The sequence below is a fragment of the Elephas maximus genome, chromosome 4 (genome assembly GCF_024166365.1).
Source record: "Elephas maximus indicus isolate mEleMax1 chromosome 4, mEleMax1 primary haplotype, whole genome shotgun sequence".
NCBI lineage: Eukaryota > Metazoa > Chordata > Mammalia > Proboscidea > Elephantidae > Elephas > Elephas maximus.
The window spans coordinates 126516322-126577269 of record NC_064822.1 but is presented as its reverse complement, the minus strand read 5'-3'; the positions used below and the strand labels follow the sequence as shown (position 1 = coordinate 126577269).

Here is a 60948-nt window from a genome sequence, read left to right as displayed (position 1 = left end):
TGACACAATAAGCAAGCATAAACTAATACAATAACTTATAGATGGCTCAGAGACAACAGTCAATATCGAGTCACGTAAAGAAACAGACCATGATCACCTCAACAGGCTCTCAAAACAAAGAATCCAGGGATCTTCTAGATGAAAGTGCATTCCTGGAATTACCAGATGCAGGATACAAAAGTTTAATATACAGAGCCCTTCAAGACATCAGGAAGGAAATGAGGCAATACACAGAACAAGCCAAGGAACACACAGATAAAGCTACTGAAGAAATTAGAAAGATTATTCAGGAACATCATGAAAAGTTTAATAAGCTGGAAAAATCCACACGCAGACAGCAATCAGAAATTCAGAAGATTAACAATAAAATTACAGAATTAGACAACTCAGTAGAAAGTCAGAGGAGAAGAATTGAGCAAGTAGAAGCTAGAATTTCTGAACTTGAAGATAAATCACTTCACACTAATATATTTGAAGAAAAATCAGATGAAAGAATTTTAAAAAATGAAGAAAGCTTAAGAATCATGTAGGACTTTATCAAGAGAAATAACCTACAAGTGATTGGAGTACCAGAACAGGGAGGGATAACAGAAAATACACAGAAAATTGTTGAAGATTTGTTGGCAGAAAACTTCCCTGATATCGTGAAAGATGAGAAGATATCTATCCAAGATGCTCATCGAGCTCCACATAAGGTAGATGCTAAAAGAAAGTCACCAAGACATATTATAATCAAACTTGCCAAAGCCAAAGATGAAGAGAAAATTATAAGAGCAGCAAGGGATAAATGAAAAGTCACCTACAAAGGAGACCCAATAAGAATAAGCTCGGATTACTCAGCAGAAACCATGCAGGCAAGAAGGCAATGGGATGACGTATTTAAAAAACTGAAGGAAAAAAATTGCCTACCAAGAATCATACATCCAGCAAAACTCTCTCTTAAATATGAAGGTGAAATTAAGATGTTTCCAGATAAACACAAGTTTAGGGAATTCGTAAAAACCAACGCAAAACTACAAGAAGTACTAAAGGGAGTTCTTTGGTTAGAAAACCAATAGTATCAGGTATCAACCCAAGACTAGAACACTGGGCAGAGCAACCAGGAGTCAACCCAGACAGGGAAATCTAAAAAAACAAAGCAAGATCACAAAAAAAAAAAAGAGCCCAAAACAGGGTAACAGCGATGTTTTTATATAAAAGGAGACAACATTAAAATAATAAAGAGGGACTAAGAAATGTAATCATACACCTTCCATATGGAGAGGAAGATACGGCGATACAAAGAAATAAAAGTTAGTTTTAAATTTAGAAAGATAGGGGTAAATAATAAGGTAACCTCAAAAGAGACAAACTATCCTACTCATCAAAATAAAATACAAGGGAAAAACAGAGACTCAGCAGAAACAAAATCAACCACAACAAATATGAGGAAAGGACAATATATAAAGAAAATCTACTCAGCACATAAAATCAAGTGGGAAAAAGAAACTGTCAACACACAAAAAAAAGACATCAAAATGACAGCACTAAATTCATACCTACCCATAATTACACTGAATGTAAATGGACTAAATGCACCAATAAAGAGACAACGACAGAATGGATTAAAAAACAAGATCCATCTATATGCTGCCTACAAGAGACACACCTTAGACTTAAGAGACACAGACAAACTAAAACTCAAAGGATGGAAAAAAATATATCAAGCAAACAACAATCAAAAAAGAGCAGGAGTGGCAATATTAATTTCTGACAAAATAGGCTTTAAAGTTAAATCCATCAGAAAGGATAAGGAAGGACACTATATAATGATTAAAGGGACAATACACCAAGGATATATAACCATATTAAATATTTATGCACCCAATGACAGGGCTGCAACATACATAAAACAAACTCTATCAGCATTGAAAAGTGAGATAGACAGCTCCACAATAATAGTAAGAGACTTCAACACACCACTTTCAGTGAAGGACAGGACATCCAGAAAGAAGCTCAATAAAGACACGGAAGATCTAAATGCCACAATCAACCAACTTGACCTTGTAGATATATGCAGAACACTCCACCCAACAGCAACCAAGTATACATTCTTTTCTAGTGAACATGGAACATTCTCTAGAATAGACCATGTATTAGGTCATAAAGCAAGCCTCAGCAGAATCCAAAACATCGAAATATTTCAAAGCATCTTCTCTAACCATAAGGCCATAAAAGTGGAAATCAATAACAGAAAAAGCAGGGAAAAGAAATCAAACACTTAGAAACTGAACAATACCCTGCTCAAAAAAGACTGGATTTATAGAAGACATTGAGGATGGAATAAAGAAATCCAGAGAATCCAGTGAGAATGAAAACACTTCCTATCAGAACCTTTGGGACACAGCAAAAGCAGTGCTCAGAGGCCAATTTAAATCAATAAATGCACAATTCAAAAAGAAGAAAGGGCCAAAATCAAAGAATTATCTCTACAACTTGAACAAATAGAAAGAGAGCAACAAAAGAAACCCACAGGCACCAGGAGAAAACAAATAATAAAAATCAGAGCTAAACTAAATGAAATACAAAACAGAAAAACAATTGAAAGAATTAATAAGACCAAAAACTGTTTTTTTGAAAAAATCCACAAAATTGATAAACCTCTGGCCAAACTGACAAAGGAAAAACAGAATAGGAAGCAAATAACCTGAATAAGAAATGAGAGGGGCAATATTACAACAGACCTAACTGAAATGAACAGAATCATGTCAGATTACTATGAAAAACTATACTCAAACAAATTTGAAAACCTAGAAGAAATGGATGACTTCCTTGAAACACACTACCTATCTAAACTAACACAAACAGGTAGAACAACGAAATAGACCCATAACAAAAGAAGAGATTGAAAAGGTAATCAAAGAACTCCCAACCAAAAAAAGGCCTGGTCTGGATGGCTTCACTGCAGAGTTCTACCGAACTTTCAGAGAAGAGTTAACACCACTACTACTAAAGGTATTTCAGAGCATAGGAAAGGACGGAATACTACCAAACTCATTCTATGAACCCACCATATCCCTGATACCAAAACCAGGTAAAGACACCACAAGAAAAGAAAATTTTACACCTATATCCCTCATGAATGTAGATGCAAAAATCCTCAACGAAATTCTAGCCAATAGAATTCAACAACATATCAAAAAAATAATTCACCATGACCAAGTAGGATTCATACCAGGTATGCAGGGATGGTTAACATTAGCAAAACAATTAATGTAACCCACCACATAAACAAAAGACAAGAATCCCATGATTTTATCAATTGATGCAGAAAAGGCGTTTGACAAAGTTCAACACTCATTCATGATAAAAACTCCCAGCAAAATAGGAATAGAAGGAAAATTCCTCAACATAATAAAGGGCATTTATAGAAAGCCATGGAAACCCTGGTGGCGTAGTGGTTAAGTGCTACGGCTGCTAACCAAAGGGTTGGCAGTTCAAATCCGCCAGGTGCTCCTTGGAAACTCCATGGAGCAGTTCTACTCTGTCCTATAGGGTCCCTATGAGTCGGAATCAACTCAGTGGCACTGGGTTTGGTTTTGGTTTTTGGATACAAAGCCAACGGCCAACATCACCCTAAATGGAGAGAGCCTGAAAACATTCCCTTTGAGATCGGGAACCAGACAAGGATGCCCTTTATCACCACTTTTATTCAATATTGTGTTTGATGTCCAAGCCAGAGCAATTAGGCTAGATAAAGAAATAAAGGGCATCCAGATTGGCAAGGAAGAAGTAAATGTATCTCTATTTGCAGACGACATGACCTTATACACAGAAAACCCTAAAGAATCCTCAAGAAAACTACTGAAACTAATAGAAGAGTTCAGCAGAGTATCGCGATACAAGATAAACATACAAAAACCCATTGGATTCCTCTACACCAACAAAAAGAACATCGAAGAGGAAATCAGCAAATCAATGCTATTTACAGTAGCCCCCAAGAAGATAAAATACTTAGGAATAAATCTTACCAGAGGTGTAAAAGACTTATACAAAGAAAACTACAGTACACTTCTGCAAGAAACCAAAAGAGACTTACATAAGTGGAAAAACATACCTTGCTCGTGGGTAGGAAGACTTAACATTATAAAAATGTCTATTCTACCAAAAGCGATCTATACATTTAATGCAGTTCCGATCCGAATCCCAATGACATTCTTTAATGAGATGGAGAGACAAATCACCAACTTCATATGGAAGGGAAAGAGGCCCCAGATAAATAAGGCATTACTGAAAAAGAAGAACAAAATGGGAGGCCTTACTTTACCTGATTTTAGAACCTATTATACCGCCACAGTAGTTGAAACAGCCTGGTGCTGGTACAACAACCAACAGATACATGGACCAATGGAAAAGACTTGAGAATCCAGATATAAATCCATCCACATATAAGCAGTTGATATTTGACAAAGGCCCTAAAACTCTTAAATGGGGAAAAGACAGTCTTTTTAACAAATGGTGCTGGCATAACTGGAATTCCATCTGCAAAAAAATGAAACAAGACCCATACCTCACATCATGCACTAAAACTAACTCAAAATGGATCAAAGACCTAAATATAAAATCTAAAACGATAAAGATCATGGAAGAAAAAATAGGGACAACGTTAGGAGCCCTAATACATGGCATAAACAGTATAGAAAACATTATAAAGAACGTAGAAGAAAAACTAGGTAACTGGGAGCTCCTAAAAATCAAACACCTATGTTCATCCAAAGACTTCACCAAAAGAGTAAAAAGACTACCTACAGACTGGGAAAAAGTTTTTAGCTATGACATTTCTGATCAGCGCCTGATCTCTAAAATCTACATGATACTGCAAAAACTCAACTGCAAAAAGACAAATAATCCAATCAAAAAACGGGCAAAAGATACAAATAGACACTTCACTAAAGAAGACATTTGGGTAGCTAACAGATACATGAGAAAATGCCCTCCATCATTAGCCATTAGAGAAATGCAGATCAAAACTACAATGAGATTTCATCTCACTCCAACAAGGCTGGCATTAATCCAAAAAACACAAAATAATAAATGTTGGAGAGGCTGTGGAGAGGTTAGAACACTTATACACTGCTGGTGGGAATGTAAAATGGTACAACCACTTTGGAAATCGATTTGGTGCTTCCTTTAAAAGCTAGAAATAGAACTACCATACGATCCAGCAATCCCACTTCTTGGAATATATCCTAGAGAAATAAGAGCCTTTACGCGAACGGATATATGCACACCCATGTTTATTGCAGCACTGTTCACAATAGCAAAAACATGGAAGCAACCAAGGTGCCCATCAACAGTTGAATGGATAGATAAATTATGGTATATTCACACAATGGAATACTACACATCGATAAAGAACAGTGAGGAGTCTGTGAAACATTTCGTAATGTGGAGGAATCTGGAAGGCCTTATGCTGAGTGAAATTAGTCAGTTGCAAAAGGGCAAATATTGTGTAAGCCTACTATTATAGGAACTTGAGAAATAGTTTAAACTGAGAAGAAAACATTCTTTTGTGGTTATGAGAGGGGGAGGGAGGGAAGGGGGGAGAGGAGCATTCACTAATTAGATAGTAGATAAGAACTACTTCAGGTGAAGGGAAAGACAGCACACAATACAGGGGAGGTCAGCAGAATTGGACAAAGCCAAAAGCAAAGAAGTTTCCTGAATAAACTGAATGCTTCGAAGGCCAGTGTAGCAGGGGCAGGGGTCTGTGGACCATGGTTTCAGGGGACATCTAAGTCAATGGGCATAAATAAAATCTATTAAGAAAACATTCAGCATCCCACTTTGAAGAGTTGCATATGGGGTCTTAAGCGCTAGCAAGCAGCCATCTAAGATGCATCAGTTGGTCTCAACCCACCTGGATCAAAGGAGAATGAAGAACACCTAGGACACAAGGTGATTACGAGCCCAAGAGACAGAAAAGGACACATGAACCAGAGACTACATCATCCTGAGATCAGAAGTACCAAATGGTGCCCGGCTACAACCGATGACTGCCCTGACAGGGAGCACAACTGAGAACCCCTGAGGGAGCAGGAGAGCAGTGGGATGCAGACCCCAAATTCTCATAAGACCAGACTTAATGGTCTGACTGAGACTAGAAGGACCCCGGTGGTCATGGCCCCCAGACCTTCTGTTGGCCCAGGATAGGAACCATTCCCAAGGCCAACTCTTCAGACATGGATTGGACTGGACAATGGGTTGGAGAGGGATGCTGATGAGGAGTGAGCTTCTTGGATCAGGTGGACTCTTGAGACTATGTTGGCATCTCCTGCCTGGAGGGGAGATGAGAGGGTGGAGGTAGTTAGAAGCTGGCAAAATGGACACGACACGAAAGGAGAGACTGGAAGGGCTGACTCATTAGGGGCAGAGCAAGTGGGAGTATGGAGTAAGGTGTATATAAACTTATATGTGACAGACTGACTTGATTTGTAAACGTTCACTTGAAGCTAAATAAAAATTAAAAGAAAAGGAAAGGGAAAGAAGCAGAGAGTTGGGGACCTCATACCACCAAGAAAGCAGCACCAGGAACAGACCGCATCATTTGGATCTGAGATTCCTGCACTGAGATACTCCCAGACCAAGGGAAGACTGATGCATCACAAGAACCTTCCTTCAGGGCCGACAGAGAAAGAAAGCCTTCCCCTGAAACTGCCGCCCTGACTTTGGACTTCTAGCGTACTGGACTGTGACAGAATAAACTTCTCTTTGTTGAAACAAAAAAAAAAAAAGGACATGAAAAGAGAGAGTGGGCTGTCTTATCAGGGGGACAGTAACTGGGAGTGTGTAGCAAGGTGTATATGGGTTTTTGTGTGAGACACTGACTTGATTTGTAAACTTTCACTTAAAGCACGATAAAAGTTATAAAAAAAAAAAGTAAGTAGAAGTTTCCATCAAAGGTACTAAAAATATAAAGCTTTTTTCTTCCTTCTACAATCTCTTGACTTGTCATGTCCTCTTTATTTGCTAAGTAATATCATTGTAAGTTGGAAACCCTGGTGGTGTAGTGGTTAAGAGCTACAACTGCTAATCAAAAGGTTGGCAGTTCAAATCCACCAGGTGCTCCTGGGAAACTCTAAGGGACAGTTCTGCTCTGTCCTATAGGGTCGCTATGAGTCGGAATTGACTCGACGGCAATGAGTTTGGTTTTTAGTTTTTATCATTTTAAGTAAGAAAAAATATTACTTTAAATTATTAGCACAAATTTTTACCGTTGATCCTATATGTCACAATTTCAGTTTTAAAAGCAAATCTAAAAAATCACTTAACATGTATATGAAATTATCAAAATTACATAATTTGTATTTTGTACCTTGTACATGCATATGTATTCCATTCTTATCGGAACAATAAAAAGGCTGGACAAAGCGGACTCATCTATTTTTATTTCATTTCTTGACACACACACATTCTACCATTTAGTTTGTTGATAAGGATGGACTGAAAAGGAAAGTCCCTATGGTTGCCTTATCTTTCACTTTTTTTTCTAGGCATTGTTTTCAATGTAAGTGGTTGGCTAATTCAAGTAAGTAACACAAGTAAGAAAGGATATGAAGGATTCCTTGGTAGTTTGTGTTTTTTAGACACTGTCGCCTTCGTGCAAAAGTAAATTCTGGTTCATAAGCAAAGCTTGGCCTCTTGGAGCTACCACTCTCCCTTCCCCCAGCTTACTCAGTGGTAGATGAAACATGTTTCTCTTGTACTGGCTTTAAGTCTAGTTAAACTGCCAGTCACTGTAGGTCCAGCAGTATTCTGTGCTTATGGGGCATCTTGAACATTACATGCGAGTAGATTGGTTAGGTCCAGTGAACACTCACATTGTACGCATCTCGTCTGCTCACATTCATGCTCCATTGTCCCTTCAGGCTTCACTTATAAAACCCACATTCAAAGAAAAAATTTTAAGAATTTCAAGGTCGCAACAGCGGAGCATTAAAACAAGCATGGAATTCTTCTGATTGCAGGGCCTTATGCAACTGCATAGGTTACATATCTATGAAGTCAGTAATGGTTTAAGAGTTCCAGTTAATCCACAATCTTGCCACCATCTTCTATTGTCAATCTCTTAATTTTAGCCATTTGTTTTAGGCTGGGTTCTCTAGAGGAGCAAAACCAGTGAAGTGTATACTTAAAAAAATATATAGAAAGAGAGGTTTATTTCAAGAAGGTGGCTCATGCAATTGTGGAGGCTGGCAAGTCCCAAATCCATGGATCAGGCAGCAGGCTACAAACTTGTCCTGACTCATGCAGTTGCAGGGCCTGATGAACCCCAAATCTGCAGGTAAGGTGGCAGGCTGCTGGTTCTTGGGGTTGCAGGAGCTGGTGAATCAGAAATCTGCAGTACAGGCAGCAGGCTAAAGGCTTCTCACATCCCAAGAAAAGGAAGTCAGAGAATGATAAGATGCATGCAGAATTGAGAGAGCAGCAAGCTTTGCTACAACATCTGTTTATATCATGGATGCAGGCCACACCCCCCAGGAAACTCCTCTTCCAACTGATTGGCTGCCCACATCAGATCACAAAATGGGAGGTGATTACCCAGTGTCTGACAAATCACTGAGAAGCACAGCCTAGCCAAGTTGGCACATAACATTAACCATCGCAGTAGGTGTGAAGATATCTCTTTGTGGCATTTATTTACATTTATCTGATTATTAATGACAGTAAACAACTTCTCATACTTTCATTGGCCTTTTGGATATTATTTTTTGTGATATGCCTGTTTAAGTCTTTTACTCATTTTTCTATTGGTTGGTTGTCTTTTTTTCTTAATTTGTAACAATCATTTTTACATTCTGGATACAGGCTCTGCAAATTATGTACCTAGCAAGTATCTTCTCCCACTCTATGGCTTGCTTTTTTACTCTCGTGTATGTTGATTAGTAGAAGTTCCTACTTTTAATATAGTTTAATATGTCAATCTTATCCTTTGTGGTCGAACACTTTTATATCTGGTTTCAGAATTCTTTGGCCTTCCCCCTAATCATGAAGATATTCTCTTACATCATCTACTTGAAGTTTGATTGTTTTGTTTTTACATTTAGATCCACAATCCATTCTGAATTTATTTTTTGTAATTGCTGAGAGGTAGGGGATGAAGACTGGTTAATGTTGTTTTTGGTTAATAAAAACATGAAGATGATGATTGTGTAAAATAAAAGAATTAAAAGTGTATTCCCAGTGTGACTATTGAAGGAGTGGGTGAATGAGATGGGTATTCGATGACTGATGGGACAGCGCGACAATCACTTTTAGCGACTCTCCAGATGCAAGAATTTAAAAAAAAACTTTTGAAGGGAAATCTGAAAAACGTTTCACCTCAGATGACGCTGGAATGTTTTTTTTTTTTTCTCTCCCATTCTAACTTGAAGCAATCTCCTTTCTCAGATTGACTGAGTTTAGGAAGCCAGGCAATCGAGTAGCTCGGGGCTCGCTCCGCCCAGACGACTCGGCTAGTTCAGGCTGCGTTGCTTCATCCCGGAACTGGTTGGGCGTCGGTTCCTCTAAGTGTCGTCTCTGCTCGACCTGGGTGGGTGGGGGTTTCCTCGCCGCCATGGCTAGCCCAGAGCCCCGCTACCCCTCCTCCTCGATCGTGGATGACTTCAATTATGGCAGCTGCGTGGCCTCTGCCAGCGTGCACATCCGAATGGGTACGGCTTCCCTTTAGTCCTTGCCGACAGCCTGTCGCAGGTCTTGCTCTGCCGTCGGCCTCTGGAGGCGGATTTCCGGCCTGGCGTGCTGTCCCGGTTTCGGGGGGAGAGCGTCCACAGCGCCCTTCCCCTCACCCCGGGGATTAGAGGGGGCGCCCGAGCCCAAAAGTTCCGATGAAGAGATCTGTTCCCTCCCTCCCCAGAGGCTCTGGAAGGGAGAGTGCCCAGAGCGGCAAGATGGACCTGTATCTCTGAGCTCCGGAGCTTCTTCTACTTCAATATCGTCTCTTTTTCTGTGCAGAGAGGGCTCGATGAAAACCTTAGGAGCCTTAACTGGCCTTCTTTGGGTGAAAATAGGTTTATTGTATGATATTTGTAACGTGCAACTGAAGAAAGTTATCTGTTTCAATGTTTCAGCTTTTGGGGTGGGAGGACGCGTCCTGAGTTTTTGTTTACTAGTCTCTACTGTGAGAGTCTCTGCTTAACTCCATAGGGGCAGGAATCCTGTCTGTCTTGTTGACTGCTTTCTCTCCTCAAGATCTAGAACCTAACGTATGTTTGGGGATTATTTTTGAGACGGTTGCTGAAAACGGAAGCTTCCTGTTGTTGCTGTCGTTAGGTGCCCTGGAGTCCTTTTGACTCATAGTCAAACTGTGTACAACAGAAGGAAGCACTGCCAGGTCCTGCGTCATCTTCAGTCCTTGTTATGCTTGAGTCCATTTTTGCAGGCACTGTGTCAGTCCATCTCATTGAGGGCCTTCGTCTTTTTCGCTGACTCTCTCCTGAAGCTTCCTAAGTCAGCCAAAACACCATTATTTTTTGCTCTGCGTATTAGTTTTATGATGCAGTATTCAGTGAGAAGTTAATTTGAATGTGAAATGTTCAGCTTCATGTAAGTGGAATTCATTGTCTACTCTTGTTCACCATTTGATCACATAAATTGCCCGAGATTTTCACCCTATTTTAGCAGCTGGAATTGTTTTTGACATGGAATTCTGAAGATAGTTCTCACACACTGAGAATCTTGGTGTTCAGCATTAATGTTTCTGGAACTGAATTTTAAAATATTGTGGCAAATGAGCTCAGCTTTTTAGTGTGTGGCTTTTAAACTAAGAAGGCATTCTGAAATTTCAACTGTAAAATGGATATTGACAGTGTGGTACAACAAAAAAAAGGAGTAATTAACTAATACTGAAGTCAAAAGCCACTCAAAGGCGACTGACAACGCTGGAAGTTCTAGGGAGTGGATTCCAATGCCTGGCTACCTCATAGACAGCAACGGGAGAATCAGGGTTCCTGCTGGTCCCCAAAATGAGGAAGAACAAGAATGGGTGACTTCAGAGAAGGACAGGGATAGAAAATGGCAGCCACTGCAGGAAACTAAATTTCTGTGGACATGGTGTCAGGGGTGTGTGAATAGAAGGCCTTTCTTAGAGGGGCCTTGGTGAGTCAAGGTACTGCCAGTATAAGGAAACATTTGAATTATTAACATACATTTAAGAAACAAACTACATTTATTGAGCAGCCCTTTCATACTTCATGTAAAGGCAGTGGAGTAAACAAAAGTTTTGGAAGTCCAGTCCCTGTCATCAAGGCATTTCAGTTAGGCTGGCCACTAGCAGGGGCAGATTATCCAATAAGGAAGGTAAGCACTGCCTTACTTATGCTTACTTACTAATCTGTATTGAATGATTTCACATTTTTTCACCACATCACAGATTCTGCTTCTAGGTACGACTGGCATCTCTCTCCCAACCCAAAGCACCTTCCTATAGAATCAAAGCTCTTTTCAAATTTACAGTCTCTGACAGGGGTGGATAACCCAGTAAGCCAGGTAAGCACGGGCTTACTTGTGCTTAATTACTAAACTGTAGTGAACAATTTCACATGGGTTTCACCGCGCTGTGTTTCCCTTGCATTTTGGATAATGTGCCCCTGGTCCAGATGAGAGATCATGCAGATTTTGGCTAGGGTAGTAGCAAAGGAGACTGGAAGAGGTAGACCTGTTCTACTTTTGAAAGTAGTAGCAGTTATGGTTAAGAGCTGTGACTGCTAACCAAAAGGTTGGCAGTTTGAATCTACCAATTGCTCCTTGGAAACCCTATGGGGCAATTCTACTCTGTCCTGTAGGGTTGCTATGAGTTGGAATCAACTGGACGACAACAGGCTTGGTTTATTTATTTATTTTTCTAGTAGCTACAGCACTTGCTGATGGATTAGATTTGGGGACAAGGAAAAGGAAGGGGAATCAAAGATGATTCCTATGTGGGGGACGGTGGTGCTGGTTACTGACGAGAAATACACATTTGGGGTAGAAATTCAGAGTTCCTGTCTTGGCTGTGTTAAGTATGAGATGTCAGGAAGGAGAGAACAGAACTCAGAATAAAAATTTGGAAGATGTTGTTTAGCTGGTATTCTTTTCATACTGAATTTCTTTTTCCCTTGTGAATTGTGTATACATGTCCTTTGCTGTGTTTATATTAGTTGTTCAGAATGGTATCAAATGTTGGTTTTGCCTGAGGTTGATTTTAAGGTCCCGTTTTTAAAGTGTATAGAAAAAGTGGTAGTCCAGAAAACCTGCATAAGGATAATTTCCTATCATGGACTTATAGGCTTAGCATAAATTTCTTTAAAATGTTTTTCCATTAGAAATTTAATAAATGTTGGTGATATCTTAAAAACAGATTAGCAAAGAACTGAACATGAAAGTCATCCTTAGTCATACTGCCCAGAGAAGCCATTGTTAACATCTTGGCGTATATTCTTCCTGTCTTTTATTACAGGCGCACATGTGCGCACACATGTACAAATAAACATTAGCTCCTCCTGTATATGCTGTTTTGTAAAAACATTCCATAAAATGATAAGACTTAACATTAACTTTCAGTGCTTAGTCAAGAATATATATATGGGGTAGATCTGAGTTACATAATGGGATACCAAAAGTAACGAATTTCTTTTTCTTTTTGAGCCCAGAAAATCCCTTGGGGGAGTAATGGTTCCATCTTTGGTTTAATAATTAAATTTTTAGAAAGATAGCCCAAATAACATTGCGTGGTAGTAATATATATTTTTTCTTTCTACTTTTATGTTTTACGGAACATGTAATTTAACCATTGATTCACAGTATCAGTTGTACTTTGGCCTAGGTGTAAGTATATATAACCATCAGATATCAGGGCCTTTTTACGAAAGTAAATTGTAGATCTGTTCTTGGAGATTAGCACTATTTACCTTTTTCAAGATATGTACCTACACTTAGGCCAAAGTACAACTGATACTGTGAATCAATGGTTATGTGTTCAGTAAAACCTGTTTAAGATGTTGATAGCTGCTGTGAAGTTGGCTTCTGATTCGTGGTGACCCCATGTACAACAGAACAAAATCCTGCCTGGTTCTGAGCCGTCCCCATGATCACACTGCATCATTGTGATCCAGTGGGTTTTCATTAGCTGATTTTTTCAGAAGTAGACTGCCAGGCCTTTCTTCCTAGTCCTTCTTAAGTCTAGAAGTTCTGCTGAAACCTGTTCAGCATCATAACAATACCCAATGCCCTTGTTAGGAACTATATATTTTGGAAAGAGTTCCAGAGGGAAAAATTATTAAGATTTAATGTTTGGACTTTTGAGGATTAAATCTTTAGTACTCATGAAAATTCCTTTATCCTTATAAAAGATTTATTACTTGCTAATTTGTTGACATACCATCAAGTTAAGTCACCCTTCATTGGGAAGGCAAGTCTTTAGTAGGAATTTTTTAAAAAAGGAATTTCTACCATATGAGCATTGTCATAACAGGCAGGAGACAACAGTGCATCTTCTTCTGTTGGGTAAAAGTCATTTAACAAGGTTTTTATTGTCTGTCTAAGCATGGTGTTCTAAGTAGGTCATGTGGTTCCATTATTCTTAATCAGAATATTTTTTTATCTTCCATGACTAGCAGAAGTCACCATTCATTCAATATAAATTTATTCAAAACAAAAAAATTTTTCTGTGCTATCTACTGCACTGGGTGCTGTTGTTATTGTTGGGTACTGTGAGTGTATTCTGACTCATAGTGACACAATGTGACAGAGTTGAACCAAAGGATTTTGTAGGCTGTGGTCTTTATGGGAGCAGATCACCAGGTCTTTCTCTCACAGAGCTGCTGGGTGGGTGTGAACCCCCAGCCTTTTGGTTAGCAGCCAGATCTGCTACGGGTATGAAAAATGAATAAGACATGTTAGGGAACTTTCAGTCTTTATTGTTTAATGGATCTGAAGGACAAGTAAACTTCTCAATTGTAAAATAAAGTGATGAGAAGTATGTTTAGGATTCCATGGGAGCATGAAAGACGAATTTCTAATTCAGGCTGGGGGCTAAATTTTCTTTTTGGCGGGGGGGGATGAAAATATACACAGCAAAATGTGCACCAGTTCAACACTTTCTACATGTACAATTCAGTGACAGTGGTTACATTCTTCAAATTGAACCACCATTCTCAATATCCTTTTCCAAATTATTTTACTATTATTAACAGAAACTCATTGTGGGGACTGCATCTTGAAAGATAATTCGTAGTTAATCGGGGGTGAGAGGAGAGGGATACTATCAGCATGTGTGTACAGACAGTAGGTGGGAACTGCGGTTACTCCTCCACCTCTGAAGATGGAGTGGTGGGTTCTTTGGTGTTCGTTGTATTAGTTATACCATCTGTGTATCAGAAGACTTTTGTAATAAGTATTTTTTAATCATCAGAGCTTGGCATTCATCTATGTATGTTGGTAATAAGATATCCTGAAAGGTAGAAATTTGCTCTTTTATAGAAAATACAGGCAGTGATACTATGTGTGAGAAAAAAAGATGAGTGAAGATAAGCTTATATATTTACCTTTGAAGGATAAATTTCATTTTAGAGAAACTTTTTTTTACTGCTGCAGAAATATTTTTTAAAAAGTTTTCTATGTAACCATATGTTTTCTATTACTCCTTTTCAGTTTTAAGACAGAATCTTTCTTTTAAAATGTCCTGTCTTTAATCTTTTTTGTTGTATGCTGCTACGTACAAATAGACATTTAATACTTTCTTTTGATTCTGATGAAAATGTTTACATTCTGGCCCTTTGACTTAATGTTCATTTTTTAAGCTCATGCGTTTTGGAGAATTAGATACCACAATTTCTGAATTACTTTGGAAGCTTTTTCTTTTTTCTAGTTTTAGTTAAAGAATACATTGTTTAGATTAAGATTTAAGAAAGAATGAGTGTACTAAAAGCTTAGTTTTTCTAAGAAGAAATTTGATCTTAGAAATATGACAGCTGCTTAAATAGTCATGTAATTTTTTTTCTCTCTTTCAGCCTTTCTAAGAAAAGTCTACAGCATCCTTTCTGTGCAAGTTCTCTTAACTACAATGACATGCACAGCTTTTTTATACTTTGAGGCTATACGGACATTTATACATGAAAGGTAAGCTAACGAGGAATTTTGAACCATTTTCAGACATTGCGTATCAAGAGGACATATTATACTGAACCACATCTACCATGGCTGCACCAAACTGAGTTCAGTACAACTAGATGGTGCCTGGCTACCACCACTGATCTTTCTATTAGTTCCAATAGTTTTCCATGATCCCTGTCAGAGCAGTAAGTGGTGGTATAAAAACATAGAACGAAATTCTAACTCAAAAGGAAAGACCAGACATGCTGGCCTGACAGACACTGGAGAAACCCTGAGAGTATGGCCCTGGACACCTTATCAGCTCATTAATGAAGACACTCCTGAGGTCACCCTTCAGCCCAAGATTGAACAGGCCCATGAAAAAAAAATGAGACTAAAGGGGCACACCAGCCCAGGGGCAAGGACTGGAAGGCAGGAGGGGACAGGAACACTGGTAATAGGGAAACTTAAGGTTGAGAAGGGAGAGTGCTGACATGTGGTGGGGTGGTTAACCAATGTCATAAAGCAGTATTATGTACTAACTGCTTAATGAGAAACTAGTTTGTTCTGTAAACCTTCATCTAAAGTACAAAATAATAAAAAAGGAAAAAAATTAATAGATGCTTAGGTTTATTTTACATAAACTCATTTAGTTTATTATAAGGTGGTCATAAAAAAAAAGAGGACATTTTAAAAGCAAAGCTCATTATTTTTTCTATTAGGTTTTAAGATAGGAATGTAAGAAAAGTTCATTATCTAACGCTTATGAGATTTGTTTTTACAAGGAAACTGCTCCACAGCTTGGTCATTTACCTCTGCTTTTTTTTTTTTTTTTTTTGCTTAGATTCTTTGAGGCTTAAACCTTTATCTCCTGAGATAGTATGAAGAATTTTTACTGCATAAAGCTTATCTTTTTAAGTGTTAATTTTTCTGTTTTATTAGATTATATGCCCTATTGCCTCATTCATCTTTATATCTCCAAAGTCTAAGTACTTGGAAAATATTTATCTTTAATTAATTAAATACATTAATTTTGGTTCATGTCTAGGATAATTTTGTGGAGAAGCTTTCTCAAAAGAGCTATATTTGATTCATCCCTAATTCATTTAAGATCTGACCTCCAAAATAATTATTTCCATGGCCAAAAGTAATGCAGATTCTTTTTATTAAAGGAAAGGAAAAATAAAGAATGAACATTTTCTGAGAAGTTTCTATCCTCTCTCCCCACCAAAAAGGGGAGTATTAAGCTATTCGTTTGTTATTTGGGATAAATCCTTTAATTTAAATTACAGTTATATGGTAAAGACCCTAAAAAAGAAGTTAGGTTCAAAATTTGTTTATTATTTAATAGTTTTATTTACTGCATTTTAGTTAAAAAGGTTGTATGCTACCTGTAAAAAAAAAAATTCAAATACAATAGAAGCTCATGAAGTAAAAAAGGAAAACTCTCCCCCATTCATTGTAGACTCTTCTTTGTCCTGATCTGCCTCTCCACTTCACACCCCTCAGGTTTTCCAGATGTAAAAATAATTCCTTTTGACAGTTTGGTGTGGATCTTTCTGGACATTTTTCTGTGTTTTCATAAACACATAAAAGACATGTTTTATTACGTTGGATAATGCTATTTATGCTATTTTAAACTGGAAAGCACTTTTACTGTTTTGTCTTTCAGTCCTGCCTTAATTTTGGTGTTTGCCTTTGGATCTTTGGGTTTGATTTTAGCATTGACTCTGAACAGACATAAACATCCCCTTAACCTGTACCTCCTTTTTGGATTTGTGAGTACTTTGACAATGTCTATCCCTTTAATGTTCATTCATGAGTTTTAAGTACATTTATTTAATTGTATGCACATATATAACAATAGCAGAACAAATTTTGAATTAGGGTATTTTAGGAAATTACTTGTAATTTTGTGGTTTTCTATTATTTTTAACTCAGTTTCAAAGGTTTTTTGTTTATGGTAGGCATAATATCTATCCCATGTCTTTACAAGGCTGCTCTGAAACTACAATGAGATCATGGATGTGGAACTACACTGAACTGCTAGAAATTAGAAAAACGTGAGATAATATAATTTTACATGCATTTATATAATTTTAGTTTCTTTTTTTTTAGACAGTACTGGAAGCTCTGGCTGTGGCCACTGTTGGTAAGCTGTGATTATGCTGCTCTTTTAGAGTATCTTTTTAATGTGAACAAATCTTGAGGGTAAAAAGGTGTTTGGGGCTAAAGCTTAGCATCATGGAATGTCATATTTAAGAAATATGGCATAGGAGGAAGGATTCTTAAAATACAAGCAAAAGTCAAATGTTTATACTTTATATAGTTCAGTTTAGCCTGGAGGCAATGGAAATTAACGGAAATGAGGAATAGAGGACAGTATTTCATCTGCATTTATCCATTTATAAAACTAAGACAACTAACAGCTAGTCTTTTCCATAATTTAAAGGGAGCTTATGGGAACTGATAACATGTGTTTTGAACCATATACTTTGATCACAGAAGTTTAGCCCCTGGAAGTACTGCCTACATTGAGCTGTGCTTTAATGTTATATCCTCATATTTTATCAGTTGGCACCATAAGAAACAGTGGTGATTTTTGTTTTCGTGTTTGGTGATAAGCGTGTGTTTGAAGGCAAATGTCTTTTATAATTATAATTGATGTACTCTATGTAATGCCTCAAGTAAAAACTTCATTATTTATTCTGATTGTCTTGATGAAATCATTAACCTTGTCAGCCAAAAAAGGTCAAAGTCAGCCATTATACTCAGTAACAGTAAATTGTTAATCCTTATGGTTATTATATTTATCTTCTCCTTTTTGTCATTACTGTTTTTACCTTTTCTTCCAATTTTATTGAATCTATGTATTTTGGTAACCCACCTCTTTTATAAGAGAGTCAGAGTGTGTATAAATAGTTATAAATACTAAAATAAATAAAATTGAAATTTCTCAACTTAGAGTATTATTGTTTACCTACTATTAATTTTATTATCAAGTCCATCTTCTGCCTCCTCCTTCCCTCAGCATGTGTAAGGGATATAGGAGAGAGATTTGTTTCAGTGTTATTGAAATCGGGAGTAGAAATACATAGACGGGATAATCTGATAAATCATTTTTCTCATTAATTATAACATCATTTTCTATCTAATTGTGTTCTGAATTTAATGGCAAGTATCAAAACTGACTTCATGTTTTATTTTTCTGCTTTAACTTCCTACTCCCATAATGACATAAACAGAGAAATTCCAATAATGTATCATTTAGGAATGGAAAGAACTTGGATAATTAACCTCTGAAAAATTAAAAACTGCTTAAATAGTTTTGGGTTCAAAGCACTTCCTTTTAAAAGGTTATAAGTTATCTGTTAAAATGTTAAGCAGTTGTATTATCATAGTCATAGTTGATCCATTCTAAAATTATAGAAGGGAATTTGCTACATACTCAGAACTAAATACCAAACGTACAATAATGCATACCAAGATAATTTGGATACAAGGCAATTAGTGGTTGGTTTCTATCCTCTGCAGGGTAGGGGAATGGCAACCAACCCCAGACAGCATCAGTAATTTTTCTTGCCCAATTTCCTTGAATTGGACTGATGAACTAAGTGGCAACAACAGGTGATTGCTGGAATTGATGCTACTATCCAAGAATTCCCAGCCTGCCACAGGATGCAGAATCATCACGACTAATATTTAAGCCACCACCAGAGGTGGTGATAAACTGTAGCTGAGACAGGAGCGGTTGACAATTATTCCGTCATTATTGCTGGAACTCCTGACTGGCTAGCTGTGCAGTGTCTCGCCAGTCATTTCATAATAATATGAGCCCTTATTTTGTATGATTGAATTTTTTGGAGCCTCTTTATCGCATTAGGGGCATATACCAGTATTCAAGGCTGAATAAGGAATCTTGCCTTAATTGTTTTTACTGGCAAGTCGTATAGAAGCAGATATAAAGTATTTCTGTTAAATGTCAAAAAGAGCTGTTTTTTTACTGAGTATGTTTATATGCATTTTTATATGCATTTTTAATCAATATTTTAATTTTACAGTCACTTTCTATGATGTGTATATTATTCTCCAAGCTTTCATACTGACTACTGCAGTATTTCTTGGTTTGACTGCATATACTCTCCAATCTAAGAGGGATTTTAGCAAATTTGGAGCAGGGTAAGTTATATATTCTTTATAGATGTCTTTAATAATATAGTTTTGAAAAAAATGCCATGTTTTTATCTTTGGGTACTAACTTTTAGTGGTAGGCAATGGGAGATCATCTCCTTGAATATTAGGGCCAGGTCCTGCTCTCTCCCAGAGCACACAAGGAGAGTGTACGTGATGGAGTCATTTGATTCTTCTGTATAGTGAAAAAGAAGTGAAAGTCAAAAATATCAGCTTTTGAGAGGTTAGACTTGGAAGCTTTATGAAAGGTGTGAAATTTACCTAAATTTATAGGCCTTTGTGTTAGAAGAAACACTATCAAGACCATCCACATTTTTGTAGCAAAAGCAAGGTAATTCTCCCAGGTGTTGGAGATGTATGCATGAACTTCAAACTTTTTTCAATCCACCTCGATTAACTTGCATGCTTCTTCAAACAAACCAAGAAACAAGTCTATGGAATGATGCTTTTTATATTAGGCTAATGGTGCTCTGTTGCCCTCACCTGGTAGGAATGCACACACTTTTTTCTAAGCTCCCCAATGGCTTCTTGTTGGCATGTTACCAATCACCCAAACATTTTCTGTTCTTTTTCCTGTTACAACACTAAAAATTTACAAAAGTCTGCTCTTGCAAAACTTCCTTTCTTCTCCTTATTTTTCTGGTAATTCAGATTACCAGAATTCTTTATCTGGATAAAACATAGTTGGTCAGCCAGTACTGACCATTCATTGTGCAACCTGCTTAAATAGTATTAGAATGGAATTTGAATTAGGGAGAGGAACATTTTCTTTTTGGGGGAGATATTTCATACATATTTTTGTGATGTATGTGATAAAAGGTTTACTCTTCCCAACACCAATTTCCTCCTGTTCTGTTCCCTCCCATCCATTCTGGTATACTCTCTAGAACTCCTGTTCTGGTAAACAATCTTTTCTGTATTTCAGCCTCTTCATAATACATTCTTTCTTTTTCCTTTTCCTCCCTGAGAACACTATTCTGTAGCTGCTGTTTCATACATTTTGCCTGGTTTTTAGTTAAGAAGGGAGGGTAAATTTGGCCCTTGTTACTCGTAACCTTGTGACCTGAAGCAGCTGATAGGTGTATTTGGGCTCCCAAGTTCCATATTTGATAACAAAGGACTGACTTCTTAGACATCCGTTGTTGTACAATTATACTTTCTCTATAACAGTTGAATGGTAACTCAAAATTATAGCAGTGGCAGATTATGCACATAAATTAAGTTCTAAATAAGTATAGAATAGAAAATACATGGGGGAACTTTGATACCCATGTTGTCAGAAAAGCTTGCTATTATTATTTGATTTAAAATGCAATTACATTTCATTTGTTCATGTATGTATTTTCTAGGTTTTACAGCTTTCTGAATTAAAATGCATACAATGATATTTCTGCTTATATCAATATTTTGTTTCAATTAAAAACTTTAAAAATGACACTCTTAACTAGTTTTGTAAACCCGTAAAAACAAGTGTTGAATAGACAGCTGTGCTTCCAGCTTCCTTAAAAAAAAAAACTCATCCAAAATGGGAATTGCATAGCAGTCATTGTATGTTTATGAATTGTTACGTTTTAATTATTCTTTGGCAAAAATATGGATGGATTTCTTTTTACAAGGCTGTTTGTTTTCTCAGAAAAATTTGAGTGGGGTTACAAACTTTTTTGTTGCGAATAATACTCTAAATTATTAATGTTTTGTTTTTATAGACTATTTGCAGCTTTGTGGATTTTTTGCTTATCAGGATTCTTGAAGGTAAGTTGTTTTAGAATGGTGACTTGAAAAATAATTCAGACTGTGTGGATACAGCTAGTCCTTGACTTATGACAGACTTCCATTTCGATGACTCCATCATAAGTCAGTTCTAATGCAAGTCGGATACTTAATTTTTTTTTTTCCATTATTATTGCTTTTTATTGTCAGTATCTTTATAAATCCAATCTTTATTGGGGGTTGGAAATATTACATGTAAACTTACAGATATATTTAATACATACTCACATAAAAAAATACACAGATCATAAAATCATAAAAATTTACTCTGGGGATGAAATTAACAATTGATGTTTCTGATGGTACAAAATGCTGAATGAGATCATGCTGTAGGCCTTGGTGGCACAGTGGTTAACGTGCTTGGCTGCCAACCAGAAGGTGGGTGGTTCGAACCCACCATCTGTTCTTCAGGAGAAAAAGTGGCAGTCTGCTTCTGTAAAGATTTTCAGCCTTGGAAACCCTATAGGGCAGTTCTGCTCTGTCCTATAGTGTCACTATGAATTGGAACGACTTGACGGCAATGAGTTTTATAGGCCTGGCCTACAATGAAGTTGGCGTCACTATCGTAAAAATGAAGTCAGAGTCATAATGGCTATCAGGCATGTGAGTGGTTCAAATATCATTATGTTGTTAAGAGTTACATATGCCCTACTTTCTATCCCATATGACTCCCTTATGACTTCACTGTAGACCAGGCCATAGCCTGCTGTATGGCAGTGTTCAGAACAATAAATCATAACATTGAACATCTGAGAATGATGACATCGCAGATTACGCACTGCAACATTGTATATAGTACATATTACGAAGGATAAGATGGACAAATAAAGAAACACGGTAATAACTGCAGTTTGCCATAACTTGAATATATCATAAGTTGGCCACTACCTGCATATTAATCTTAAAAAACCCGTAATAGGTACTGTTAAAATAGTTATAATTTATCTGGAACATTTATATATAAATGATTATAGAATAATCTCTTTATAAAATCAAGGTCTTATGTTGATCAGTATTCAGTATTGTTGATTGAAAGAAAGATGAAATGAGCTAAATCATATTAAAAGCCCTTGTAATTGTCAACCTCCATGTGGCATATTTTATTCAGAAAAGAAGTATATTTCTAAATAATTTATATTTGAATGCTACTGTTCAAAGTCAAGTGGGTAGCTTAATGGAAAGGAAGCTATCCATCCATTCATTCATGTAGCCATCCTTCCATCTAATAGAAGCAAAGGTAGACCTACCTTGGCTTTTTCTGCTTTTAACATTTATATTCAAAGTTGTACACTAGTATGAAATACATATGTAGCAGCAGATCAGTGCAGCAAGTAATTTAAGTGCTCTTATTACTGTTCTCAAATATAAACTTATTACTGTTGCCTATAGTTATTTTTTTATAGCGAAACAATGGAGCTGGTTTTGGCTGCTGGGGGAGCCCTTCTTTTCTGTGGATTCATCGTCTATGACACTCACTCACTGATGCATAGGCTGTCACCTGAAGAATACATACTGGCTGCCATCAGCCTTTACTTGGATATCATCAATCTGTTCCTGCACCTGTTACGTTTGTTGGAAGCAGTTAATAAAAAGTGATCGAAAGCAATGTACAGAAACTGTTTTATTAAGTATTAAAGTTTGAGATATAATTGCATATAAAATACTTTTATAATCTTTATTTGCACTCTACTTTGGAGGTTAAATATCAAAATTCTGTTACTTTTTTCAACCCTAAATTTGCCATACGTAGATTGTTCATCTGCAATACAAAAATAATTTCATGAGTAGATTAGATTAAGAATATTAGTTTGTTTAAAAAAAAAAAAGAATATTGGTTTGTTTTTGTCTAATTTAAATTTTTCCTTAATTAACATTAGATTTTATGAGTCTAAAATACTAGTGTCTTTACTATTATAAAGTATAAATCTCCTTTTACTAGATTTTTATTTAGAAAAAAATATATAAAAGATAAATTTCACAGATAATCAGCACAGTATTAAAATGTTAATGCCATTTCATTATAAAATAATGTATTCAAAATTAAAGATCTGCTTTAAAGTCAGATATTATGACATAAAATTTTATTTTAATTATTTTTTTAAGTACAGGTTTCACTTTTAAAATTATAACCTTCTCGTGTAGAGGACCCAAAAATACTCATTTATCGTTAGTCATATTTATTAGGGGCTGAGCTGTTCATATGTCATTAAATATATTTCAGAATAAAGATATCTGAAAAATAGTGCTTTGTGGTTTCATTTGTGTTGGGCCACACAGCATGTTAGGTTACCAGTAGCCAGCGAAGCTTTGGCAGATTCCCTCACTAAGCACCGTTTCCCAGATAAACCAAAACAAAAACCCATCACCGATGAGTCGATTCTGACTCACAGCGATCCTATAGGACAGAGTAGAACTGCCCCATAGGGTTTCCAAGAAGCGCTTGGTGGACTCGAACTGCCGACCTTTTGGTTAGCAGCCGAGAGGACGCTGAAACAGTACTACACATTTAGCTTCCAGAGGTTTTTAGATGTAAATTTGACTCCCTCCTCATTACTGTTGAATACCCAAATGTGCACAGCTCTGTATTCAAGTTTAACCCAGCACAGTGCGTAAGAGCATGTAGGTTAGAACTTGCTGTGCAGCCAACGTTCTGATCTTGGGTGAGTTACTTACCCATTCTTGCTTAGGTCTTTTGCCTCATCTTTATGATTTAATCAGTGTGCCACCAGGGGTCCTTTATAATAGGAAAAATAATAATGCTTTATATATTGGGTGGTTGTGAGGATTAAATGAGATATATATATATATACACTTATATAAAAATAACTGCTTAATGTCAGTTTTATTAATAATTTTTATAAACAAAAGGCAGAATAGACTTAATTGTGAATCAAAGACACTAAGAAGCAGATTTGATATTTTTAAAATGTAAATGCCATTCTTTTCACTAAATTATTTTCTGGTTTGGAAAATAGCTATTTTTCATAAAAAATGTTAACATGCAATGAATTTATCATTTTTTAATTAAATTCTGTTTTAATTTCTGATATGAGTAATATAATTTTTAGGAGTAAAGGGATCTCAAGGACAAGAAGTTTAAAAACCTCTGGTGTAGAGAATTATATTTTATAAATGAACTATAGTTATTTTTACATTATTCTGTCAATGAATTTTGTATGTTTTCTTCACTATCACAATGAGTGCTACCATGTCTGTCCCTGTAGATGGCTCACTGTAAGTAGGTGTGAGAGTTTGTCTAGGCTGAGGAATAAGCAGAATTGCAGGATAAGGGCATGGTGCAATTTCAGTTTTTTACATCAAGTAAAGTCTGGTGCAGACTCCAGAAATATTAAGAAGTGGAACTACCAAGACTTGGACAGAGCCACAGGCAACTCAATGTGTGAGGGACAAAGGAAGAACAGTCAGAGAGGAAGGAGTAAAGTGAGGAAAGAGCAGTATCTGAGCACTTCTGTATTTACTGAATGTAATCTGGGAAAAGGCCTAGATGCAGTAGGCCCTGTCATCTGCTTTTGTTTCTCTTCTGCAGGCCCCAGAACTAGCTTTGACCTACTTAATGCAGTTCTGGAGATTAGTGGTGTCAGCACCGACCACAGGACTTTTTGGAGCAGCTGGGAACTTCCTGCTTTGTTCCTTTCACCTTTATAGAGCTTTGTCTTGAAGTATTCCCATTACCTAGCATCTGGACAACATGGGGTCACCATCTGGAATCCCAGAAGCCCTTCCTGGTCGTTACTAGTCAGGAAGCAGATCAGGGGTTCCATGGAAGAGGCCTAACTGCAGGGGCCCATAGCATGCCTTTGAGATGGGGAACCAGACCACCTCTTACCAGGTATTCAGTGCTACCCACTGTACCTCCAGCTCCATAAACTCCTTCCAGCTTTGCAAGAAATCAAAGCAATACCCAGTTGGACCCTTAAACCTTGTCCTGGCATCAGGGGATAAGTTTCCTGAAGACAGTAGCTTAAGTTTCCTTCATCTTTGTATATCTACCTGTTGCTGTCGAGTTGATTTCTGACTTATAGTGACCCTATAGAACTGCCCCGTAGGGTTTCCAAAGAGTGGCTGGTGGAGTCTAACTGCTGACCTTTTGGTTATTGGCTGTAGCTTGCCGTAGCTCTTTACCACTGCAACACCAGGGCTCCATATCTAGTATAAAAAAACCCATTGCCGTCAAGTCGATTCTGACTCACAGTTACCCTAAAGGACAGAGTAGAGCTGCCCCATAGAGTTTCCAAGGAGTGCCTAGTGGATTCAAACTGCCGACCTTTCTGTTAGCAGCTGTAGCACTTAACCACTACACCACCAGGGTATGGATTTGTGTTTGTCAAAGAGTACATATTCACATACACTTTAATGAAGGAATGAATTAAGGAATTTTAAATACACTAAGGGGGCAGTGGAAACCCTGGTGGTGTAGTAGTTAAGTGCTACAGCTGCTAACCGAAAGGTCAGCAGTTCAAATCCACCAGGCACTCCTTGGAATCTCTATGGGGCAGTTCTCTGTCCTATACGGTTTCAGAATTGAATTGACTCACAGCAACGGGCTTGGTTTTTCTGGTTAAGGGGGCAGTGGTGGTTCAGTGGTAAAATTCTCACTTTCCATACAGGAGACCCGGGTTCGACTCCAGGCAATGAACCTCATGTAGTCACGACCCATCTGTCAGTGGAGGCTTGCATGTTGCTATGAGGCTGAATAGGTTTCAGTGGAACTTACAGACTGAAATGGACTAGGAAGAAAGGCCTTGTGATCTACTTCTGAAAAAATCAGCCAATGAAAACCCTACGGATCATGGTCTTATCCACTACCGATCGTGGGGTTGGTGTTTTGTTCCACTGCACGGGATTACCATGAGTCTGGCTGACTTGATGGCAGCTAACAACAAACATACTAAGACCATTTAACTATTCTGTTTGCTTTTATACAAACTGGTGAGTGACATAAATTTAAAAAATTTCAATAGTGCAGACCATGATTCAGCTTTGTAAAGCATACCCAACCCAGTGCCGTGGGGTCGATTCCATACTAATGCTGAATTATCTTGTATATTTTTAACACCATGACATTTTCATAATAAACCAAAAAAAAAAAAAAAAAACCCAAACCTGTTGTCCTCTAGTCGATTTGGACTCATACCAACCCTATAGGACAGAGTAGAACAGCCCCGTAGGGTTTCCAAGGAGCGCCTGGTGGATTTGAACTGCTGACCTTTTGGTTAGCAGCATAGATCTTAACCACTACGCCATCAGAGTTTCCAACTATGAGTCAGAATCAACTGCAATGGGTATTTTCATAATAAAAAAATAGGTAAGTTTCATAATAGGTAAGTTTTTTTCTCTTAAAAATCTCTGGTATGTGTAGCCAAGATGCAGTCAATTTGGACTATCTGAAAGTGAGCTTTCTCTAATTTCAAATGCACTGTGTGTATATATTTTTGGGAGAGGTGGCTAAAATCTAATTTGAAAGACTTAGATATATGGTTAACATGTGAAATAGAAAATTCACATCCTCTATAAGAATTTCATCTCCAATTTAAAGAATTCAGTTTCCCAAGCATATTTGTTTTTTTGAATACCACGTGATTTTGGGGGGGGCGGGGGAGTTAGGGGACTCTGTTTAGAAAAACAAAAGCCTATTCTGAATTGAGTAATTTCCATGCTATGCATGGTTTCAGAAAAGACACAAATTTAAAGGAAAAAAAGATACCCACTTCCCACTCTGCAAGAACTCTTCTTTACTTGCAGCTAGACAGGAATTAACTGTTTTTAGGTGCCATCAAGTGGATTTTCAACTCATAGTTACCCCATGTGACACAGTAAAACTGCTTCAGAGGGTTTTCTACACTGTAATATTTATAGGAGGAGATTGCCAGGTCTTTCTAGGTAACAGCCCTGGGCTTAACCACTGTGTCACCAGGGCTCCTGAGGAATTAACTAGACCATCATTAAAGGCGATTTCCTGCATTTTGGTGTACGTTATAAATCTCTAGAAAATACTAAGAAATAGTACTGTGTAGCTATGTGCTTACAACTAAAATGCAAAAAGAGCCACCATTTGTTCAGGTCACCTACCCAGTATCTGTGTTAGTAGGGAGCTCTGTAGTGTCTTCACTTTACGACGAGGAAATCCAGGCTCTGAGACGTTAATTAATAATCGAAATCGCTCACAAATAAGTTTTGGAGCCAAAAGTACAACACAGACCTGTCTGGTTCCAAGGCCTACGCTGTTAGGTGCATATGTAAAATAAAAGAACTGGTGGTGTTCGTGACCAGTGTGATTACCACCTAAGATAACTGTCCTAGGCTTAGCACTAGTACACAGTAAGTAATCAGCCAGGTAACATTGACTGAATTAATTTGATCATTTTACCATTTGGACCTTTCTTTGGGATGAGAAAGTTTTTTTTCTTTGGTAACAGCTTTATTGAAGTACAACTGACATACCACAAACTGCACATATGTAAAGTGAACAACTGATAAGGCTACAAATAAAGAGTAATTATCCCAACCTGGTAGCTAGAAGAACTTAATGATTCTGTCTAAAGAGAACCGGGAGTATCAGGTGACCAGTGGGCCTGGGTGTGAGATCAAAAGGTCGGCTCCGAGCTCCTCCCGATTCACTTCTTCGGTTTGAGTCTCAGGGTTACCCAACCCACGTCTGGGATCTGGGAAACGGGCGTAGCAGGGGTCCGAAGTGCGAGCGACATTCTCTTCCGCATTCCCAAAGCCCGCTTACCACACCAGCCCAGTAAGAGCCAAGCGAAAGCAGAAGCTCGTCAGCGCCAGACACCCTAACCGCCCGCCTCTCGAGGCGTTCCCGGGCCGCTTTGGCTCCCGTCGTGCAGCGCGCCCACTGGAGGCGGGGCCTGCCCGGAAGGCGGAAGTGCGAGCTTTCCGGTCGGTGTGATCTTCAGCTGCATGTGAGTTTGTGAATCTTTCCAGGTTAGTTCAGAGTTTTCCAGGTCTAGTGAGGCGTGGAACTTTTTTTTAGTGAGGCGTGGAACTTGGCCTAGAGTCTGCCGCCTAGAGTCTCTTCTCAAGCCTCGTTTTTCTCTGGGCCAAGCTTGGTCTTGAGGCTCAGGTCTCCCTCAAGGGCGAGGGATTCCCGTGGTCTTAGCGGCGGCCATCCGCCTTCCCCGTGTTCAGGTTAACGCCGACCCTCAAGGTTGTTTGTTGTTGTTAATTGTAATCAAATTGATGCTGAATCATGGTGACCCCATGTGTGCAGAGTAGAACTGCTCCATAGGGTTTTCAAGGTGTGACCTTTCCGAAGCAGACCAGCAGACCTATCTTCGGAGGCCCTGCTGGGTGCGTTCCAATTGCGAACCTTTCAGCTAGTGTCTAACGCCTAGCCTTTTTTTTTTTTTGGCCTCCTTCAGCTTCCTTCGCAGCCGTCTGTCTCATCCCGCTCACTGGGCTTGGGTTGTTACAGACAAAGGGCAGAGTGAATTTGTGGTTGTTGGCGTCCAAAGAATGTCACTGAAGAGTGTAGTTTTCAGTTATCCATTCAGTAAATATTTATCCTTTGCTGTATGCAAAGCGCTGTGCATTCTGGGACCCAACTGTGAACAGGACCTACATAGCCGCAGCCTTCGTGGGTACAGTTGGTAACAGAAAAACTAGATAATTTCAGATTGTAGCACGTATTATAAAGGAGATAAATGGATGATGTGAGAGTGAATAAAGGGAGGGGAGCTTATCGAGGTCAGAGAAGCTATCTCTGAGAAGCGAAATTTACACTAACGTGAGGAGCGCTCGAGCCTAGGGAAGAGCAATTTCCTGGCAGAGGAGCAACAAATGTAACGGTACTGAGGTGGACATAATTTGAAGTTTTTTCATGTGTAATTGGAGCTTGGGGGTGGTAGTGGAGAGTGAAATGAGATAGAGTTAAGGAAGGAGGCAGGGGCCAGGTCTAAAGGTAGTGACATAGTTCAAACTTTTAAAAGCTCACATTAACCCCCTTGTGGAGATGTTGGGGCTGGGACTGAGGGTTAGAAAGACAGCAAGAGTAGAAACAGACACGTTTAAAATTGGTTGGCTTGAGGGGGTGAATAATGATGAAGACTGGGGTAAGGGAAAGGGTAGGTTTGAGGAAAATCATTCAGTTAAAAGAGATGATGTTCATAAAAACATGTAATTTATAAGCTGTTGTATAAATGTAAGGTGATGATGCTCTTTGCATTTCTGGAAAAATTGCATTTCTGCATCTTGTAAGGAAGCTTGAGGACCTTTCAGAATTGGCTTGATTTTAAGTTTGTTGGTGGACACAGGAAGGTTTGATTCGGTCTTCTTAGTTGTTATTTAATGACCATACATGCAGTGTTGATCCTCACATAAATTGCATGTTAAATCATCATAAATCATGAGCAGAGTGAAGCGTTGTACTTTGCCTTTGTCTTTTGTAGAGGTATGTGTTGGCCTGATTTTCCAAGGATTTGCTTTTTTTTTTTTTTTGGATAGTAAGTATTTGTTTTTGCATATGTATTTTTGTTAACTTTGCAGTTAAAACATGGCTAAAAGCTTACGGAGTAAATGGAAAAGGAAGATGCGTGCTGAAAAGAGAAAAAAGAATGCCCCAAAGGAACTAAACAGACTTAAAAATATTCTCAAAGTAGATGGTGATGTTCTAATGAAAGATGTTCAAGAGATAGCAACTGTTGTGGTACCCAAACATAGCCAAGAGAAAATGCCATGTGAGATGAACGGTAAAAAAGGTGAGTTCATGGTTCTATCATCTTCTTGTGACTGTCTTTCTGTTTTTTAACTTTCCTTCACCCCACAGGCTCCCCTACAAACCTCTTCCTGCCATGGCCACATTTTTATTCTTTGAAGGCTTGTACTACTAGAGATTCAATGCTGAACTATTTTAAAGTCAGTTCATGTGAATAGGCATGTTTTGGATCGTTCAGGATGGGACTTGGGTGGTTGCCTAAACGTCTCAGGAATGGGTATATTGTTGTTAGGTGCTGTTGAGTTGGTTCCAACTCATAGCGACCCTGTGTACCACAGAACGAAACACTGCCGGATCTTGCACCATCCTTACAGTCGTTATGCTTAAGTCCATTGTTGCAGCTACCAGGAGTAGGTATACTAAAGGAATAAACAAATATGGACACACCCTGATTGGAAAGGTTCACAGTTCAATCAGGGCCTAGGCAGGATCCAAAACCAAACCCACTGCTGTCGAGTCGATTCCGACTCATAGCGACCCTGTGGGGCAGAGTAGAACTGCGCCATAGAGTTTCCAAGGAGCGCCATAGAGTTTCCAAGGAGCGCCTGGCGGATTCAAACTGCCGACCTTTTGGTTAGCAGCCGTAGCACTTAACCACTACGCCACCAGGGTTTCCCTGGGCAGGATAAAAAGATAGGAGGGCTTTATTTACCCTTTACAAGATCTAGTTTCCATTCTGTGAGTCCTACATCCTTATACTGTTATTTTTAAAACCACAGGCTTTTGCTGTATTTGATTTTGACAGGTTCTAAGGACCTCTGTATCTTAATCATGTTCTACAGTTTGAAGCTGTGTGTGATGCAGATTTCAGCAGACAAGTTTCATTGGTTTTCACATCCTAATGCACCAGTTTGGCAGCACACTGACTTAAGTACTCTCAACCTCCAGGCTCTTAAAGTATATTTATTTGGTGTGTTGTGATCAAGGGAGAAAGCAGTATTCTTCAACTTTGCAGTCCTGGAAGTTTCCTCTCCCATTCTTCAGAATGTCCGTTTCTTATTTTCTTTTCCTTTTCCATCCGTCTGCCACCCCACACTAATAAAAACCATAAAAAACTTTTTACTTCATTTTCTCTGAAAAATAGCAGCAATCAAGAGAAATACCCTTATCTCCCCAGTACCCAAATCTATAAGCCTCTGAATGTATAGTTTCTGAGTTATAGAAGAAAGACGCAAAAGGCCACTTTCCTTCTTTATTAATGCTTTTCTCAAAGGCAGGTTTCTCCACTTGTGTTCTGAATTCTCTCCTCCCTCTGCCTTCTCAAAGACTGTACTCATGCAGTTATAATCTCGGCAGCATAAATGTGTGCTGGGGTTTCCCATCTCACGAAAGAAAGAGGGAGGGAGGAAGAATGAACCTTCCCTTGATCTAACGGTCTCTCAATCCGCTGCTTTATTTCAGCTATACTTCTTGAAACTTACTGAAACACTTCCCCATTGCTTGGTGCCTCCATTTTCTCAAACACACACCACCCCTGCCCTGCCCGTTCACTGTTTTTGTTTTTTTTTAATTGAGGTAAAATTCACCTAACACAGAATTAACCATTTTAAAGTGTGCAATTCAGTGCGTTTACAGCTTTCACAATGTTGTGCAACTGTCACACGTGTCAAGTTCTAAAACATTTTTATTACACCTCCCCCCCCCCCCGCAAAAAAAAAACCCCATACCCACTATAGCAGTCTCATCCCTTTCCCACCTCCTCCCAGTCCCTTGCAGCCTCTTAGCTGCTTTTGGTCTTTATAGGTTTACGTATTCTGGATATTTCACATAAGTGGAATCATACAATACGTGGCCTTTTGTGTCTGTCTGCTTTAACTCAGCATGTTTTTGAGGTTCATCCATGTTGTGGTGTGCATGAGTACTTCATTCCTTTTCATGGCTAAATAATATTTCATTGTATGTGTATACCACATTGTGTTTATTCAGTTCATCTATTGACGGGCATTTGAGTTGTTTGGATTTTTTGGCTGTTGTAAATAGTGCTTCTGTGAACATTGGTGTACAAATTTTTGTTTGAATATGTGTTTTCACTTCTTTCTGGGCATATATACTGGTAAGTGGAATTCCTGGGTCAGATTGTAATTCTATGTTTAACTTATTGTGGAACTGCCACACTGTTTTCCACATTGCTGCATTGTTTTACATTTCCAGCAGCAGTGTAGGAGGGCTCCACTTTCTCCGCATCCTTGCCAACACTTGTTATTTTTAGTTTTTGTTGTTGGTGTTTTTACTATAGCCATCTTAGTAGGTATGAAGTGGTGTCTCATTGTGGTTTTGTTTTTCATGTCCTCAGCAACTAATGAATAGCCACAACAGCGGACTCAAACATATCAATGATCAGTGAAGATGGCGCAGGGCCAGGCAGCGTTTTATTCTGTTACGCATAAGCTTGCCATGCGTTGGAACTTACTCAACACCAACTAACAACAATAACGACTAATGCTGTTGAGCAATTTAGTGACCATTCGTATATCTTCTTTGGAGAAATGGTCTGTTCAGGTCCTTTGCTCATCCTTTCAAATTGGGTTGTTTGTCTTTTTGTTGTTTAAGAGTTCTTTTTATAGTCTGAATATTAGATGCCCATTCATTCTTGAATTTTTTGATCAATCGTCTAATTTTCTTTCTCTCCAGTTTTCTGTTTATTTTCCTTTTTGTTATATTTTCTGACTTCCTCAACTTTATCTTCCAGTGTTTGTTGAATTGTCTTATTTTTGCTATAATATTTTAATATTTTCCTTTTCCGTAGTTCTTTTTTATTCTTTTACTTTTTTTTTTTTTCTAATAGCTTCCTGTTCCTTTTGGGTTCCCCCCTTTCCATTCTTTCATTTTTGTGTCTTTAATATTAGAGGTTTTTCTCAAATGTCTAATGAATGGTTGTTTGCATTCAAAAGTGAGGGACTAAAATGATGATTGGATGCTGGGGGGCTGGCATGAGGGAATGTTTATTAACTGATAGGCTTCATTGTAGAATGACTGGACAGGTCCCAGGAGGTTTTATTGGGAGATCTGCTATACCTGTATCCGTATTTTGGGTCTTTTGGGTTGATCATCAACTCTAGAGAGGATTCCTCTCATCTGCTGGAGGGAATGGCTTGCTGCCCTAATTCCTGGAGTATTCCAGGAGCTAAATGGGGGATGAGACTGGGGGCAGGGGCATCTCCTCACTTAGTAATCTACCTGTGTAAGTATGACTCCTCATCTCTGCTTCAGTTGAACTCATGTATCTCCTTATTTCTATTTCTTCATCTGCCCCTCTGCCACTACTAACCCAATTTCTTAAGCCACAGGCCTCATGGTCAGTCTTGATCCCTCTTTCCTTTATCCCTTATATCTGGTCTTACTGATTATCCCAAAAATACATCAGGAATCTATCCATTTTTCTCCATCTTTCATGCTGTCCCCTTTATCCAAACCACTGTCAACTCTTGCCTGTACCGCGACAATAACTTTTTTGCTTCTTTCTGCTTCAGCTCTTGTTCCTCTCTGATTTACCTTCTACATAGCAGCCAGGTTTTTTTTTTTTTTTTTAAGAACATAAACCAGATTTTGTCAGTCTGTTTTTTTTTTTTTTTCTTTAAACCATTCATTGCCTTTCCATGTGCTTCCCAGAGCCTACCATGTTTTTGGTCAGGCTCTTTTTCCTCTCCTACGAATTACTTATTACAGGCTGAAATTTTGCTTTTGTTTACTTGTTTTGTTATTCTTCCCGCAAAAGAACATTGTAAACTCCATGAGGGCAAGGAGCTTATAAGGACCACTGTATCTCTAGTCCCTGGGGTAGAACCTGAAGTTTCCATTCAGCAGTTCATTGCATGGCTGTATATACCAGGCAGTATCCTAGGCACTGCAGAAACAGTGATGAATATGAGAGAAATGGCAGCCATCATAATGGAATTTACACTGGAGGAGACAGAAAACAAACCAGATAAATTATATAATGTCAGGTAGTAGAAACCTTGTAAGGCCTTGTATACTATGCTGAGGTCCTGCGGAGGGACACACTGGTTGATAATAGGTAAGGTGGGTGATGGATGTGACCACGACGTGGCTGTGCTGAGCTTCCTGACAAGCCTCTTGTCAGTAGAGCTGGCTCTCTGGGTGCTGTCTGATAGAAAAAGTGTTGTTTGCAGGATGTATTTGTGTCTTCCCTCTCTCTGGCCCATCTCTTCATCACAAGCCTGCTGCTTACTACTCCACTTCTTCCAAGTTCACTTCATTATAGGTGGGCAGTCATTCCTAATCAATCCATTTACTAAGGCCTATCGGTTAGAAATATGGGGCACCCTTCTTATTGGCTCAACTTAATCTTATTTAGCTCAAGTAACCTGAGAAATGTTTTTATAATGCACATGTGCTCAGAACTATAAACTTATTTCTAAAGCTCAAAGCCATATACTGGTATCTGTTTCCTATTTAACCTTTACTATTCCAAAGGACAATCATGATAATATTTTTTAAAACATTTCTCAGTGACTGACTAGGTGGTGTCCTTAGTTACAAAGACTTTTTATGTTTTTCATGGTTGCAGAAACACGTGACAGCATGTGTATGATTCTGCTAGTGTGCTGTAAGGAGTTTTCAGAGTGTTAGTCAAAGAGCATTCCACAAATAAAGGATTTTCGTTATCTTTTGTAGTGTCAGATCTTCAGTTCTGACATTCTCAATGTATTAATGTATTTTCACAGGATTGATGTTTGATATGCGAGTGTTAATACTACTTCTATTCTTTATTCAGATGACACGAAAATGGAGACTGATATTAAGAGAAACAAAAAGAGCCTTCTAGACCAGCACGGACAGTACCCAGTATGGATGAACCAGAGGCAAAGAAAAAAGCTGAAGGCAAAACGAAAGAAAGGAAAGGGAAAAAACAAAGCAAAGGCAGCGAAAGGTTTAGCCTGGTAGACTCTTAAAAACTTGAAAATATGCCACATGGGGCAGATATTTGATTAAAATGTGTACATTGATTTCAGCTTCTACTAGGTGAAAAGTATTTATTTCCATATGCTAACTTGGCCTTTTTCTTTGATTCGAACCCAGTGCAATTCAAGTTTGTCTGGGGAACTTGAATAAAGTATTTTCTTTGGTGAATAAAAGCTATACTGATGTTTTAATTGGATATTTTCCAGTATCCAGGTGTTCTCAGACATTAAAATTCTATTAAGTATTAATCATTGTAATTGTTTGCTCTTACAACTTGATAATTATAGTCAGTAAATATAAAACAAATGTTATTATGATAAATTTAAGCTCAGATTTACAGACAGCTATTATGCAAACATAATTTTAAAATATGTCACTGAATCTTTTAAACTGATTGGAGTTTGAATTTTGTATAATTCAGAATAAAAGATATTTTGTGTGTAGGTCTTGAAGTTTGACTTTTTCTTTACTAAATCCTTAATCAATTTTTATATCATGTAGCCTAGCCCTGGTGGTGAAATAGTTAAGAGCTCAGATTGCTAACCGAAAGGTCATTAGTTCGAATCCACCAGCTACTCCTTAGAAACCATGTGAGGCAGTTCTACTCTGCCCTTTAGGGTTTGCTGTGAGTCAGAATCGACTCAACAGCACACAACAACAACAACAATATAGTATAATGCAGTATTTCCCGGAGCGTGTCCTTCAGAATAAGTTCCTCCGAATGGTTGATTAAAAAAAAAGAGTTTCATGGTCACATCAATTTGGGAAATGCTACATGTTTGAGGAATTACCGTATTAGCAGTAGTCTTGTAGAGACCTGTTAACTTTGACTCTTGGAAACTGGTATTCTGAGGACTAAATATACTGTTGGAAGTGCTGATCCAGTGAAATGATTGATTAAGTCTGTCTTGCTACAGTTTATTCTAATTACACTTGATTTAAATTTATTTTCAGTTAAGCAGTCTAAATTTGGCATTACCCTTGAAATTTAACATAATCCAGTTTGTTCATTGGGATAATACTGAGCACCTCCTGTGTGTCAGGGACTTTTCTTGGTACTGGGGACGCAGGGAACAAGACAAAGTATCTGCCCTATGGGGCTGACAGAGCTGTGCATCTGCTCAGAAGAAGGTGTTAACTTCAGAGAACACCCAAATTAAAAGTGAGATTCTCTAGAATGAGGTCACTTAGTCACCAGTTCACACACTTTGTGCCAGGCACACTGCTAGGCTGGGGCACAATGCAGAGATAAAGGCAACATGACCAGGTCTTTTAGGAGATGGGGATGTATAAAGTTGAATTCCAGTAAAATCTTTAAATTATTTTAATGTAATAGATTTCTCAATTTACTCAATAGCTAGTTTACTGAAAAGTTGTAGATAATTTTGAAACACTTAAATTTTCTCAAAAGAAGCTATGAAAAAAGACGTGAATTAAATGTCATTCATAGCCTTTTTTGCTTTTTGGTATAATAAACAGCAAATAGAGTTTGTGGGAAAAAGTGAATACCCAAATGTTTACTCATGAAATAAAAAGTTGCGAACATCCAATTAAACTACTGACAATATTACCTAAATATACTAGCTAAATTTTTTACCTTTTGTTTTTCTTTGTAGGAATTGTCTATATCAGTAATGTTATAGTCTTAGCACTTAATTAAATTTGGGCAGCATTGTCAGGCATCTTCTAATTGACTTTTCATTAAGGTGAAGTGAGAGACCCGTGCCAGGGATGTGTTCACGTGTTCTCTGTCTGATAACATTTAATTGACTCTGATGATAGTAGCTTTGAGCAGTTTCATCCAGGACCTCTTGATGATGATAGGACGTTTGTCCAGTCATGATTTAACTTGAAAGTTAACAAAAAAAAACTACTATCAAAAAACTCATTTGGGTCTTTTTAACAAATGATGCTGGCATAACTGGATATCCATCTGCAAAAAGATGAAACAAGACCCATACCTCACACCATGCACAAAAATTAACTCAAAATGGATCAAAGACCTAAATATAAAACCTAAAACAATAAAGATCATGGAAGACAAAATACGGACAACATTAGGAGCCCTAATACATGGCATCAACAGTATACAAAACATTACTAACAATGCAGAAGAGAAACTAGATAACTGGGAGCTCCTAAAAATCAAACACCTATGCTCATCGAAAGACTTCACCAAAAGAGTAAAAAAACTGGCTATAGACTGGGGAAAAGTTTTTTAGCTATGACATTTCCAATCAGCGCCTGGTCTGTAAAATCTGCATGATACTGCAAAAACTCAACTACAAAAAGACAACCCAATTAAAAAATGGGCAAAAGATACAAATAAACACTTCACTAAAGAAGACATTCAGGTAGCTAACAGATACATGAGGATATGTTCACGATCATTAGCCATTAGAGAAATGCAGATCAAAACTGCAATGAGATTTCATCTCACTCCAACAAGGCTGGCATTAATCCAAAAAACACAAAATAGTAAATGGTGGAGAGATTGGAACACTTATACACTGTTGGTGGGCATGTAAAATGGTACAACCCCTTTGGAAATCGATTTGGCGCTTCCTTAAAAAGCTAGAAATAGAACCACCATCCGATCCAGCAATCCCAGTCCTCGGAATATATCCTAGAGAAATAAGAGCCTTTACATGAACAGATACATGCACACCCATGTTCATTGCAGCACTGTTTACAATAGCAAAAAGATGGAAGCAACCAAGGTGCCCATCAACGGATGAATGGATAAGTAAATTATGGTATATTCACACAATGGAATACTACGCATCAATAAAGAACAGTGAGGAATCTGTGAAACATTTCATAACACGGAGGAACTGGAAGGCATTACGCTGAGTGAAATTAGTGTCCTTGCAAAAGGGCAAATATCGTATAAGACCACTATTATAAGAACTTGAGAAATAGTTTAAACAGAGAAGAAAATATTCTTTGCTGGTTACAAGAAGGGGGAGGGAGGGAGGGTAGGAGAGAGGTATTCACTAATTAGATAGTAGACAAAAACTAGGTGACGGGAAAGACAACACACAATACAGGAGAGGTCAGCACAGCTTGACTAAACCAAAATCAAAGAAGTTTCCTGAATAAACTGAATGCTTCGAAGGCCAGCGTAGCAGGGGTGGGGGCTTGGGGACCATGGTTTCAGGTGACATCTACGTCAATTGGCATAATTAAAGCTATTAAGAAAACATTCTGCATCCCACTTTGAAGAGTGGCGTCTTGGGTCTTAAATCCTAGCAAGCAGCCATCTAAGATGCATCAATTGGTCTCAACCCACCTGGATCAAAGGAGAATGAAGAACACCAAGGACCCAAGGTAATTATGAGCCCAAGAGACAGAAAGGGCCACATAAATCAAAGACTACATCAGCCTGAGACCAGAAGAACTAGATGGTGCCTGGCTACAACCGATGACTGCCCTGACAGGGAACACAACAGAGAACCCCTGAGGGAGCAGGAGAGCAGTGGGATGCAGACCCCAAATTCTCCTAAAAAGACCAGGCTGAGACTGGAAGGACCATGGTGGTCATGGCCCCTAGACCTTCTGTTGGCCCAGGACAGGAACCATTCCCAAAGCCAACTCTTCAGACATGGACTGGACTGGACAATGGGATGGAGAGGGATGCTGGTGAGCTTCCTGGATCAGGTGGACACTTGAGGCTATGTTGGCATCTCCTGCCTGGAGGGGAGGTGAGAGGGTAGGGGGGTTAGAAGCTGGCGAAATGGACAGGAAAAGAGAGAGTGGAGGGAGGGAGTGGGCTGTCCCATTGGGTGGAGAGCAATTGGGAGTATGTGGTAAGGTGTTTTTGTGTGAGAGACTAACCTGATTTGTAAACTTTCACTTAAAGCACACACACAAAAAAACTCATTTGGGAAACGTTCCCAAGTGTCATATGACCTCTGCAAAGATGGCTACTGGAGAAAAGTTGTCTTGTACCATGTCCTGAGTTGGGTCTCCAAGGTACTGAGTTCTGAACTATACCACCAGCAAGATTCCTCCTGCCCCCAAATTTTGGCAGGAATTTTAGACTGGTATTCCAAATTAGTGGAGGGTTATGTTTAAAAGATGACCACTTTGTTGTTTTGTTCCTGAAGATTATAAATTGGTATATGTAGTGTAGACCTTTAAATCTTCTAGATGATTAGCTTCCCCTTTTAAAATTTGTTATCTTTTGATTTCACTGATGTTTTCCAGAGAATTGCTATAAAACCACCAGATGGAGCTCAAGTGAAGCACAAAATCATTCTTGGAATTAGATCGAATGGCTAAAACACATTAGGAATTGAATGTAACATTTTATTTTTGTGTTTAAAGAAATTAAGTTTAAAATATTTAAGGACAATCAAAATTGCTCTCATTTATCAAGAATTGGTCTAAATGATTTAATCCTAAACTATTCTAAGTATTAATTAATTCAACCCACTCAGCAATCCTTTGAGTTAGGTAGCAAGATTTATACACAGAGAAACTGAGACAGGCCATTTAGCTAAAGTTGGGAGAGCTGGGATTCAAATTCAGGGAGCCTGGATCCAGAGCCTACACTCTTACAGTGCTATTCTACCTTTCATGGGTGTGTAAACTTTTGGAGGACAGGAAGGTAATTTTAAAGTAGAATGTCTATTTTGGGGTCAATCCATGATGGGTTGGGATGATGCACCCTCAGGATCAAATAAAGAGCAGGTTTCAGTGGAGAAATGATTTGTAGAACTCACCTCAAATCTCTAGCCCTAAACTAGACTGGAGTTCTGTATATAGCACTCCCTTAGGAATGGCCTGCTCCCATCCTAAAGGCAGATTTATAACCCATGATCAGTGATACCCAAGCCACTAACAGAGAAGAAATGCAAGCTGCAGGTGAAGCTCTACGGTGGAATCCAGTAGTGGTTTTGATCAAGGTCTTTTTTTCTAATGGCGCATTGATGTAGATTTTTTTCCCATTAGCTCACATGCTGCCTGAAATAAGTATACTGCAGTGTATTTGTGCTTGTAAGGATATCGTCAACGTTTGAATCTATAGAGCTGGGATGTGATTTTCAGGAGTTGGAAAAGAAACCACGCTATAAATGACTTGATTTATATCTGAAATGGACTGGTGGTGAGGGGTGGGGGTATGTAGTTTAGACTAGTGAAATGTAACCAAGAATAAAAAATTGGAAGGAGTCTAAAGAGACGTCAAGGAATTCCCATAGTTATAAATACTACATTTGAGATGCAGATATTGGGCTGTTGGCAAAGCTTGCTAGCTAAGTAGTCACTTCTGACACCAGCTGGCAGAGTTACACAAATTTGTGCTAGACACAAAATATGCTTTTCCCCTGTATTTGCCAGCATATAAAACACCATTGCAACAGACTTCACCTATACAAGAAAGTAGGGGGTGGGGCCGTTGTTGTTAGATGCCATCCAGTTGATTCTGACTCATAGCGACCCTATGTACAACAGAACAAAATACTGCCCAGTCCTGCACCATCCTCACGATTGGTATGCTTGAGCCCACTGTTGGCAGCCACTGTGTCAGTCCATCTCATTAACTGTCTTCCTCTTTTTTACTGACCCTCTATCGACTATAATGTCCTTCTCCAGAGACTCATCCCTCCTGATGACATGTCCAAAGTAAGTAAGGCAATGAAGCCTCACCATTCTTGCTTCTAAGGCACTCTGGCTGTACTTCCAAGACAAGATTTTTTTGTTCTTCTAGAAGTCCATGGTATGTTTAACTTTCTTCGCCAACACCATAATCTAAATGCACCAATTCTTCTTCAGTCCTCTTTATTTACTGTCTAGCTTTTGTATGCATATGAGGTGATTGAAAATATGGCTTGGGTCAAGCACAGCTTAGTCCTCATAGTGACATCTTTGCTTTTTAGCACTTCAAAGAGGTCTTTCGTAGCCAGTTTGCCAAATGCAATGTGTCATTTGATTTCTTGGCCACTGCTTCCATTAGCATTGATTGAGGATCCATTATTGGGGGCAGGATAGAGGTAGTTAAGTACTCACAACAGGTCAGAGCCCATTCTGCTGTCACAAGGGGCGTGTCAGGCAGCCACAAGGGCCAGGGCCAAGTTTGGTTGGCCCTGTTTGCAAAAAGAAGTCCAAATTTTACATGGTTGAATGCCAAAGGAATATAAAGTGATATTAAACTGATTTTGTAGAATGATAGTAATAATAATAGCCAACGTTTAGAGAATGCTTACCTATATGCCATGCACTGTGCTAAATGCTTTACACGTATACTTCGTTTAATCTTTAAAACAACTCTATGGGATCAAAATACTTATTATCCCTATTTTCTGATGAGGAAACTGAGCTTTGAAGAGGTAACTAAACTTGTCCAAAGTCATGCAGCTGTTAAGTCGTGGAGCAGCGCTGCCCCAGAGAATAGAATGAATACCTCTGATGCGAAACTACAGAGGCAGACTTTGGTTCCATCCAAGGAAGAACTTCCTAACCAAGATGTTGGAAGATGGAATGGGCAGCCTGGGGACTACTACCCTGTCAAGTTAAGGTGGACAGCCACTTGGCTGGGATGTAGCTGAATGGATTCAGACATTGTACTTAGAATTTGGGTTGAAAGCTGTGAAAGTCCTTTCTAGCCAAGCAATGCCTTACAGGAAGTTATCACATCTGAAATGTATCATGCTTATTTTGCTCTTACATGTCTTTTGGCACTACATGATTGCAGACTTAAGTATCTTTTTGGTGGAAATCACAAAATCTAAAATCTCCTTAAATTTGTTAATGTTAGGTCTGGTATTCATTCTACTAAGTTCTCTTTTAAAGTATGGAAAAATGCTATAAACGTCTGCTTTAAACAATGAATGGGGTAAAGTCCCTCGAATTTTAATTTAAAGAATGGCATAGTTTTATAATACATTAAGTTTATAATGTGTAGAATGCATTTAACTTCCTAAAGCGATGAATTGTCTGGGCATTATGCTATCTTATGAAACACTTTCTCACTCTCACTTTGTGTCTCTATAATTTGCAATATCGGCAAAACCTTTAAATAAGTCTTACTTGGGTGTTGTGTATCATTGTACAGTAACTGCTAGTACATATGGTATTTCTGATCCATGTAATAAAGTACATTTGTCACGTATCTTGTGATCTGCATACCCTTCAGCTGTTACTTCATAAATCTGTTCCATCAGAGAATGGCTTTGTACAGCAATGGCTGAAGCTGCTTTTAATAAACTAATATTTTGTGTCTTTTATATGTAATCAACAGGGAGTATTATAGACTTGTGCCTCTGTGGAGAAACATTCCACTAAACTTCTTTTCTCTTGACAATAATGGAAAAAAAAAATAGGTTGGGAAAAGCACAGATGTTCAAGAACATATGTTCTTTACTCCTAAAAGTCAGCTGAAGATCTTTTGTATTGCTCTTTTTTTTTTTTTAATGCTTTAGAGAAGAAACAGTTTGAGATATAGGGGGAAGACAGAGCTACAACATTTCTTTGAGAGACTGACATTGGGTGCTCTTTGTCAGAATTCTAAAATACCTCACCTTGCTCACACAAAGAGGTGATGTTCTTAAGCAGAGCTGTAGGCAGTTGGCCAAAGATTGGTCATGCTTCTCTACTTAGACATAAGCACTCTGCTCTGGTTTTAGTCTTTGTTCCGTCCTAAACTTCAAATTAACAGTGGCTTCTTAAAAGCAGGTGTTCAATAATTCAGGTAAAAGCCCTTATGCCCATTTTCCCCTTGACTTATTGGATACAGGCTATGGTCTTACTTTAGCTGTAGAAATTTGCTCAATGAATCAGGTCTCCATGGACTTGGAAATTGGTTATTGATGCATATATAGGAAAATATTCTTGAAAAATGCTTTAGAGAATAGAGCTATCTACCTGAGGTGAAGTTGGTATGGAGGTCTTTTATAAGCCTATGAATCTTTAAGGAGTGTTGCCATAAAGAGGATGGGAACCAGCTGCTCCAAACCTCCACTGAAAACCTGGGTTATAACTACCAGGAGGGAATTTGGGGAAGATGTAAAGAAGAACTTCCTGAATGTGAGTGCTATTTAAAGGCAGGTATGAATTGAATTTTTTTTTTTTTTTTATGAATTGAAAAGACGCTGTCGAATTGTCTCTGGAGGTGAAGAGGAAGGGAGTAGAGGAGACAGCAGAGAGAGAGTTCTCCACTTGTTTGAGATGGCTTAAATGTAATGCTCTCCAATGGCTCCAAGGCCCTTATTGTCTTTTCTTAAAATCACTTCTCAGGTTCTGAGGTTTAAAAGGTCAGTCCTGAAGAGTAAGTCATTTGAACCAAAGTGCCACAGGACCCCTCACCCCAGGTCTGTAGACCTTTTTGGTATAATTCTTGCTTAAAAGATGTGTTAAGATGTGACCAGTGGTTACACCCATGGTTAATTGTCCATCCTTGTCATTGAAGACCAGTGCTGATATATGCACTGTACATGCTGAGCTCACAGTGCCAGGGAGGAATTTGACAGTGAGCCACTCTGTAAAGAGTGGATGGCAGGCCGAGGCTATTTGAGCTTGGGATGAATGGAGGGCTGGGGAATGAGTTTGGCTGCCATGCCATTACTGGGCATGTGCCAGCTGAGTAGTTTGACCAACAGGTTGCAGATCAAATTTTGCACTTGGAATTCCCAGGAACAGGGACTGAATGGACAGGAAAAACCAACTCTGTCCTTTTTCTTTGTGCCTTGCTGTCACCACCCTGTGCTATTTGGTACTCTCCTTGGCAACAACCTTTTCTTTACTTACATCCCTTTACTTTCAGTCTTTCTCCTTCACTCTGTTTTTCTTGCAAGTTGCTTTTTTATTGTGATTTAAAAAAAATAATAAATTAAAAGCTGTGAGTCAAACATATATTTACTTCTTGAGGGAAAAAAAAATCCACCAAATTTAATTATAAGTGCTTTTTGTCTATAAATGACCACAAATGTTTTTCCTTGTGGCCCAGTGATCATCGTAAAAATAGGTTTCCCGCCTCTGTGCTGTTTTTCTACATTTCTGTGTCTTTCTCTCTTTCTATCTGCATTTTCCTTTTACATGGACCTTTTTTTTCTGTGTGAGTTTTTAATTTCTTTCTTAGGCTGAAATCACTACCCTTCCCCATTCTGTCTCTACCTCCCCACTTGCTATTCCCCTTTCTTCTCAGTCTTTCTAATAACTTTGTTTTCTTCTTTCCCTTTTTGCCCTCCCTTCCTAACCTTAACTGGATGCAATACGAATAGAAAATATGCTTTAAAAAGGGTCAGCAAAAGAGCTGGCTGACTGTTTTTGTAAATAAAGTTTTATTGGCACACAGTCAAGCCTATCTCTTCATGCTACCTGCGGAGTTGTGTAGTTGTGACACAGACCCTCCTATGGCCTGAAAACCTAAGATAATTACTGTCTGGAATTTTAAGAAAAAGTTTGCTGACTCCTACTTTAGAATATTTTCTGTATTTATTGTAAATCTTTTGCACTTTATTTGGAAATTCAGGTCATTGGATCTGTTTTATGTCTCTCATCACTATTTCGTGCAATTAAGTTGCATTTTATTTTTATGAGCTCCCCCCGTATTTCTTACTTGAAAGCAGTAGTATCCAAAAGAAAAAAGACAATCAAGCTCACCCTCACTGAGTATCAAAGCAAGGGGAATAGCATGAAAGGTTTGTTGTGTGTGATGAGTATGTGTGTGTGTATTTAGGTATGTACCCCACTTCCCACCACCTAGCCTGTTGGCGTCAAGTTGACTCTGACTCATGGCGACCCCATGTATCTCATAGTAGAACTGTGCTCCATGGGGTTTTCGCTGGCTGATTTTTTGGAAGTAGATCACCTGGACTTTCTTCTGAGGAGCCTCTGGGTGGACTTGAACTTCCAACGTTTTGGTTACCAGTTGAGTGGTTAACCATTTGCACCACCCAGGGTCTCCTTTTAGCCTTCGGACAAAAAAAGGATGATTCCATTGTAAAACTTTTCACAAATCTCATAGCTAACTTTTCCTTTAAATCTACAAACATTTTGGGAAAAGTTAGATGCTGGAGAAAAGATTCTTTTAATTTAATATGGCACCTAGAATACTAAAAAAAAAAAAAAGAATACTAAAAAAAAAAAAAAAATACTAGCAAGTATAAATTTAGGTTAATTTGATGGGTGGTCTGGCTGAACATGTTTTACTCATAAACTTAACACGTTGGTTTCGTTAGCATGAAACTAACATGGACTAAAATAATCATAGAATTTAAGGCTGGAAAATATTTTAGAAATCACCTGTGTTAACCCTGTACTTTTAACAGATGAGAAAACTGAGGTCCTGACTTTTCCAAGGTGCTATATAAGCTTGTGGCAGAGTCCAGAAGACAGATTGGTTTACTTGCAGATTTATCTTTTTCTAACTATAATGTGGTGACAACTAGCCACACAAACATCAAAATTCATTCTATTACTTTTCCTTTCTATAAAGATATTGGGGCCATGGTAGCACAGTGACCCATACGCTTACAAGGAAGACCAGTTAATATGACTATTATTCAAATTTATGCACCAACCACTAAGACCAAAGATGAAGAAATTGAAGATTTTTACCAATATCTGCAGTCTGAAATTGATCAAACATGCACTCAAGATGCACTGATGATTACTGGTGATTGGAGTGTGAAAGTTGGAAACAAAGAAAAAGTATTGGTAGTTGGAAAATATGGCCTTGGTGACAGAAGCAGCACTGGAGATCATATGATAGAATTTTTCAAGACCAATGACTTATTCATTGCAAATACCGTTTTTAAAGAACATAAATGGCAACTATACATGTGGACCTCACCAGATGGAATACACTGGAATCAAATTGACTATATCTGTGGAAAGAGACAATGGAGAAGCTCAATATCATCAGGCATAAGAAGTCCAGAGACCAACTGTGGAACAGACCATCAATTGCTTATATGCAATTCCAAGTTGAAGCTGGAGAAAATTAAAACAAATCCACAAGAGCCTGAGTATGGCCTTGAGTATATGCTACCTGAATTTAGCGGCCATCTCAGGAATAGATTTGAGACATTGAGTATTAATGGCTGAAGACCAGATGAGTTGTGGGATGATATCAGGGACATCACACATGAAGGAAGCAAAAGGTCATTAAAAAGACAGGAAAGAAAGAAAAAACCAAAATGGATGTGAGAACAGTTTCTGAAACTTGCCCTTGAATGTAGAGTAGCTAAAGTGAATGACAGAAAGGTTGAAATAAAAGAGCTGAACATAAGATTTCAAAGGGTGGCTTGAGAAGACAAGGTAAAGTATTATAATGAAATATGCAAAGACCTGGAGTTAGAAAACCAAAAGGGAAGAACACACTCCGTATTTCTCAAGCTGAAAAAACTGAAGAAAAACTTCAAGCCTCAAGTTGTAATATTGAACAATTCTATGGGCAAAATGCTGAGCAATGGAGGAAGCATCAAAAGAAGATGGAAATAACACAGAGTCACTGTACCATTATGATCAAGAACTGATGATACTGAAGGAAGAAGTCCAAGCTGCACTGAAGGCATTGCCAAAAAACAAGGCTCCAGGAATTGATGGAATACCAACTGAGATGTTTCAACAAACAAATGCAGTGCTGGAGGTGCTCATTCATCTATGCCAAGAAATTTGGAAGACAGCTACCTGGCCAACTGACAGGAAGAGACCCATATTTGTGCCCATTCCAAAGAAAAGTGATTCAACAGAATGCAGAAATTATCGAACAATATCATTAATATCACATGCAAGTAAAATTTTGCTGAAGACAATTCAAAAACGATTGCAGCAGTACATTGACAGGAAACTGCCAGAAATTCAAGCTGGATTCAGAAGAGGATGTGGGAACGAGGGTTATCACTGCTGATGTCAGATGAATCTTCGCTGAAAGATGTTTACCTTTGTTTTATTGACTGTGCAAAGGCATTTGACTGTGTGGATCATAACGAATTGTGGGTAATATTTTGAAGAATGGGAATTGCAGAACACTTAATTGTGCTCATGAGGAACCTGTACACAGACCAAGAGGCAGTCATTCAAACAGAACAAGGGGATACTGCATGGTTAAATATCAGGAAAAGTGTGCATCAAGGTTGTATCCTTTCAACATATTCAATCTGTATGCTGAGCAAATAATCCAAGAAGCTGGATTATATGAAGAAGAACACAGCTTCAGGATTGAAGGAAGACTCGTAAATAACCTGTGACATGCAGATGACACAACCTTGCTTGCTGAAAGTGAAGCGGATTTGAAGCACTTACTGGTAAAATCAAAGACTACAGCCTTCAATATGGATTACTCCTCAACATAAAGAAAACAAAAATCCTCACAACTGGACCAATAAGCAACACCATGATAAATGGAGAAAAAATTGAAGTTGTAAAGGATTTCATTTCACTTGAATCTACAATCAACGCCCATGGAAGCAGCAGTCAAGAAATCAGAGGACTTATTGCATTAGGTAAATCTGCTGCAAAAGACCTCTTTAAAGTGTTAAAAAGTGAAGATGTTGCCTTGAGGACCCAGGTGCACCTGATCCAAGCCATAGTATTTTCAGTCACCTTATATGCACGTGAAAGGTGTACAGTGTATAAGGAAGGCCAAAGAAGAATTGATGCCTTTGAATTCTGGTGTTGTTGAAGAATATTGAATATCCCATGGACTGCCAGAAGACCCTCAACAAGATGGATTGACACAGCGGCTGCGACAATGGGCTCAAGCGTAACAACGATTGTGAGGCTAGCACAGGAATGGGCAGTGTTTTGTTCTGTTGTACATAGGATCGTTATGAGTCAGAACCAACTTGACATCATCTAGCAACAACAACAAGCCAGGAGAAGGAACAAATCTTTCTTGGAAGAAGTACAGCCAGAATGCTTCTTAGAAGCGAGGATGGCAAGACTTTTTCTCATGTACTTTGGACATGTCATCAGGAAGGACCAGTCACTAGAGAAAGACATCATGCTTGGTAAAGTAGAAGATCAGCAGGAAAGAGGAAGACCCTCAAGGAGATGGATTGGCACAGTGGCTCCAACAATGGGTTCAAACATAGCAAAAATTGTGAGGATGTTGGAGGACCGGCTAGTATTTGTTTTCTTGTACATAGGATTGGTATGATTTGGAAGCAACTCAATGACATCTAACAACCACACAGGAACATAAAAAGAAGGGTTGCTAAATGGAACTATGGTGTATGATTAGTGGACTTTTCTATAGGTTTATTTTTGTTGTGGTTAATAACCAAATCTTTTCCATTGGTGGCTGTGCCGTTTTGCCTCACAGGCATTATAACATTTTTTTCAGTCAAAAACAAACAACCAACTTTCCTTCTTTTCCTCCAATCCCCCAAAAAGGCTAGATTATTATTATAATTTATTTATTTATGGTCTCTACCTTGTTACTTTTAATTCATCCACCATGGTTGCCAAGTTTTAGAATAATTTTATTATCATTTTCCTCATAAAAGTAACACAGGTATGTAGAAAATGAGAAAACCAAGGTACGCCTAAGTGAAATAAAATCATTTGTAATCCATCTACCCAGAGAACATGTATGTGTGTGTATATTTTCATAATTGTCTTAACACTCTATAGTTTGATATCCTGCTGTCTTAACTTTATATCATGGGGATTTTTCCCATGCCTTAGGAAACTTTTCTGAAGCAGTATTTGTAAATATCTGTCATATTCTGTCTTATGGATAAATTCTACGTTTTCTTATTTGCCCATTTTTGGACATCAGAATTGTTTTCAATTTTTTTTTTTTTTGCTATTAAAATACCTCTCTGTGATATTAATGGCCTTAGATATAAATCTAATCCTAATCTGACTATATCCTTCTGGAAGAGTTCTAGAAGAGTATAAACTTTTTCTCAAAAAGCCTCCTGATCTGTATTGCCAAACTGCCTTCCCAAAATATTGAAGCAATTAATCCTTCTAGGAGCGTGTGAGAGGGCATGTCTGGGGCACACTTGAAGGGCTGTAAATTAAGGCTTTAAAATATTCCTTTTAATATGTCACTTTCTTGCAGGAAAACTTCCCATGGCTGCAGGATCAAATCTAAGCTTCTTAGCACACAGCCTTCCATTTCTTCACCTACAATTTTTTCTCAGCCCCGGCAATCTGGCATCTGTCTTCCTACGTCTGCCTGGAGGCATCAAGGAAATGGCACCGCATTGTCAGGAAACTGTGGTTCAAGTCCCAGCCCTGCCACTTGCTAGTATGTGACCTTGGGCAAGTAACTTAATTTCTCTGAGCTTGTTTCCTCAGCTTTAAAGTGGAAATACTAAAACAGACCTTGATTTGTGAGGCCCCAGTGAGACAATATATGTAGGAAATGTTTTTAATGTGTGGAACACTATATAAGTGTTAGGGCCTATATTGATATTGAGGCTATTCCTGGGGGTAGTGTGGTGATTATTGGTGCCGTCCACCAAATATTTCTGGTTTCTTTTAGGTCTGTGGTAGGGTTTTATTTCCCCACCCCTTTCATTTGGATGGAAACCCTGGTGGCGTAGTGGTTAGGAGCTATGTCTGCTAACCAAAAGGTCAGCAGTTCAAATCCATCAGGTGCTCCTTGGAAACCCTATGGGGCAGCTCTACCCTGTCCTATAGGGTCGCTATGAGTCGAAATCAACTTGACGGCAACGGGTTTGGTTTTGGTTTTGGTTTTGGTTTTTCATTTGGATAAGGCCACTTGATTTACGTTGGCCGGTGCAGTATGAGTAGAAGTCATGTGTCAATTTTGGGCAGAAGCTTTCAAGAGCTAGACCTTAACTGGCCACTCTCCCACCCCCTCTGCCATGGCAAAGGGCAATGCTTCAGATGGTAGTTTCTCCATGATCCTGGGTCCTGGAAAAAAACTCAATGTGGAGAGAAATCCCCAGCCAACCAGTGACGAGCATGAGTCTTTTTAAGCCCTGAGGCTTTGGGATTGTTTATTATTGCACTCTAACCTAGTAGTAAGAGCCTAGTCTCAGACCTTCTTTCCCTGTAGAATTTGATATTAATGAAATTCTTCAAACCCTCTTCTCCTTTGACTCGGTGTCACTAACATTCTTTGTTCTCTTCCTACATCTCCAACGACTCCTCAGTCTCCATTGTATTCTCTTCCTTCACTCTCCACTTAGGTATGAATAATAATTGAGTTTCCAACCTCATCATCTCCTTTCGGTACATGCTTATTTTTGCCAACCTTGTTTACTCTAGGAGCTTTAACTATTATGTCTCTTAAACCCTATATATTTGAAACAGGTTTCCAGTTTGAGGCTCACTGGTCTATCCTTCATGTTTCAGGGTCTCTAGATTAGAACCAGTCTGCCAGCTGGTTCTTCTACTTAACCAGCTGTGAGAGATTCAGCCTCTCTGTGCCTTAGTTTCCACATCTATAATGGGGATAGTTGTACCTCCTACCTCATAGTTTGTTATGGGAATTAAATAAGAAAATACAATCATGTGCCACATAATGTCCTTTGGGCAACGTCTGACCGTGTATACATCAGTGATCCCATAAGGTTATAATAGAGTTCAGAAAGCCCCATCGTAGAACCAGATGTAGGGAACTCACCAGCTTCCTGAATCCAAATGTGCTTGTATACAAAGTGATTGCACTGCCAGGTGTATAATGGTACAATACATACATATGTTTAATAGGTATGCCTTGATGTTGTTGTTGTTAGGTGCCGTCGAACTGGTTCCGACTCATAGTGACCCTATGTACAACAGAATGAAACGCTGCCCATTCCTGCGCCATCCTAACAATCGTTGTTATTCTTTAGCCATTGTTGCAGCCACTGTGTCAGTCCATCTCATTGAGGGTCTTGATAGTCATAATAAATGCCTGTGTTACTGGCTTATGTATGGACTGTACTGTACTTTCCATCTAAAAAGTTTACCATATAAGAGTGTATGTTTGGCCTAGTAGGCAGCAGCATCCAATCTCATGCATTGCACATCTCTTGAGTGTTGCAGCGTTATCTCTCTGTTTAAATTTCTTTCAAAAATATTGCTGTGAAGTGCATCATGGCTCCCAAGAGCAGCAGCAAAACCAGTGCTAGTGATAGCAGCAAGAGGCAAAGGAGAAGTATCAATTTGGAATTGAAATGAAAGGTTATTAAACAACACTAAGGTGGAAGGTCAGTGAATGATATGTTGCTTGAAATTTTGGCATGTCGTGCTCAACAATCATGATGATCCTCAAAAATAAAGAAAAAACTTTCTAAGCTGTTAAAGGATCAGCTCCACTGAAAGCTCAAGGCTAGCTAAAAGGCTATCGGATATGGAGAAACTGCGAATGTGGACTGAGAACCAACCACAAAAGCGAATCCCTCACAGCGCATTGGTGATCACTGCTAAGGCACGAAGCTGTTCAAGGTACTTAAAGAAAAAGCAGGACCAAGCTATGATATGGTGTTCACACAACATCCAAACCACATAACATCCTATTTCACAGAACATATGGTGGACGTCAAGGGACCCATGACTGTACACGTAAAACACTTCCAGTGTCTAGCCCATGATAAGCTTACTATAAATGAGTTGATGGTGGTGGTTGTTACATGTCTTCTTTTCTCCTTCCCTCCCTCTCCAAGTTCTACCTCCAGCTGCTGGTAAGATATGCTTAGAGGTAGAAGCCCCATAATAAATATTTGTTGTAGGTCTAATTATGCACTGATGTCTTATACCAGTGGTGAAAAATTGGTGCCCTTGCCCTGAAGATACTTTGTCTGTGCAGTGTTTGTTTTGTCTTATATTGAATTATTGCCTTGAGGTGGGACAGACATTCCTTGTTGTTTTATACACAGTTACCTAGCCCTGGGAGGAGAGCTGTCTCGGGCAAACTAGCTTAGAGGTGTAGCCAAGGAGTTAGAGGGGGGCATTTGCTCCTGGGTGCAAGTCCAAGGAGGCACCAGATGAGGCTGGTGAATCACCTCCATACCCTATCCACAAGGCCTACAGGGGGTTGGAAGGGGAGGCACAAACTTAGAGATTGCCCTTAGCACTCGTTACTCTTCATACACCTCTGAACCTGCGCTAACCACACTCACTATTTATTTTCCTTTCCTTGCACACTCCAGGTCCATCACTGCTGGGCACTTTGGCCACTACTGACTTTTCCCTTGAGACCCAAGGTCCTTGTTCATCCAAGTTCCCCATTATCAGAAACCCTCCCTTCTCCAAACTCCTTCTTAGTCTGTACCCCGTGTCTGGTATATGACAGAGATCAAGGTCATATACTGAGTGATAAAAATATTGGGGGAGGTGGTTGGGAAGGAGAGAGAGTTCACAGACTATATGGATGTGACAATGAGAGATTTATCTCTTTTTGCAAAAAAACTGTACGTTATGGATTGAATTGTGTCCCCCCTCCCCAAATATGTGTTGTAAATCCTAACCTGTATGCCTGTGCCCCTAGTGACACAATGGTTAAGAACTTGGCTGCTAACTAAAAGGTCAGCAGTTCAAATCCACCAGCCACTGCTTGGAAACCCAATGGGGCAGTTCTACTCTGTCCTATAAGGTGGCGATGAGTCCAAACAGACTCCACTGCATCAGGTTTTATGTCTGTGATTATAATCCCATTTGGGAATGGGTTGTCTTTGTTACGTCAATGAGACAGGATTAATGTAGTGTTTGTCTTAAGTCAGTCGCTTTTGAGGTGTTAAGGAGATTAAACAAGCAAAGGGAGAACACAGAGATGGGGGAAGATAGATGCCAAACCACATGAAGATTGCCCAGGAGCTTCTACTCAAAGAGACAAGGACCTTTTCCCAGAGCCAACAGAGAGAGAAAGCCTTCCCTTAGGGCCAGTGCTCTGAATTTGGACTTCTAGCCTCCTAACTCTGAGAAAAAAAATTTGTTTGTTAAAGCCACCCACTTGTAGTAATTCTGTTATAGCAGCACTACATAACTAAGACAGTCTGTGATTTTAAAAATACTCTTGGTAAATAATTGTAATCTTGACACAAGTTTCACTTTTTTTCGGTGACTGATTTCATGTGTTTTTCAATGCTTTCAATGGCTAAACCCAGCTTTTTTGGTTCAGAAAGCTGGTGGTGGAGGGTACACAGAGCACCTCAATGCTTCCTTATACTGACTTGTGACATCTATTATTTCACTTGGCGATTTAACTTCTGGATTTTTTGGCTCATATATCTCATGTCTTTGGCACTATGTTTTAAATTTATCAAGGGAGGAGGCCATTCTATGGTTTGGTACATTCGACGTTAAAATCAGATAACGAACAAATATTTCTTAAAGGACATGATGTATATTTGGCACTCTTTAAAGTGTTTCCTTTTACTTTCTGTTTCTTCCAGCAACACACAATAGTAATATCGTGCGGATTTTTACCTATTGCCCTAGGTAATTTTTGAACAATAAATCAATGGTTTACTGCTTAACAAATTGCTTAGTCTATTGATTCCAGCTTTCCAAAGTGCTGGGGAGTTTTTGTTTTGTTTTATCTGTGGGACACTAGAATGTATAAAAGCTATATCTACCATTAATGTTTATCCTCTCTTTTTACTGCAGACATTCTAATTCGGATATTTTTAATACTGATCTTGAGTTATAAGTTTATACCTAGCTTAAGACAGAAAAAGCCAAAAATCTTTAGGAGCAGAGGGTGAAGTTTTTTCTTAGTAAATTTTATCTTTCTCTATGGGCCTATGCTAGTTTGCATCCCTGATTTACAAAGTAAAATATTTTACTTTTTATTATAGTATCTTAACTCCCTGAGATTTACCAAGGACAAATGTGATCTTAATATTATATTGAATTTCATCTCACAGGTTTGTTTCATAACCTCAGTAGTGATTTCTTGTTGCAATTCTGTTTCCTTTCTAAATGTGTTAATAAAGTGCTTGCATTAAGATTGGCTTGACTCCAAGATGTCATATGATCAAGCTTCAAGTAAGTGATAAAGCTCGTGACAGTATAGCACTTGGAGATCTTTGGGTGCATCCTAACTATACAAGCGGGGGAAACTCTTAGTTCCTCATAGAGTTAAATTAAGGTCAGACCTGGTTTCCGACATGGAGTTCAGATGTATTGGCAGATCCCCATGCTTGCATTTATTATACTGTAATTTGGGGCTTAAAGAGTTATATCCAGTCCATCCCCAACATCTGGATAGTGTTTATAACGATCACATTTGATCCTAATGTAATTTTGTTGGGGAATTCACTAGAATTCCTCTGTTGGCCACATTACAACCGAACATGAGATCTGCTAAAATATTACAAAAAAAAAAAAAAAAAAACTAGTGAATATCCATAGAGAATACAAAATAGATTTCATCCACTCCCCCTCACCCCTCCCTACCACTAACCCATCATGTTCATCTATCTGGGCTTCTTTGTCTCCATTGATAAAATGGGGATGATGTTTAAACAGCAGCCAACATTTGTCAAGGGTTTGGAACTTTGAAAAGCAGAGCAGGCACAGAAATCTTTCAAGGATGATTATTGTACATGTGTACACAAATACGGCATCATAGACTCAAAAGATATGGATGATATGAGTTCGATGGAGATTTTTCCTTTCATTTTCATTTTGATTTAGATGTAATTCCTTAGGGTTAGAAAAACACCATTTGGGAAGTAGAGCCAAAGGATTGGTTTTAAGCACACTTCTCCTTCAATGGAAGCCCCAACTGAATCAAGTTGAACCTTTTAAGGGCTGAAAATGGAGGCTTTAATTATGGGAGACTGAAAGGGGGGAGGGCATGCAGGAAGTTTGGCAAGGCAGTTTCAGGACCTCCCAGCCCTGCCAAGAGGAAGATTATTAGCATATTTCATGTAATTTGTGCGTAGCTATGTACCCTTCCCATGAAATAATATTCAAAAAGAGACAGATGGGAAGAGAAAAAGACAGATAGGGAAGGACAGAGTATAACAGTCTTTAGAGAGGGAAAATTATTTCATTAAATCTAAAGAGCATGTGCTTTTCTGATGTCAAACATATGCAAGTCTATGCAAATTATTTAATAGCAGTGCACTCAGAGTAATTTCCATTTCCTCCCCAGCTTGTGACGGGAATATTCCTTTTAATCAGATTAGATGACATCCTCTGCAAACTTTTGGGGGTTTCAACTTAATTTACCATGCTAAGTAGTTAGGGTAATTTGAAATAAAGCAATCAGTGGGTTGAAAAGAATGAAGCCAAACCTCATTTCTGTTTTAGAGATGAGGGGCTGGCTGGTTGTGTGAGCCCCACAGGACTTCCCCCCCCACCTCCCCTTACCCCGCTCCCCAGCATCCGAGACCTCAACAGAGTTTCCAATGGCCAGTTGCTTTAATGGCACCTAGTCTGATCTGTTTCCTATCCACCGAGCTCGAATGCGATGCTGCATTCCATTTGGCCTCGCCTGACTGTCACAATTTATGATGCTGACTCAAGCAACGATGGAAAGATGAATTCACACCCCTTAAAAACTCTTTCACCTGGGGAGGTCATGGAGCTCTGAAGGGGCCTTTGAAATGGTCTCCATGGCTCAGCAGATATCCCATTCTAGTGGTTCTGGGGGAAGTGGGACAACATTCAGCCCAGAACCATGAATGGGCAAGAGTCCCTAGGGAAAGTGTCCTCGCAGGGAAGAACTCATGCAGAAACGTATATGTGAAAATGACAGCTACTTATTAAGGGTGCTTGTGCTGCAGGAGTAGTGCCAACCCTGGGCAACACTGGGAAGCTTATTTTGGGATGTTGCTCAAGGTTTTAAGAGCTTTATGTTGCCCAATTCCCCGGAGGTGCCATTGTCTTGTAGTCAAGGGGAAGGCTGCACAGTTAATACCTATACTTGTTCAGCAGATGGCAGTAAAGAGTTTTGAGGAAGGAGTTGCTTTTTCTAAAACCATATCAAGTTGCAGTTTGGATTAGACTAGAGGAAGACTCTCAATGAGATGGATTGACACAGTGGCTGCAACAATGGGCTCAAACATAGAAACGATTGTGAAGATGGCTCAGGACTGGGCAGTGTTTCATTCTATTGTGCATAGGGTCACTATGAGTTGGAACCGACTGGACGGCAACAACAGAGGCTGGTAGTGTTTTATGGGTGGAAAAAAAAATTTTTTTTTTTAGTGTTTGGGGAGCTGGGGATATTTTAATTGCTTAAACTGATTCCTGACAAAGTGTTAGCAGATGAGGCTTAAATATCATCTGTACTAAGGCTGGTAGAGATTTACTAGCCACCAAAATATTAAGGAGAGAAATTTAATGGTGAAATTTTGGGTACTAAGACAAGTAGTAAAAGGTTGTTTTGCTTTTTTTTTTTTTTTAATTCAAATCCATCTTCCCCTCCAAGGCAATGCATGACTCAGTCAGGATCTTTGTTTTGAGGCACAGGGAGCATGGATCTGCCTCCTGCAGTATAGTGAGGTGCTTCTTTTCCAAGGTTTTTTACAGCCTGCAGATGTGACTGAAAATTAAAAAGAACAGATTGTAACCAGTTAACTCTTTACAAATTACGAAGGGCATCGTGTAACCAAAGCAGGCCTCTTCCTACATACAGGGAGAAGACCAGGGCCGTGATTTTCTGGTGTCTTTGTTGCTGTTCCCATCGAGTCAGCTCCAACTGTACAGTAAAACAAAACATTGCCCAGTCCTGTGCCATCCTCCTCACAGCTGTTCCTATGTTTGGGTCCATCGTTGCTGCCGCTGTGTCAATCCATCTTGTGGAGGGTTTCCCTCTTTTTTGCTGACTCTCCACTTTACCAAACGTGATGTCCTTTTCTAGTGATTCATTTTTTCAGATAATGTATCCAAAATAAGCAAGACAAAGTCTTGCCATCCTCCCTTCATAGGAGCATTGTGGCTGTACTTCTTCTAAGACAGGTTCGTTTGTTCTGGTTGTCCATGGTATATTCAATATTCTTTGACAACATCACGATTCAAATGTGTCAATTCTCTCTCCATCTTCCCTTTTCATTATCCAGCTTTCACATGTGTATGAGGTAATTAAAAAGACCATGGCTTGGGTCAGGCACACCTTAGTCATCAAAGTGATATTTTTGCTTTTAAAAACTTTGAAGAGGCCTTACTACTAGTTTTTTTTTTTTTTTTCCATTCATTGTGGTCATTAACCCCTGAGGCAATCCTTTAAGGTAGTTATCATTGTCCCATTTGACAGAGAAACGGGTGGATGTTCACAGAAGTTAAGGACCCACATGAAGGCTCCCAGTTAGCAGTATATGGATCCCACTCGTAACCTGCCTGACTCCCCGAGCCCAACCTCATAGAGCACAGTGCTTTACTGTGGTGGCTACTAAAAATGAGACTCAGCTACATTTCTTTCTCACTATTTTCCTTTTTTGTTCAGTAGGTATCACATATACATGATAAATTCAAATACAGTCACAAATAACCTTCTCTCCTTCCAAGCCTTGTCCACTGGCCACACTCCTGAGGCAACCACAGTTGTAATTTCCTGTGTATTCTTTCAGAATTATTTTGTGCTTCTATAAACAGAAACATATATATTCTTTTTTCCCCTCGCATAAATGGTAGCAGACTAAGTACATCTTTCACTTAACAATGTATCTTGGAGGTGAGCTAAATAATTTTTTTAGCAGCTGCAGAGTTGGAAATACTTTTCATTGTATGTATCTACCATAGTTTTATCTAATAGAAATTGATTTATTTAACTGATATATTTGTTTAACTGAGATTGGTGAACCTTACAAAGATTAAATTGTCAAATGGCTATAGTCCTCTTACTGTAGCAAATCTTCGTTGTTGATTTGTGACTTAGGAGACCTCATGTGTTACATAGTAAAACTGCTCTAGAGGGTTTTCTTGGCTGTAATCTTTATGGAAGCAGATCACCAGGCCTGTTTCTTCTGAAGTGCCACTGGGTGGGTTTGAATTGCCAATATTTTGATTTCTAGCTGAGTACAACCATTTGTGCCATCCAGGGACCTAATTGTATCCAATCATTAAAAAAATTTTGTTGAGTAAATGCCACAAAATTGGAGCAAGAATGTGGTCTCCCAGAGTGACTTAAGCTCAGGCATATTTTTGAACTACCACTCATCTGTCAGTTTGTCTAGCTGTGGGGGCTTACATGTTGCTGTGGTGCTAGAAATTATGCCACTGGTATTTCAAGTATTAGCAGGGTCACCCATGGTGGACAGGTTTCAGCAGAGCTTCTGGACTAAGACAGACTATGAGGAAGGACTTGGTGAACTACTTCTAAAAAAAAAATAAATTGGTCAGTGAAAACCTTATGAATAGCAGCAAAACAATGTCTGGCATAGTGCTGGAAGATGAGCCCCTGAGGTTGGAAGGCAAAATACAACTGGGGAAAAGCTGCCTCTTCAAAGCAAAGTCAACCTTAATGACATGGTTGGAGTCAAGTTTTGCGACCTTCATCTGCTGATGCGACATGACTCAAAATGAGAAGAGACAGCTGCAAAAATCCATTAGTAATTGGAATGTGGAAAGTATGAAGTATGAATCTAGGAAAATTGGAAGTCATCAAAAATGAAATGGAATGCATAAAGATCTATATCTTAGGCATTAGTGAGCTGAAATGGGCTGTTATTGGCCATTTTGAATTGAACAATCATATGGTCTACTATGCTGTGAATGACAAGTTGAAGAGGAATGGCTTTGCATTCAAAGTCAAAAAGAATATTTCAAGATCTATCCTGAAGTACAACGTTATCAGTGATAGGATAATACCATTTGCCTACAATGAAGACCAGTTAATAAGACTATTATTCAAATTTATGCACCAACCACTAAGGCTAAAGATGAAGAAATTGAAGTTTTTTTTTTTTTAACTAACTTCTGCAGTCTGAAATTGTTCAAATATGCAATCAAGATGCATTGATAATTACTGGTGATGGGGATCCAAAAGTTAAAAACATAGACGAAGGATTGGTAGTGGGAAAATATGGCATTGGTGATAGAAAGAATGCCAGAGATCACATGACAGAATTTTGCAAGACCAATGACTTATTCACGGCAAATATATTTTTTCAACAACAAAAACAGTAACTATACATGTGGACTTCACCAAATGGCATACACAGGAATCAAATGGACTATATCTGTGGAAAGAGACAATGGAGATGCTCAATATCATATGTCAGAACAAGGCCAGGGGCTGACTGTGGAACAGACCATCAATTGTTCATGTGTAAACTCAAGTTGAAGCTGAAGAAAATTAGAACAAATTCATGAGAGCCATGACCTTGAGTCTATCCCACCTGAATTTAGAGACCATCTCAAGAATAGATTTGAGACATTGAGCATTAATGACCAAAGGCCAGACTAGTTGTGGGATGATATCAGGGATGTCATATATGAAGAAAGCAAAAGGTCATTAAAAAACAGGAAAGAAAGAAAAAAACAAAAATGGATGTGAGTAGAAACTCTGAAACTTGCTCTTGAATGCAGAGTAGCTAAAGCAAATTAAGGAAATGATGAAGTAAAAGAGCTGAACAGAAGATTTGAGAGGGCAGCTCAAGAAGACAAAGTATTGTAATGAAATGTGCAAAGACCTGGAGTTAGAAAACCAAAAGGGAAGAACACACTTGGCATTTCTCAAGCTGAAAGAACTGAAGAGAAAATTCAAACCTCAAGTTGCAATATTAAAGAATTCTATGGGCAAAATATTGAATAATGCAAGAAGCATCAAAAGAAGTTGAAAGGAATACACAGAATCACTGTGCCAAAAAGAACTCATCAGCATTCAGCCATTTCAGGAGACAACTTATGATTGAGAACTGATGTTACTGAAGGAAGAAGTCCAAGCTCCACTGAAGGCATTGGCAAAAAACAAGGCTCCAGGAATTGACGGAATACCAATTGAGATGTTTCAACAAACAGATGGCAGTGCTGGAGGTGCTCACTCATCTATGCCAAGAAATTTGGAAGACAGCTTCCTGGCCAACTGACTGGAAGAGATCCATATTTGTGCCTATTCAAGGACAGGTAATCTAACAGAATGCAGAAATTAACAAACAATATTATTAATGTCATATGCAAGTAAAATTTTGCTGAAGATAAATCAAAAAAGATTGCAGCAGTACATCATCAATAGGAAACTGCCAGAAAATCAAGCTGGATTCAGAAGAGGATGTGGAACCAGGGATATCATTGCTGATGTCAGATGGATCTTGACTGAAAACAGAGAATACCAGAAGGATGTTTATCTTTGTTTTATTGACTATGCAAAGGCAGTTGACTGTGTGAATCATAACAAATTACAGATAATATTGTGAAGAATGGGAATTGTAGAACACTTAATTGTGCTCATGAGGAACCTGTATGCAGACCAAGAGGCAGTCATTCAAGTAGAACAAGGAAAAACTGCATGGTTTAAAATTAGGAAAGGTGGGCATCAGGGTTGTATCTTTTCACTACACTCATTCAATCTGTATGCTGAGCAAATAATCCAAGAATCTGGTCTATATGAAGAAGAACAGGACATCAGGATTGGAGGATGATTCATTAACAACCTGCAATATGCAGATGACACAACCTTGCTTGCTGAAAGTGAAGAGGGCTTGAAGTACTTACTGGTGTGAAGAACAAAGACTGCAGCCTTCAGTATGGATTACACCTCAAATACAGAATACAAAAATCCTCACAACTGGACCAATAAGCAACATCATGATAAAACTAAAACCAAACCCATTGCCAATGAGTCAATTCCCACCCTTAGCGACTGTACAGGACAGGGTAGAACTGCCCTGTAATGTTTACAAGGAGTGGCTGGTGGATTCAAACTGTTGGCTCTTTGGTTAGCAGCTGAGCTTTTAACCACTGTGCCACCAGGGCTCCAACAACACAACAAACAGAGAAAATACTGACATTTTCAAGAATTTAATTTTACTTGGATCTGCAAATAATGCCCGTGGAAGAAATCAAGGGACATATTGCATTGGGTTAATCTACTGCAAAAGACCTCTTTGAAGTTTTCAAAAGCAAAGATGTCACTTTGAAGGCTAAGATGCACCTGACCCAAGCCATGGTATTTTCAATTGCCTTGTATGCATGCAAAACTAGACAATGAATAAGGAAGACCGAAGAAGAACTGATTGATGCCTTTGAATTACAGTGTTGGTGAAGAATATTGAATATACCATTATTCCTTGACAGAAGGAATAAATCTGTCTTAGAAGAAGTTTTAGTACAGTCAGGTTGCTCCTGATGTACTTGGACATGTTATCAGGAGGAACCAATCCCTGGAGAAGGACATTATCTTA

The 60948-nt window shown here is 38.7% G+C and overlaps 2 protein-coding genes across 4 annotated transcripts; both read left to right on the top strand.

Annotated features, from left to right (window-relative positions):
- The first annotated feature begins 9501 nt into the window (after positions 1–9501).
- Positions 9502–23311, top strand: TMBIM4 (transmembrane BAX inhibitor motif containing 4). Of its 2 annotated transcripts, none has more exons than XM_049883788.1 (7): positions 9502–9692; positions 15027–15135; positions 16781–16886; positions 17227–17260; positions 19170–19287; positions 21006–21051; positions 22459–23311. In XM_049883788.1, exons 1-7 carry the CDS (start codon positions 9596–9598, stop codon positions 22663–22665), a joined length of 717 nt encoding a protein of 238 aa, XP_049739745.1. In that variant the 5' UTR covers positions 9502–9595; the 3' UTR covers positions 22666–23311. The 2 variants fall into 2 exon arrangements, with proteins under 2 accessions (XP_049739745.1, XP_049739747.1); XM_049883790.1 differs by having other exon boundaries at positions 9651–9708; positions 15066–15135.
- Positions 23312–27922: 4611 nt separating this feature from the next.
- LLPH (LLP homolog, long-term synaptic facilitation factor) lies at positions 27923–35134 on the top strand. 2 transcript variants are annotated; one of them, XM_049883792.1, is made up of 3 exons: positions 27923–28007; positions 29590–29801; positions 34554–35134. In XM_049883792.1, exons 2-3 carry the CDS (start codon positions 29597–29599, stop codon positions 34721–34723), a joined length of 375 nt encoding a protein of 124 aa, XP_049739749.1. In that variant the 5' UTR covers positions 27923–28007; positions 29590–29596; the 3' UTR covers positions 34724–35134. The 2 variants fall into 2 exon arrangements, with proteins under 2 accessions (XP_049739749.1, XP_049739748.1); XM_049883791.1 differs by having other exon boundaries at positions 27935–28029.
- The last annotated feature ends 25814 nt before the right edge of the window (positions 35135–60948 follow it).

Coding starts and splice junctions, on each gene's coding strand:
- TMBIM4 (XM_049883788.1), top strand. CDS start 9,596: ATGGCTAGCCCAGAGCCCCGCTACCCCTCCTCCTCGATCGTGGATGAC. Junction 9,693..15,026: donor CAGCGTGCACATCCGAATGG/GTACGGCTTCCC, acceptor TCTCTCTTTCAG/CCTTTCTAAGAAAAGTCTAC. Junction 21,052..22,458: donor GCTTATCAGGATTCTTGAAG/GTAAGTTGTTTT, acceptor TGTTGCCTATAG/TTATTTTTTTATAGCGAAAC.
- LLPH (XM_049883792.1), top strand. CDS start 29,597: ATGGCTAAAAGCTTACGGAGTAAATGGAAAAGGAAGATGCGTGCTGAA. Junction 29,802..34,553: donor TGAGATGAACGGTAAAAAAG/GTGAGTTCATGG, acceptor TTCTTTATTCAG/ATGACACGAAAATGGAGACT.